General features: G+C 38.8%; 3 protein-coding genes across 8 annotated transcripts in view; 1 reads left to right on the top strand and 2 right to left on the bottom strand.

Annotated features, from left to right (window-relative positions):
- LOC115209065 overlaps positions 1-14,214 on the bottom strand; it is a 72,535-nt gene extending 58,321 nt beyond the window's left edge. For 2 of the 3 annotated variants that reach the window (XR_004998163.1, XM_036500909.1), the window contains exons 1-4: positions 14,129-14,199; positions 7,227-7,487; positions 2,463-2,603; positions 1,219-1,310 (exon numbers count right to left, since the gene is read on the bottom strand). Coding sequence is in view for 2 of the 3 variants with exons in the window: in XM_036500909.1 (XP_036356802.1) it covers positions 1,219-1,310; positions 2,463-2,603; positions 7,227-7,463 (470 nt within the window). In the remaining variant the exon portion in view is untranslated. Of the gene's footprint in view, positions 1-1,218; positions 1,311-2,462; positions 2,604-7,226; positions 7,488-14,128 lie in introns of all 3 variants that reach the window. The other variant, XM_036500910.1, reaches the window with a different exon arrangement.
- Positions 14,215-17,254: 3,040 nt separating this feature from the next.
- Positions 17,255-38,664, top strand: LOC115209722 (zinc phosphodiesterase ELAC protein 1). 2 transcript variants are annotated; one of them, XM_036500908.1, is made up of 10 exons: positions 17,255-17,322; positions 21,463-21,578; positions 25,662-25,856; positions 27,531-27,628; positions 31,221-31,316; positions 32,683-32,782; positions 35,803-35,983; positions 37,389-37,483; positions 38,190-38,323; positions 38,360-38,664. In XM_036500908.1, the coding sequence occupies exons 2-10, from the start codon at positions 21,513-21,515 to the stop codon at positions 38,379-38,381; spliced, it is 987 nt and encodes a 328-aa protein (XP_036356801.1). In that variant the 5' UTR covers positions 17,255-17,322; positions 21,463-21,512; the 3' UTR covers positions 38,382-38,664. The 2 variants fall into 2 exon arrangements, with proteins under 2 accessions (XP_036356801.1, XP_036356800.1); XM_036500907.1 differs by having other exon boundaries at positions 17,316-17,454.
- A 5,489-nt stretch (positions 38,665-44,153) lies between these two features.
- On the bottom strand, positions 44,154-59,497 carry LOC115209320 (putative lipoyltransferase 2, mitochondrial). Of its 3 annotated transcripts, none has more exons than XM_036500906.1 (3): positions 55,415-55,516; positions 51,565-52,030; positions 44,154-44,754 (listed from the first exon to the last, which is right to left on the bottom strand). In XM_036500906.1, exons 1-3 carry the CDS (start codon positions 55,415-55,417, stop codon positions 44,342-44,344), a joined length of 882 nt encoding a protein of 293 aa, XP_036356799.1. In that variant the 5' UTR covers positions 55,418-55,516; the 3' UTR covers positions 44,154-44,341. The 3 variants fall into 3 exon arrangements, with proteins under 3 accessions (XP_036356799.1, XP_029633524.1, XP_029633523.1); XM_029777664.2 differs by lacking the exon at positions 55,415-55,516 and adding an exon at positions 59,255-59,497 and having other exon boundaries at positions 44,157-44,754; XM_029777663.2 differs by having other exon boundaries at positions 44,157-44,754; positions 55,396-55,542.
- Between the last annotated feature and the right edge of the window lie 12,592 nt (positions 59,498-72,089).

Here is a 72,089-nt window from a genome sequence, read left to right as displayed (position 1 = left end):
AGGTTCTTCAGGAGGATATTGAAGAGCTGTGGACCTCGGAAGCCCAGGCTATCACAGTATCTTGTCCTACATCTTGATGGCAAATTTGGAGTCCTTGGCACTATGCAGTGGCGCCCAGTTCTGGCATTTGTGTAACTCTCGATGTCAAAGTTTGGGACAAATCCTTCTAGGATCTTCCAGATGTATATTATGGCATATCTTTCTCACCTATGCTCTAAGGAATAGCGTCTCAATCTCTTGAGTCTTTCCCAATAGCTTATATTCTGCACAGAGGCTATCTTCTTCGTGTAGCTTCATTGGATCGCCTCAAGTTCTGTGATTAACTTGACACTGGATGGTGACCATAGTTGAGAGCAATAGTCAAAGTGGCTTAGGACAAGTGTCCTCCAGAAGACCATGGTTTCCTGGTCTCTTGTTCTGAAGGTTCTAAGAATCCATCCGGTCAGCCACCTACATTTCATTGCCAATTTAGCAACATGCACATGATAGGTTGCATCATCACTCATGTAAATACCCAGGTCTCGCACTGATTGTGCCTCTGGGATTGCAGTCCCTCCAGGTCCAGTGTATTTATTGGGTATTGCATTTAGTTTTGCGTGCTGATAGCATAGAGCTTGAAACTTTTCAGCATTGAACTGCATGCTATTCTTTTCAGCCCACTTGTATATTTTGTCCATATATATATATATATATATATACAGGGGTTGGACAAAATAATGGAAACACCTTAAAATTTCAAACAAATTTATTTTAATATGGGGTAGGACCGCTTTTGGCAGTAATTACAGCTTGAATTCTATGAATTTGAATTGTTTCCAAAGGAATTTTTGTCCATTCTGCAGCTAAAACAGTCTCCAGTTCTTGTGGTGATGATGGTGGAGGATATCGACTCCTTACTTGTTTTTCTAAAATGTATCATAAATGTTCAATAATATTGAGATCTGGGGACTGTGGTGGCCAGATAAGATGTTCAAGTTTCACTAGAATGTTCCTTATGCCATTCAGTAACAACTTTAGCTGTGTGAATTGGTGCATTATCACCCTGAAAGATTGTGTTTCCCTCTAGAAACAGTTCTGCAACCATAGGATGAATTTGATCAGATAAAATGCTTAAATAGTCTTGACTATTAATTCTGCCATGAAGGGAAACCAATAGCACTTCAACAATATATCATAAAATTTACTATTAACATAGAAATGGCACAATTCCATACTTACTTGATAAATCTCTGTAAAGATTCAGAAGTTAAGATGTTGTCAATTAAATATATAGTTTTTAATCCTTCATAATATTTGTTCATAAAAAATGTCTACAGAAACAAAATAGCAAAGTTTTTTACAAAATTGTGTGAATTAATGAAGATAATAAGCAAAATATTTAGCATAAATCAAAATACCTGCATGTGTATGTGTGTATGTGTGTATACACATAAGCTGAAGCACAGATTGCTACTAGTCTAAAGGCACTGCTTTTGCTACCATTCATATCCAGGACTACTGATTTACCTTTTGGTTGATTGTACCTCGAGATCTAAAGGTTCTTGATCTCAACAGATCACAAGATGAGAATATCTCTTAGTTGTTGAAAATGCACGAGTGTATGTGGCCCATCCTAAAGAGCCTGGTCTAATCGATGACTGCTATATTTAAGTTTACCAAACTGAGGTTGATGATCAAATGACATTGCTTCCAATCTGACCCCAAACCATGCACATTTGAACACAAGGTTCTGAGAATAGCCATGTGTGTCAGAGAGGTCATTTGCCTTGGTTCTCAAATAAATGAGTTAGCCCAGATTTCTCATTGGTTAAGAGAAAAATTTTGAAAGGCCTTTGTAAAGAGTTTCCTATTGGGATTTTTCCTTCTAAAAATCTTCGAAAAAGAAATTTCCCCTTTAATTCTCTGTATACAGTTCTAAATTTAAGAGGTGAGGAATTATGTACATTATTTACACTATTTACATTTGATGGATATTCGTCCTCATCTTGTTTGTTGTTATGACATTTCAGCTGTTATACCCAAAATCAAAATACAATTAGACTCTTTCAGACAGGAATCTAACAATGAAATTAGACTCAACCAGACCCAGTTGGTCTTATCCAGTACTTATATTCTAACTCTTTCCTGTAAAAGGGGGTTGATATTTTGTTAAAATCCACAGAGCTGAAGGTGACTGTATGGTTTTCAGCCTACCACCATCACAACAACAACAATAATGATGACATTTCTAACTTAAGCACGATGTCAGCACTTGTGAGGTGAGAAGGCTAGTTAATTACATCATCTCTAGTATTTGACAGGTACTTTATTTTATTAACCCTAAAAGGATGGCAGGTAAAGTTGACCTTTGCTGAATTTGATTCAGAACATAAAGAGCTAGAACACATACTGCAAAGCAATGGGCCACACAGACACAACACCACATGAGAGTACCATACAAAATAGAAACAGAATACACTTACCAAGGTACATGTATTTTCATATGACATAGGATAGTTCCAAATATAGAGATGGTTTAAATAATGGTAGTGGACACTTCTTAATGCAGCAATGAGGGGTTCAAAGAGTACACGAGGTTGGGTCAGGGATTGCTCGATGATTATCTAAAATTTCCAAAACATTGCCAAAGAAGTCGTTAGTAATCTTTTAATGCACATTATCTACAAACGCATATTATTCATTCAAAGCACTCTCACCTGAACACCACTATGGGTATTTGGGGTGAAAAGTGGCACATTGCTATACTCTCTGAATACCAACAAATTAAATCATCAGCTTTGAGCAATAATAAACAAACTCTGCTGTCTCCCATTTGTACATCAAAGTATTTGTGTGTGTGTGTGTATGTTTAAAAATTAAAAATTTAAGAAAATCTCCCTGATAACTCACAGTATTTGATAAAAAAAAATTTCAGTTTAAAAGTTAGTAAATCTAAACAAAAAAAAATCATTAAAAACCCCAGGTAAATACAAACTTGATAAAGGAGGATTCTGTACATAAGCACACCTGCTGTCTTCAGTTTTACAAACTTGTGTTTGTACAGCTTATTTGATTTTTTTAATAAAATGATTTTATTTTATATTTTTAATTAAAAAATGTTTTTCATATGCATATATATGTATATATATATATGCGTGTGTGTGTGTTTGTGTGTCTGTGTTTGTCCCCTAGCATTGCTTGACAGCCGATGCTGGTGTGTTTATGTCCCCGTTACTTAGCGGTTCGGCAAAAGAGACCGATAGAATAAGTACTGGGCTTACAAAAGAATAAGTCCTGGGGTCGAGTTGCTCGACTAAAGGCGGCACTCCAGCATGGCCGCACTCAAATGACTGAAACAAGTAAAAGAAAAAGAAAGAATATCGTCATCATTTTATGCCAACATTTTTTTTTTAACCAAGTGGATGGTTCTCACAGTATCTTCCGTCAAGACACTGTCCTTTGTCATCTGACATATACAATAGAGAAAATTGCTGATCTGTCGTTTATGTACATTTTCTGTATTTTTTGATAACATTCTTTTTTTTTTTTACCAACCATAATTGACTGTATTCTATCACACCACCAGCACTAAAGGGTCTGTTTGTGACAGAACTGAAGAGACCCCACTTCCTTGTATCAGCTCTTATTCAAAGTTGCTATCATGTTATACACATTGACTATACTCTTTTTTAAGGAGACCACATTCCCATTCATTCCTTTTCTTTGGCAAGGCTTATGCAGCTCTGTGTCCGTCTTCTCAGTGACTGGGTGCACTTTATTGTGTCACTAGCACTAGAGAAGTTATTATTATTATTATTATTATTATTATTTTATTGACCCCGTCCGGTGGCATGTAAAAAGCACCATCCGATCGTGGCAGTTTGCCAGATCCATCTGGCACCTGTGCTGGTGGCACGTAAAAAGCACCCACTACACTCACGGAGTGGTTGGTGTTAGGAAGGGCATCCAGCCGTAGAAACATTGCCAGATCAAGATTGAACCGTCCAACCCATGCCAGCATGGAAAGCGGACGTTAAATGATGATGATGATGATGATGATGATGGCCCCAAATGAGTGAAAGGCAAAGTCATCCTTGATGGAATTTGAACTTAAGATGTGAAGACATAAAATGCAGCTAAACATTTGACCTGGTTTGCTAACAATTCTACCAGTTTATTACCTTTCACTCAATTCTATAAATTAATTTAAAATTCTATTATATGTTGCTTTTGACAATTTGGTGCACTTGTAAAGTGATTTTAGCCAAGCAGATAATACTTATTTTTTTGTGATAATTTTCCTGTTTCAGTATAGCACTGCTTCCACATCTATTTTTTAAATACTATTTTGCATTGATTATCCATCTGAGTTCTTAGAGATGGTTCTTCAATACTGATAGAATCTGATATCAGACTGTTAACCTAGTCTCAACAGTCTAAAACTGTTTATTTTCTAATCAATAAAATTACTAAAAAGGAGTTATGTTATAAATTAAATTAATGTGTGATATGTTGTAATGGAGTGTATATTTCATAGTGAATTGTTGTTGAAATGACAGCTCAAGTTTTCCCTTCACTTTCTCATTTTTGCACAAAGAATAAGAGTAACACAATGTTATATTCTCCAGTTCTCACAGCAAATAAAAAAGTTTATTCTTCTGAACTTGATTGATTTGCCAGATTCTGAAGAGTCCAAGAAGCCATTTCAATATTATTAAGTAACATTAGGGTAACAAACTGACAGAATCATTAGCATGCTGACATTTCTTCTGATGAGTTTAAATTCTGCTGACGTCAACTTTGCCTTTCATCCTTTTGAAGTTGATAAAATAAATGTCACAGGGATCAATGTAATTGACTTAACCACTACCCCCAAAATGCTGGCCTTGTGCCAAAATTAGAAACCAATATCATTAACATTAGGGAATGTAAAGATGTTTATATTCTTTTAAAAAAAATTTTAATTTAAAGAATAAAAAAGTACAACTATTTATGCTTCATAATAATTCCTCGTTACTTAAGTTGAATTTAGTTAAAGTTTCAATGAAATTAGTGTAACAATTTAATTATGAAATGCTTTCATTATTGTATATTTTTGTTCTTTAAATTATTATTATTGAATACTTTTCTTTAAATATATAGAAATAGAGATGAACATATATAATTATTATCACATGTATTGGAGTATTATTTTACAAACCAGTCAGAATTTTGTCAAAGCAGCAAATTCTCATGCATCCATACAATGTATTGAATCTTTTTGATTTCATGCAAATGAAAAATTGAAGTCGATCTAATGGTATAACAGAAGTATTGGATCTTTTCGGTTTGAACGGCAGTTTTTAACATAATTTCTAGGAAATTAAAAAATGTTAAACTTCGTATACTGGTAGAATGTGTTTATAAAACATCTTTTTCTCTTGGCTTTATTGAGAAAATTCTATAGTTTGTAAGATATTTGTTGTTTTTTGTCTTCAATTTCTGCAATTTCAACCAATCAGTGACATCTATTGAATTAAAAAGCATTCTGTGCCGTATGAATATGACCCTCGTTTAAGAAACAGATTGGGTTTATTTACATTTCTGAAGAAAAAAGATACCCTTCCCCCACCCCTAACCCTAACCGTAAAAGAAATTGAAATGCAATAGATTGATTCTAGGGTCATAATTATGGGTGACAATTTCATATGACACCACTTATGACACCCAACCAAAAAGATCCAAAGTATTTTATAGTTATTTGAAAGAATTTGAGTGGAGCTGGTGCAATACGACACATAAAAACAGAGGTGGTTGAGTATTTGATAACATTATTATTGCTATTTGTAAGCAAAGCGTTTTTCAATAGTGTATTTATATCACTGATTAGCTGTTTAGAAATTAAAAATATAGTTGTTTTTTTTTTATAACATAAAACTTATTTTAATATTGGCTGGTTTCGTAATAGGTTAATTTCTGACATATTCATTGCTACAAAGCTGTCATAAACACTCAACTCTTTAGCATATATGTTAAAAGAAGTAAGTATACTCAATGTTGAAAGTTCTTTTTATAATTAATTTCGTAGCTAATATCTCCATCAATGTTTGAAGTGGTGGTGATAAATTATTGCCAAAATTAGAATTTTTCATACAGAGCTAATGTTTAAAATTTCTACAGCTCAGAGATTTCATCAAAATTTTGATGGCTCGTCACTGAACACATGTATTTGTAGATTCTTTTGATTAAAGGCATGAAATCATGAATATACATGTAGGGTTCCTTACAAATGTTTTGTTTGGATTTTCATCAAAAGTAAGAGATACTAGGAATATTAAGATTCACTGAGGACCATGGATGATTTTAAAGCTTTGGGTTTGTATACTGCAGTATTTTTGGTGGATGAATGCACATATTTAAGGCTAAATTAAGAGATCAAAAGGTTGCCAAAAGATCCATCTCCGATAGATCCATTTAGGATCCTTCAGTGTAAATCCATGCTTTATGGTCCTCAAGCATAAACCTTATGTTACCAAGTTCCCAAAACCCATTTCTACTACAGTATTTCATTAAGATTTTAGCTTTGATAAGCTAAAAAGAAAGAGGTTTTTAATTATTTAATTAACTGATGACAAGTTTCGATGGTAGACATAATTTATCTCAGATTGACACCATCAGCTGACTCAGGTTCTTTTAGCAGAGTTCTCTGACCAGACCTCGAGAGGATGACACTGATACTGTAGTAGTGTATCAAGATATAAACTTATGGTTTCTTCTTTTATCAATATCCTCACAAATCTTGAAAGCCAAGAAAAAGTCATGCTCATCCTCCTCTAAGCCATAACAAACAACTCAAACTCTAAAACTTGGTTAAGGTACAGAGAATATAGTTATATAACCAATTCATTGCTTAATAACACGCATCAGTATAAGCCGTATAACTTATGTTAATAATGACTACTTAATGAAATTGTACTAACATCTAAATAACATGGCTGTGCACAAGATCTTGTCATTGAATCGCATATCACTTGCTAGTGTGAGCTGACTATTAAATTCTCACCAAAATACTAAAACCATGTTCCAAGCATTATTGAAATATGTTTGAAGAAAATTCTGATTTTTGTGTATGCACGTACGGATAAAAACATATACGAGGAAAGATGAGACAGTGAGAGATTTCCTTACATATGTATGAGACACGATCCAATTCTTGCTATACACATTCACACAATGTCAAAAGTAGTGAAAGATCCATAAAATTTAACCTTTTTCAGGAGAGAGTTTTCTTTGATGCAACTGTGTGTTGCCATTTTTATCCATGGGCATACTGCAGACTTAGTATCTGCACAATATTTGGTATATACTTTCAGAAATTTTTTCATAATAACATTGTTTATCAACTTTTGTTGGGATTTGATCTTTTCAGGTTTCTTCTTGCCATCAGTTATTGCACTCGATTTTTTGGGACTTATTGCTTTCTTTTTTTTTATTTTGTAATTCATTTTATACTTCAAAATTTCCTGCAACTATACAAACATAACATCGATACATTGCATACGCATCATGTAATGATAACAATGATTTCTAGAATAAGTACAAAGTCTCATATTTTGACAAAGAGCATAGTCATTAAATTAATTGTAGTACTTAGCTAGTACTTACTTTATCAAAGTTGACTGGCCGAATTTGAACTAAGAGTGGAAAAGAAAATAACTAAATACTGCAAGATATTTTGTCTAGTGCTCTCATAACTCTGCCAAGTTTTCTAAGAGAGAAGTTCACTGAATAAAGCCATGTAACAATAACAAAAGAATTCTAGAGACACACCGATAAGGCTTAATTCAAAAGAAAGTCTCCTAGTTGCCAAGATAAGATTATTATTGCAAACAAGAGTTTATTGCATGTTGCCAAGGTAAGGTAATAGGCAATAAACTCCTGGTACTTATGTTATTGCAATCAGTTTAACCTTTAATTGTTCATTTATGATGTAGGTGTAGAATTCATTTCCTGTTGGACAGACTGAAGCAAGCAAAATTAACCATAGAGTAAAGGAGTGAAGCACTAAAGACAGAGAAAGGAAAGCACCAGTCATTTACAATGACAATTAGACTGTAGGGAATATGACCATACATAAGGAGTTGATGACAAATGTCTCCTTTTTAATGCCGCATGGTCACCCTAACAAAATAGAAGAAGCAGAATACATGGTATAAAAAATAAGTGCCAAAGGGAATAATGAGGATGACAACCGTTCTGCTGTTTGAGAGAGAAGACTTTATTTACAGATGTGTACAGTAGGATAAAGTATGGGTGCTAGCAGAGTGGAGTGTCTGTGTGCATGCAACAAGTGTTTGTGTCTGTGTGTTTGACAGAAGTACAAACAAGGTGTGTGCAGAATACAATGCAGAGCAGAGAAGAAAAGAGTTTGTCATGGTATTTTAGACAAGATGGAGTTAATTTACCAGTTCGTAATAAGGTACACAATAATAATAGTGCTGTAACAGGATGTTGGGGTCACGAGGCAGAATGCCGGTTGAACACATGTCGTGTAGTGGTTGTGGCTTCAATGCTGTGCCAGGTTTCTTGATACAGGAATCTCTCAGGCTGACTGTGCTGTTTACCTTGGTAAATATTCACAACAGCGTGGAGTTTAAACCTGAGCGAGTGCTGTGTACGTATTTAAAGTCAACGGTGGTGATGGTGATGGTGGTGGAGACGTCCTACATTGCTGGTGTATATTAGCGTCGTCTGTCGCTGGAACTGGAAATGTTTGAGTCGCTCTACGGTCAGAGGCTAGTCCTGAAAAGGACTAAAGCCAAAGACGGTGTTGCTGGAACATGGTTGAGTAGCTCTGTGGTCAGAGGTTAGTCCTGAAAGGACTGGAACCAAAGACCTGGTATCGTGAATGCTGGGGCGTTATAAAGCCTGAGGTAGGCTCAAACAAGGCATAAGAAAAACAGTGTCATGGGACCTTATCCGAAGGCTGTGATTGGTTGGATTACACACTGACGTGAAATAAGTCAAGAGACAAATTGCGCCAATGTCAACCAATCAGAGCAGTGGACACAACAGGGTCAAAATAGCCGTAGATGGTTGTTATCTAACACGGGATCATTTCTAATATATCTCTCAAACAGTGAAGATATCAGCTACAAGACTGAAATATGATCGATCTTTTCTAGCTTCTTTACTTTTAACAATGAAGAAGGGGAAAAGACATTTAGTAATGAATAGAGGAAAAACCTTTCCGGTGTTCACATTTTTATTCTGGGAGTTCTAGAACGATCGAGTGTTAGTTCTCTCTTCTTTCCCCCATCCCCGGTATTTATTCACCTCCTTTCATAGTTCTTCGTGTCTTTTAGTTGGTGGGGAAAAACTTTGTTTTTTTTTTCAGGCACATTTTCTCTACAAACTACAAACAAGCCTCACTCCCTTCTGTTTTTTTTTTTATTACAAAAACTAATGCAAATTATATATATATATGGAAAAAAAGTAAAGGTAGAAAATACTAAAATAATTTTATAAAAAACATTTCAGTACTGGTTTCAGTCATTGAGACTTTTTCAATAGTAAATTTGGAAAACAATTAAATTTTGGAAAAATTAAATGAAAAGTACTTTAGATACAAGGAAAATGTGGACCCTCAAGACTAAAATAATACCTGTTGTCGTAGGTGCAAAAAAGAGCTTATTCCTACCTAACTCAGATACCAGGAAGCCCCAAAATGGCAGAAATTCAAAAGAGAGTGTTCATTGGAACTACCGATATCCTATGTAAAGTACTGTCTATGTAATCTCAAATTTTAAAACAAACTTATAATTTTCTTATGTTTTCTCAAACATTCTCTAGAATAATACTATGTATCTACAGAATAATACTATATGCCAAGTGATGAAATGATGAAGGCAACTGAACCTGAATCCAAATATAAATATCTGGGAATACTTGAGGCAGATGGAACCAAACGCAATGATATGGAAGAAAAAACAAAGAAAAAGTACCTGTAGTGAGTGAGAAAAATATTGGATCTTTTCCTTTTGAACGGCAGATGTCAACACAATTTCTAATTAACTAAACACTTTTAAACTTCGTATACTGGTAGAATGCATTTATAAAACATCATTTTCTCTTGGTTTTATTGAGAAAATTCTATAGTTTGTAAGATATTTCATCTGAAAATCTGAGCATTTCGGCAATTTTAACCAATCGATTACCTCCATTCAACTAAAATCATTTGCTGCATCTAAAACTGAGACAACATCCTGTAACTAACCCTAAACCTCCCCCTAACCCTAATTTTTTTTTCTTAATTGTTAAATTAATTTAATTCCATTGCTTTAGTTTTTTTTTACACGCGTAACAATTAAATTAATTTAACAATTAAGAAACAAAAATTTAGGGTTAGGGTTAGTTACAGGATGTATTATTCTGTAGACACTTGCTCATTCCTAAGGTTGGACCTCCAATTTGTAGCCAAAGCTTGGTCTTGCACTGCTAGTACAGTGCTCTCAGACTCTTTTTTCAGTATTCCTTTCTTCAGCCAATCCCACCTATGTTTACCGGCAACTTCACTTTACATGGAATTGTATAATCCCCTGTTGTGTAATGCTTCTTCATGTCCTTTTTTGTACTTCTTGCTTTGTTGTACTCTTTTTCTGTTTTCAATACTCCTTCATTCCTAACTGATATTAGCAAGGTTTCATTATTTTTGAATAGGTACCAGACTAATTTTGATATGTATGTAGTCTTCCACACTTAATCCATTTGCTCTCTTCATGTATAAGTGATCAGTGTCTGCATGTGGATGATGGGCTCCATGCATTGCTAGGGGCTTTCTTGTCTTTCTGTCCAACTCCTTTAGCTCTTCTGTTGTCCACTTCAGAATTCCAGTGCCATACTGAACTACTGCGACTCTGCTTGAGTTTATTGCTGCTGTTTGTGGCATGAGCTTTGAAACAAATATTTTGGATCTTTTCTTTTTGAACGGCAGACAATTTCTAGTTAACTAAACACTTTAAAACTTCGTAAACTGGTAGAATGTGTCAAAATAAAACATTTTTTTCTCTTGGCTTTCTTGAGAAAATTGTAATTTGTTTGTTTAACGTAGTTTAATTTTTCGAATTTTAACCAATCCTATGCTCTCTTTTGAGCTAAAATCATTTTGCTTGCTGTATCACTTTCCTTCCTCAATCCTACATGTTCATCTTGTAAATGTTCTTCAACCACATTCTTCAGGTAAGGAGCATTTCACCAGGGATAGAGAGTAGGGTTATTCCATGCTAGGCAAGCTGACAGAAACATTAGCACGCTGGGCGAAATGCTTAGCGGTATTTCGTCTGCGTTACGTTGTGAGTTCAAATTCCGCCGAGGTTGACTTTGCCTTTCATCCTTTCGGGGTTGATAAATTAAGTACCAGTTATGCACTGGGATCGATGTAATCGACTTAATACCTATGTCTGTCCTTGTTTGTCACCTCTGTGTTTAGCCCCTTGTGGGTAATAAAGAAATAGGTTATTCCATGCTAGTAGTTGCAGTTACTATGATCGTTTTTCATAGGTAAAATTAGTATCACTCCATCATCCCAGGCTTCAACAACTTCTTCATACCATATTTCTTATTTAGCTTGAACAAAGATATCACAACCCTTCTTCAGTGATATGTCCTCCATGCTTAAGCAGTTACCTTATCTAACCCAGCTGCCTTGTTTTTCTTAGGGTGATATACAGCTTTAGGCACCATTCAAGTGTGATCGTTACCAGCATCGCCTTACTGGCATGTGTAAAAACATTTGAGCGAGGTCGTTGCCAGTACCACCTGACTGGTCCCCGTGCAGGTGGCATGTAAAAAGCACCCACTACACTCTCGGAGTGGTTGGCATTAGGAAGGGCATCCAGCTGTAGAAACTCTGCCAGATCAAGATTGAAGCCTGGTGCAGCCATCTGGTTCGCCAGACCTCAGTCAAATCGTCCAACCCATGCTAGCATGGAAAGCGGACGTTAAACGATCATGATGATGATTTGTTCATCTGTCACCTGCAGATGACCTACCAAAGGTCTCATGGGTGAAGTTGAAGAGATCAACAGTTTCTTTAGTTCAGTATTTCTTAAATGTTCCACCCACCTTGTTGGTTGTTCCTCATTCTTTGCCAACATCTGACCACCCTTACTCTTATTTGGCACTCACGAACCACCTCTTGTTTCTATCAGTCAGCTTTTACATGATTTATTTACAGACACCTGACATCAGATGTAAGGGACCTGCAGGACCCCTCAGTAGCTTTGCTTGGTTAAGGATTTCTAGAAATTACCCATAGTAGCCCTGCTCCTGAAAGTCCTTCCGGCATAGTGAGTACCTGACTGTATTCAAAACGTCAAGCACCCAGTCTTGGTCTCTCTTTGACCCAGGACAGTAAGTTCTATCAAGAGACAATCTATGGAAAGACATGCCTTACAAATGGAAACCACACTTGCTTACCCAGGAAGCTCTATAGTGGTGCCGTCTCAGTATGTCTGTGCATTAACAGTCATGGCATACTGAGACCACCTTACAGAAGGTATTGGCAGCATAAACATCACTTGATCAATAGAATGCATCATTTTCAAAGGTAAAAGAACACTCCAATCTGGTCAGCCAGAAATTTGTGATGTTATTACGCAGATATGTGAAGGAGTCAATGATTTCCAGAGACTGTCCCACCGACCAGAATTGTTGCTGCTGTGCTTCCTCAATAATCATCATATTCATGCTTTTGTTGAGAATGGGGGTTGTCGATATGGTGCTGAAATGTCTCAGATCATTGGTGAAGTCAAGGTCTGTGAGTAAATCACATTGATCAGGCAGTTATAATAGAGGCAATGAAGTTATTTACTACCTCTGCTCAATCCTTTGGGAATAATTTCCTGTTGACTCATTTCTGGATGCCATTATAATCACTACTACAATCTTATAATTATTCTACTTGTCACTCCGTTACTTAGCCCGTCTGTAAGGCTTCGACGTGATTAATTGACGGCGGAGGAATGGGAGGGTGGGTGAGGAGGTGGGAGGGGAGGAGGATGGAGTGGGGATGGTGAGGTGAAATCTGTAAATTTTTTTTAAAATGGGTTTTTTTTACCTCCGTTACTTAGTCCGTTTGTAATGCTTTCACACGATTAGTAGAAGGGAAAGACGAAGAGCGAAAGAAAAAGGAGAGAGAAAAAGAGAGTAAGGCGCAGAGTGAGAGAGAAAGAGGGAGAGTGTTGTGTATTAAGTCTATAAGCTTATGCATAGAGTATATAAAGTGTATATATAAAGTGCATTAAGTAATCATTGTATACGAATTTCCTTCACTTTTCAATGATTAGCAGATGAGCAACTATTTTTTTATACAAACAAGCTACGCTTTCAGGTTTTTTAGATAAAGTTTTCAGAAATAAGCCAATAAGTTTACCCTTTTATTGAAATATTCACGGGTTCCGCTAGTTATCATCATCTAACCCCCCACCATTATCACATGTAACTTACCTGTCTCCCTCAAAACTATTTCCATCACAAGCACCATAATCATATTATTCACTGCTATCAAGAGTAGACGGAGAAATTTGCTTAAGTTTTATGGGTAGGCGAGAAGGTGGACGAAAGTCGGTTCGGACAAGATATCACGCAGTAATTTGTTACGTTCCGACAAGTCCGTTAAAGTCGACTTGGTTATTCGTTCTTCCAAATTCAATAAAATGAAATATTAGACAAGTGCTGAGGCTGATGTAATCGAGTCCCCTTTCCCCCCATATTTCTGGCCTTGTACCAATGTAAGAAATTATTATTATTCCTGAACATCTTAGCACAATAAGATTAGCAGAAAGGTTACAGCGTCGGTAAAATGTTTTGCGATATTTCTTCCGACGCTTTATGTTCAGAGATCAAATCCCGTCGGGGTTGCTTTGCAACCCTCTGAGATCAATAGAATAAAAGTATCAGTAAAGTACTGGGGTCGACTGTATCAACTGACCCTCTCCCACGAAAACTGATGGCCTTATGCTTAAGTTAGAATCAATTATTATCGAAAAGTAAACAATCGAATGTAAGCAATAACAAATATATACTGGCTATTTAGTATTCTCTGTTAAAAAAAATATATATATCTTTTTGTTATCTAAAAATACGTGTCAGTAAATTGCAATTCTAATACCTCAAGACCAGCTGAGCGTCCAGTGTTGTTGAAATCCTTGTTTTAACCTAAGTTGACGCTATTTCATAACCATGACAACGTGCCAAAAGAACGATTTAAAGGGAGGTAAGTTACAGACTATAGCGGGAGATGTGTTAACTGTGTCATGGTGAACTGATGTAGCCACAATCAAAGATACAAGAGATGGATGGGGCCTGTGGGCAGGATGTTTTGTTGTGAGATTTGTATGCCAAATAGTCAAAGGGGGATCTTTTCGGTTTGAACGGCAGTTTTTTCTAGCGGTGTCATATGAAATTGTCACTCATAATTATGACCTTAGTATCGATCTATTGCATTTCAATCTGTTTTAGGGTTAGGGTTAGGGTGGGGGAAGGGGCGAAGTTTCGCATGTCGTAGCACAGATTTCCGTCGATTTCCGTAAAAAACTTTTATTTTTTTACATAAGTAATGAGAGCGAAAGAGACTAAGAGGAAGCGATTTTATGACGAGAAGGTTTCTCTTTGAAATCGGCCTGTGTGTGTTTGATGGGGTGTGGGAGACAGACAGTATGTTGTGTAAGTGAAGTGCTTCTGTTAGTGTGTGTGAAGAGACAGAGAGAGTAATGTGTGAAAGAGAGAGATAACTGATTTTTTACTCGGTGTATGTGTATATGTATGTATGCATGTATGTGTGTGTGTGTGTATGTATCTATGTATATGTGTGTGTGTAAGTATGTGTGTGTGTATGTATGTATGTATGGCCGATTCATCGTAATTTTTTACTCGGTGTATGTGTATATGTATGTCTGCATGTATGTGTGTGTGTGTCTGTATGTATGTATGTGTGTATGTGTATGTATGTATGGTCGATTCAGTGTAATTTTTTACTCGGTGTATGTGTATATGTATGTCTGCATGTATGTGTGTGTGTGTGTATGTATCTATGTATATGTGTGTGTGTATGTATCTATGTGTGTGTGTGTAAGTATGTGTGTGTGTATGTATGTATGTGTGTGTGTGTATGTATCTATGTATGTGTGTGTGTGTATGTATGTATGTATGGCCGATTCATAGTAATTTTTTACTCGGTGTATGTGTATATGTATGTCTGTCTCTTCACACACACTAACAGAAGCACTTCACTTACACAACATACTGTCTGTCTCCCACACCCCATCAAACACACACAGGCCGACTTCAAAGTGAAACCTTCTCGTCGTAAAATCGCTTCCTCTTAGTCTCTTTCGCTCTCATTACTTATGTAAAAAAATAAAAGTTTTTTACGGAAATCTGTGCTACTACAACCGAAACTATGCCGGGGAAGGATATCTTTTTTTCTTCACAAATGTAAATAAACCCAATCTGTTTCTTAAACGAGGGACATATTCATACGGCACGGAATGTTGTTTACCTCAATGGACGTCAGTGATTGGTTGAAATTGCAGAAATTGAAGGAAAAAAACAACATATCTTGCAAACTATACTATAGTATCCCATTGATGTAGGGGCCCAGTTGTTCTAAGATCTACTTGATTTTGTATGGGTTCCCTTGACTTTGAGGCCAGGGATGTGATGAATAATCTTTCAGGAACCCCGAATGAGGACCTGTGGTCACACAAGTATTGCTTGAAAACCATACTGGCTGATCTAATGTGTTTCCAGGCTTGGGTGTTGGCTGTGTTCACGTTACTGGTGCATCTCCGGTTGGCTGCAGGCCTGGGGGTGTTGTTGCTACCAGTGTTGTTGGGGCTGCTTTCAGTGTTGTTATCATTATGATGTGCGGGTCCAGCGATGTAGCTGTGGCTGCTGTCCCTGTGGTTGTTATCATTGTGGTGGTCATCCATCCCTGGCTGTAGGGTTGGCGCTATTGCCATTGATCATATGGGTACCGTCGATAGTAATGTTGGGCATGGGGCCAGTAGCTTCACAGGTGCTGCTGGTGTTGGCATGGTCATCTCCAGCTGTAGTGCTGGTACTGATGTCGTTGGCATTAGTGCTGGTGTTTCTATAGTTGTCGTTGCCTCTGATGTCCTCAATGTTGTTGGATGATCCGTTACTGCTATTGCTGTGGTCGCTAGGCCTGAGTGTCACCACAGCTTCATAGATGACTCCCTCAGATTCACATCGGCCTCCCACTGGACAGTCATTGTACACCTTGCAAGAGCAACCTGCCTCTTCACGTGTTTTATGGGCGTTAGCTAATATACTTTTCGTGTTAAATGCACAGCTAAAGGAGACCCTTAGATTGCGCCTGTTGAATAACCGTATGTATCTGTGTGAAGTGTTTGTCTATTAACCTGAGGAATATCCTTCCCACACAAGTCTTAAGTTTGAGTGAGAAGGGTGGGGAAAACCAAACCAAGTTTCTGCGGATTTTCCTTTTGTGGATCTGGCTTGTAGATGTGGTCCTTAAACCGGCTGGACGCCAGCACCTCGTTGTAGTGGGAGGGGGTCATCGTCGCAGATATCTTTACTAGAAGATAGACTTAGGATCCTCTTGCTGACACCTTAGTGAAACTAAGTTCTTGAATACGATAGGAGGGGGTGATAGGAGGCTGTATAATGTATCAATGAGTGTGGGTGTTTGTATTTGCCCCCACCCCCTGCTTGACAATCGGTGTTGTATGTTGGTTTGTTTACGTTCCGTAAACAAAAGAGACCGATAAAACTTCCTAGTCAGATTATTATTGTCTCCCTTTCCTTGCGTCCACTCATACCTTTGACATGTTTTTGTCAGTGGACTGCGGCCATGCTGGGGTACCTTTTTCAAGTTTAATCACACAAATCGATTCCAGTTCTCTTTTTAAAGCATCTGAGTGATTACTCAATCTACTACTCAATCCATTGTTGTTGTTTAGCTCAAGGTCAGCCTTGATTAATACCCTGTTACTGAAACTGTGAGAATCAGTATAGAATTACATTATCCAATCAGTTATTTGCAAGAAACTTGGCTGATATTTTTAGTAGATTGAGTAATCACTCAGAGGTTTTAAAAAGAGAACTGGAATCGATTTGTGTGATTAAACTTGAAAAAGGTACCCCAGCATGGCCGCAGTCCACTGACAAAAACATGTCAAAGGTATGAGTGGCCGCAAGAAAAGGGAGACAATGATAATCTGGCTAGGAAGTTTTAGCAAGGTTAAGGGAGATAATGCAGTGTTACCAACGACAATAGATCGCTGGTTTTGTGTCGAGTCCAATATTAATTACCTACATGTGCTTGTTTATTTTTATTTCTATATTTCTAATCTAATCTCTTTAGTATGTCGTTAAAAGTTATATTTTTAGGAACTGGCGCTGCCTACCCTTCACCACATAGGGGGGCTTCATGTGTTGTCTTGCAAAACGGTAATTTCATTCACATATATACTTTTAAAGGCTTTCTGCTTTAATATCACACTCTGTTATTATCACACTGTCAGTGTAATTTATCGATCTCATTTTCACTCTGTAAGTTACTCTAATTACAGTCAGTTTTCTTGTGGAACAAAACAAGTGCGACTGCAGAAACTACGTACGGGTTAGAAACATGTTAACCGCAAAATACTTTAAGTTCCTCAGTTAACTGTGATATTGAAATGGTACATTTTACTGTTAACAATTTTACTTGTATACTTATATCTCGTTGTGGCGATCTTACGGTATAAGTACCGGTGTACTTCCGGAAGTACCGGATACATTTAAAAAAAGTGTTGTTTTTTTTATATATGGGGGGTTAGGGTATGTGGCGATGCTTCGGTATATGTACACACGTGACTTTGTTTACATTTCTGAAGATAGCAACCCTTTTCTCTCACCCCTAACCCACCCTAACCCAAACCCTAACTCCCCCACCTATAAAAAACCCCACTTTTTTTAAATGTATCCGGTACTTCCAGAAGTACACCGGTACTTATACCGTAAGATCGCCCTCGTTGTCTACATATGAGTACAAAAAATAACAAACACCGATACATATATGAATGTGCTGAAAAGTTCCTGGCTTCAAGTGCACCGCGAAAGGCCTGGTTTGTTGTTTTTGTTGTTTGTTTCTTCTCGAGCCATGCCTGGCTCATAAGGGCCGGTTTCCAGGTTTCTTGGCGTATAGGTTCCTCACCTGGACGGGATGCCGGTCCGTCGCAGGTGAGCTGCAAGATGCAGGAGGAAAGAGTGAGAGAAAGTTGTGGCGAAAGAGTCAGCAGAAGTTTCTCCATTACCTTCTGCCGGAGCCGCGTGGAGTTTAGGTGCTTTCGCTCATAAACACATACATCGTCCGGTCTGAGATTCGAACCCGCGATCCCTCGACCGCGAGTCCGCTGCTCTAACCACTAGGCCATGTGCCTCCACGAAGGCCTGGTTGGAAGCCCAATCTTCCAAGTTCTCTTATACAGGGCTTAGAAAGACTGAAAGACCGCTGCAATAAGTGTGTGAATTTGAGAGGGGAATATGTTGAATAACATTATAATTAACTGGTCCTTCTGTATTTTCTTTTACCCAAAGCCACACACACTTTTCAGCACTCCTTGTGTGGGACAACTTTTGCTGGAGAAATCAGAATATAGGATATGGAAAAGACAGTAATCGACATATTTTATCTCAGCCCATTTTTGAATTGATGAAGAATCTTTAAGTGGTTACTTGGGACATTCAAATTGCATCTTCCTGTAATAATGAAAGTAAACACTGGTTATTGATAGAACGGAGGGTATATATTTGGACAAGTACACCCGCACACGGTTCACTAAGGAAAAAAAAAAAAAACTTAGTGAACCGCGTGCGTGTGTACTTGTCCAAATTCACTGAATGGAGTTTAGGATGTGGAGCCCAATACCTCATAGGAAAGAAAAATGTTACCAAAGTCTGTGTTAGTTAAAATGTAGAAAAGCAATGAAATTATGAGAAAAATATTTTTTCGAAATTGTGATCTCCGTTGCGTAACGCACAAGACACACTCACAAGCGCGAGCGCTCACACACACAGACACTCACACACACAAAGCCTGCTCTTTTTGAATGAAGCTCCTAAACCGAAACTGGCTGATATTGTAGTCTTAGATACACTATGCCTGAAAAAAGACGTGATGATCATAGCCAGAAGGCATTCGATTATAGGTTTGCTTGATCAGGACTGATCTGCAACAAAACCACAACAAAAAATATCTAAATTTGTTCTTATTAAATTTTTCAGCAATACCTAAATGTAACCAATAAAATTATTTTTGTTTCTTTTTAGCCGTGTATGTATCATTTCCAGTCTTCAAATTGTAATTAAAGGGTACATTTAAATGGAATATACCCTTATGTTAGTGGCCTTGTGATATTTAGTTACGTTCTCAGTTCTACCCACATTGGAGTTGATCTGTAGGTTCATAAAATAAGTACCATTCAGGTGCTATGGTGAAGGTAACTGATTATAAGAGAAGTTAATAAATTCCATTGTTGGAATGAGTGTAGAATCTAGAATTTTAGTTACTCTTTTACTCTTTACTCTTTTACTTGTTTCAGTCATTTGACTGCAGCCATGCTGGAGCACCGCCTTTAATCGAGCAACTCGACCATGGGACTTATTCTTTTGTAAACCCAGTACTTATTCTATCGGTCTCTTTTGCCGAACCACTAAGTGACGGGGACATAAACACACCAGCATCGGTTGTCAAGCAATGCTAGAGGGACAAACACAGACACACAAACACACACACACATATATATACATATATACGACGGGCTTCTTTCAGTTTCCATCTACCAAATCCACTCACAAGGTTTTGGTCGGCCCGAGGCTATAGTAGAAGACACTTGCCCAAGGTGCCACGCAGTGGGACTGAACCCGGAACCATGTGGTTGGTAAACTAGCTACTTACCACACAGCCACTCCTGCGCCTATTCGTGACTTTTGTCTGAGAAAAGGTTATGCCTTGTGATGTAGGCAGAATAGAGCACTCTCCCAAAATATATGACCGTGTGTGTGTGTGTGTGTTAGAAATTATTGGTGGAATCATTATTGCATCAAACAAACCTGTTTGTGGTATTTGTTTAAGGTTCTTTATGTTCTTAGTTCAAATCCCTCCAAGGTCAATCGTGCTTTTCATCCTGCCAGGATTGATAAAGCACCAGTCAAGCATTGAGGTCAATCTAATTGACTAACCTTCCCTGCTAAATTTCTGGCCTTGTGCTTATGTTAGAAATTATTAAAAGTTGTGGTTGGTGGAGTTGGTAGAGTGAAGAACAAGGTGTTTTGCAGTTTTTGATTACACACCTATTCAAAGATCAAATTCTTGCTGAGGCTAATTTTTACCTTTCTCTCTTTTACTTGTTTCAGTCATTTGACTGCGGCCATGCTGGAGCACCGCCTTTAGTCGAGCAAATCGACCCCAGGACTTATTCTTTGTAAGCCCAGTACTTATTCTATCGGTCTCTTTTGCCGAACCGCTAAGTGACGGGGACGTAAACACACCAGCATCGGTTGTCAAGCAATGCTAGGGGGACAAACACAGACACAAACATATACACACTTATATATATATACATATATACGACAGGCTTCTTTCAGTTTCCGTCTACCAAATCCACTCACAAGGCATTGGTCGGCCCGGGGCTATAGCAGAAGACACTTGCCCAAGATGCCACGCAATGGGACTGAACCCGGAACCATGTAGTTGGTAAGCAAGCTACTTACCACACAGCCACTCCTGCGCCTATAAAAAGTCAATAAAATATAGTAATATTCGAATCAGTCATCATAACGAGAATGAAATTATAATTGCAGATGAAACAGATCTACTTGGCTTAACTTTGCTTTTCATTTTTAATGGACTGATGATATAGTACTAGTCAAGTATTGAGATCAGTTTATTTATTTGACTGTGCTCTTTGTCTTTCAGATCCATGGCCTTGTGTTTATTATTTGGCTTGTGCTACATTTCTGGCAACAGTATTTGCTTTTCCAGGCATTAGTGCGCAGTTAGTGTGAAAACAGTTTCTTCAGGAATATGAACAACTTTGTGAGATGTCAAACTCGTCAGCCAAAAACGAATGTTATTAACATTGTTGTATCAATTAAGACATTGTCTTCAAATTCCACTGAACCACATTCTTGGCAAAACTTTCTAAGTTAATTACTTTCTAAGTGTTCCTTTAAGTACAATTAATTCTCATTGTCAGTTGATCAGATGACATGTTTTGTATGAAGTATCCTCTTCATATTCTGTTATTTCCAATTAAGGCAACTAAAATAAAAAGGATAATATTTGATTAAGTGCAAAATACTGTATTAAGGATCCTTATTTTATTGATTTGTTTTTCCCATTTTAATCATTGCTTTATTCCAGACATTGTCAAACTCTTGATTTTCCTTCCATATCATTATTGTCATCATCAGATGGAGATAGTTGGGTTTTTGACTGTGGAGAAGGTTCCCAAACTCAGTTAATGAAAAGTTGTGTGAAACCTGGAAAAATTTCAAAAATATTTATTTCTCATCTCCATGGGGATCATGTAAGTCAGTGTTTTTATTGTTGTTTTTCTTATAACCATCATATTTTCATTTTGATTTGCTTATTATGAATATCTGTCCTGTAACTTCTAGCTGGTTATTGAGTCATAAGAAAAGTCCTCAAGTGATTGCATGGCCCATTTTCATTCTAACTATCACAAGAAATCAGAGGTAGAAAGAATTTGATCTTTTCTCTTAAGGAGTGGTGATCATAAAATTGAAATGAAAGCTGTGCTGTTGTTGTTGTTTAGCTCAAGGTCAGCCTTGATTAATACTCTGTTACTGAAACTGTGAGAATCAGTATAGAATTACATTATCCAAGTTTGAAAGAAACTTGGCTGATATTATCCAAGTTTGAAAGAAATTTGGCTGATATTTTTAGTAGATTGAGTAATCACTCAGATGCTTTTCTTGTTGGCTTGTCTAGAGCTGTGTAGTTGGCACATCTGACCACAGAGAGGCCTGAACTCAACATTTATGTATCTAACTCACTTCAGTTTATGGTCTAGGTTTTGGGCTCTTAATCATGGGGTCATATGTTCAATTCTGAGACCGGGAAGCATGGTGTATCCTTGAGCAATGCTTTTCATTTTACATTGCTCCAATCTGTAATGAATACCAGCCAATTGCTGATGAAAATTTTCTTTCCTTCCACCTGTCACTGGATGTTCTGCTGTGCTAAGGTTGAGAGGGCCAAGAGAGTATGTCTGTCTGCTTGCAAGTACATGAGCACCTAAAACAATAAATGCAAACATGATACCATGCTACCAAGTCATATGTGCATTTGAGTGACAGCTGTGGCTAATTGTTTTTTTCACTGAAGTGAGTCATTCCTCTTTGTGTTTCTCATTTACTACTAAATTGATTGACTGTTTATTGTCAGATGTTTTGGCATATTGACACACACAAAAAAGGATTCATAGAGAGAGTGGGTAAAGACTGTTTCATAGAAAACAATTTATAATCCACACCAGATATTTTGTGGTTTTATAGACTCAACATTATGTTTTACATTACTTCTGTGAGCTAAGAAAGAATGCCATTCTTAGTCATGTTCCTTGATGATCTAATTCTTATTTCTGAAAGTTTGGTGAATTTAGGCACACAGAATAAAGTAACCTGCCAGAAGCAGCAAAATGCTTGCAGCAGATTTGAACTAACATCATATAAATTGGCAGTTAATTTGATCTTTTATACTTATGCAATCATCAAGTAAAAGTTGAACATGTTTCTCAATTAAGGAGATTGAAGTAGACTTACGTGTTTTATTTTGGAGAACGACTCAATGCCTGCAGCATAGTTGGAAGTCTAAACAGTCATTGTATTTATTTTTGTTTGAAATTTAGTTACCTGAGGGCACTGTGAGGATCGGACTAACATCCTGGGCCACATTCATGAGCTGAAGTAAGGCCTCATTTAAGAGGTTAGCAGTAAGGAGGGTAAACAGCTTTACAATTAGCTGTAAAACTTACCCACTCATGCTAGTATTGATATGACCATGACCACCGTGATCGACCAGGCTATCAGATGTTGCTACACATCGCTGGTCACAATGCGCTTCGCATTGTTTTTTAGCCTTCAAATGAAGGCTAAGCGAGCAGGCCAACAGAAGAATGAGTGAGAGAAAGTTGTGGCGAAAAAGTACAACAGGGATCGCCACCACCCCCTGCCGGAGCCGCATAGAGCTTTAGATGTTTTTGCTCAATAAACACTCACAACGCCCGGTCTGGGAATCGAAACCGCGAATCCACTGCCCTAACCACTGGGTCATTGTGCCTCCACAGTATTGATATAAAATAGTTAAATCATTATATTGGCTTCAAATCATGACACAAGGCCAGCAATTTCAGGGAAGGTTGTAAGTCAATTACAGTGACCCCAGTGTTCAACTAGTACTTATTTTATCAACCCCAAAAGGATAAAAGGCAAAATTGACCTCGACAGAATTGGAACTGAGAATGTAAAGACAGACAAAATGTCACTAAACATTTTGACCAGGGAGCTATTGATTCTGCCAGCTTGCCACCTTATTAAATCCTTATATTGAAAGCATGTTTTAGTTCTTAGATGCTTTTGATTCTGGTACACCCCTTCATATACATGTCTTTAAATTAAAACATTGGCATGAGGTCAGAAACTTAGAAGAAGAGGAGGAGTTGATTTGAATTTTTTAATTTATTGACTTGGAAGGGTCAATGAATTAAAGTTGATCTCAAATGGATCTGAACTCTGAATGTAAAGGGCTGTAACTAAATACCCCAGGCATTTTGCTCACCATTCAGTAATAATGGTTTCAAAACATGCATCACAATTGTATCACCATGTTGATGCTTTGAAACCATTATCCTTTGCTGATACACTCACCTACTTCATCTGTTAGAAACAGCAATTGAATCTCTTGATATAAAATATTGATATCTTACTTACAGTCTTAAAAACAGGAGACTCATTGGACAATGTAGTTTTTGGTCTCCAAAAGAATCATATTCTTACAGCTGGCATACTTTTCACCGTAGGTTACTTAACGCTATGAGTGGAGGCGCAATGGCCCAGTGGTTAGGGCAGCGGACTCACGGTCGTAGGATCGCGGTTTCGATTCCCAGACCGGGCGTTGTGAGTGTTTATTGAGCGAAAACACCTAAAGCTCCACGAGGCTCCGGTAGGGGATCATGGTGATCCCTGCTGTACTCTTTCACCACAACTTTCTCTCACTCTTACTTCCTGTTTCTGTTGTACCTGTATTTCAAGGGGCCAGCCTTGTCACTCTCTGTGTCACGCTGAATATCCCCAAGAACTATGTTAAGGGTACACGTGTCTGTGGAGTGCTCAGCCACTTACACGTTAATTTCACGAGCAGGCTGTTCCGTTGATCGGATCAACCGGAACCCTCGTCGTCATAACCGACGGAGTGCTTCACTTAACGCTATGATTACTACATTTCTGTTGAAATATACTGCTTTTGTTTTATTTAATTTGGAAAATAACGAAGTAATTAGTAAATTAACTTTGTCATTATTAAGCTGATTTTTGGGACATAAGTCAACATAAAATTTGGATCTTTTCGGTTTGAATGGCAGTTTTTAACATAATTTCTCGGTAACTAAAAAATTTTAAACTTCGTATACTGGTAGAATGTGTTTATAAAACATCTTTTTCTCTTGGCTTTATTGAGAAAATTCTATAATTTGTAAGATATTTGTTGTTTTTTTTTTCTTCAATTTCTGCAATTTCGACCAATCAATGACCGTCTATTGAGGTGAAAACATTCTGTGCCGTATGAATAGGTCCTTCGTTTAAGAAACAGATTGGGTTTATTTACATTTGTGAAGAAAAAAAGATACCCTTCCCCCACCCCTAACTCTAACCCTAACTAACCCTAACCCTAAAATAGATTGAAATGCAATAGATCGATACTAGGGTCATAATTATGGGTGACAATTTCATATGACACCGCTAGAAAAAACTGCCGTTCAAACCAAAAAGATCCTAAAATTTTAATTTAGGTCAATTTAAAACAGGGAAGTTGTATCATAGAACCAGGGGTAGTCTTAGTCATTTTGATATCAAAATGGTTGATCAGTACTCAATGGGAACCAAGTAACAACGATGTGTGTATGTACATGCATGCTTGTGCAACTGTTTGCTGTTAATTTCAAATGTAGATCAGGGTTTGGTAGATAAGTTGCAAGTGACTTTCTGTGGCTTCTTTTGAGTAAAAAAATTGCAGCTTATTTATGAGACATGTGGTAACTGATTTCTAAAAATAAACAACATTGATAATCATATTTTAAGGATGGTGGTTTGGTAGAAGCAGAGTTTGGTAGGAGGCTGTGGCAGGCAGAATCCATAGTGCTCTTGTCAAAATACTTTGAAATATTTAGTTATTTACCTTTACATTCTGAGTTCAAATCCTTCTGAATTTAACTTTGGTTTTCATTCTCCTGCTGTTGATAGAATAATCTTCCAGCCATATACAGGGTCTGTATAATTGACTATACCTTTCCCTAAAATGTTTGTGGCCTTATGTCTATGTTAGAAACCAAAATTGTATTGTAATGAGTATATAACATTTTATTAATTTTCAGCTGTTTGGACTTCCAGGCCTGCTATGTACCATTAGTATGAATAATGCCCGTAAAGCACCTGTTGAAATCTATGGACCTGAGGGCTTGTGTAAATACATTCGAACTTGCCTAAATCTGTCTCGGTCTTTGTTAGAGTTCAACTTTACTGTATGTGAGCTTAAAGTACTTGAAAACCAGTTAGCTGAAGACTTGAAGGTAAAAATCTTTAGTTAATTTATTATAGTATGAAATGTGTGTTAATGTCAATGACTGCATGTGCAACTAGTTGTGTACTGAGTTTGTCTACTTATCTAAATAGATATACTACCTCCCCACCACACACATACATCTGGTTGAGCTTGTTTAGTTTTGCTCAACTTGATCATACCATCCATCATGACCTCACAGAGCATTTAGGAGGTTAGCTGGGTAACATCACATGTCCATACAGAACCAGTTGAAGGTTTTTACGGAATGATCAACTCATGTACACTGAACCACAAAGGAAATGCGAGTCATGTGTGACTGAAATATGTTTTAATTTCATTATGTCATTGGCGCTAGGAAGGGCATCCAGCCGTTGAAACACTGCCAGATCAGACTGGGCCTGGTGCAGCCTTCTGGCTTCCCAGACCCCAGCTGAACCGTCCAATCCATGCTAGCATGGAAAGCGGACGCTAAACGATGATGTCAGAGATAAATTTTGAATGATCTGATAAAGTCAATTTCTTGGATGCACTTTGACCACAGTCTATGGGTTGTTGTCATGTGTTCTGGTAGTGGGCAGATCCAGCACATCGAGATTGTAGGGCATGATGTGTTCAATACTATGTATGCCCTTCCTGGGTTTTCAAAATGGCCATACATGAGGCAGTTCACAAAAGCCATTGGCACTTGTGCCCACACCCTGAGGAAACCCTGCCTCCAATTCCACACGAGTTGTCTGCCTTGGGACCACTTGGTTCAGCTATCACTGGATTTCATCCCACAGTTGTTCAATTGGGTTCAAATCCAGGCTGAGAGCCAGCCATAACATGGTTCTGATGTTGTGCTGACGCAGGAAGTCCATGGTGTAGGAGGGAGCATTGTCCTGCTGGAACACGTCAAGGTGACACGTGAAGAAAGGCATGATGTGAGGTCTTCGGATCTGGTTAATGTAGTGCTGCGCTGTGATGCCATTCCATCTGCCTGCACCAACATTTTGGAACACATGGGGCTCAAATCTCTGATTCAGGCCTATAGCACCCCAATCCATGATGCTTTGGCCACCCCATGTGTCTCTCTCCATGACACATGCATCTCTAGCATTCACCACTCCTACGCTACACTCTCACTCTGCCATCCAAAATATTTCACTGACAGCTTATAGCTGTGATGTGGGCTTCTGGTGATGCATCTTGATGGATTGAATTTCGTCCTATTGTTCTCTTGGGTCTACACTCTTCTATCAAAGAAGATATTGGATATTGTCCTGCAGAATTACTTAATGCTTCTTCCTTGACGCTGCCTGGTCAGATAATTGTTCCTGCACACACAAGATATTGACACTACAAGTTTCATTGAATGTTTGCATGATTATATGTCAAAGTTACCACGTATGAACAGCAGGAAACAAGACATTAAAACACATTTACTTGATGACTATTCTTCCTGGACTCATGTTTTTGTCCACAATGATGCCGTCAAACATCCTTTAACAGCACCGTATGCAGGACCCTCTCATGTGCTTTCTTGCATAGATAAGGTTTTCACCTTAGACCTTAATGGTTATAAAGACACTATCAGAAAAGAAAATTAAATGCTGTGATATTTTGAGAGTGAGAGTTGTGAGCAGAATATTTTCTTTGCTGTATTGTTTGTTTTTCACTTATAATAGTTCTTTCCTGTCAGGACTGGGTTGTGGACCATTCTTCACTGTCAGAAAAATCTCATCCAAATGAGAACCCTAAGAGTCTCATCTATCCCGATAGCAACCAAATATGGAGTCTGTAAGTTTAAACATTTATTATATTTTGTTATTGTTTAACTCTAGATCAACTTTGATTGAGTAGATTATGGCTGAGATCACCTCACCACTATGTGGTATCAGGTTCATCACATTGTATGGATCTCTGGCTAAGTGTTTTCTACCTTAGCCTCAGCTTTTGAGGGAAATCTTGTTGGTGGAAGCTGTGTGGAATCTTGTCCAAATAACTTTTTAACACTGTCACTGGGCACTTCACTTGTGGTTCTTTTGGGTGTTGAGCACTTTTCATACTTCTGGCTGTTATTTTGTGTTTCTGCATTGTCATCAGGAGGAGAATTTGTGATTTTTTTCCTTCAGTCAAGTTGAGTAACATGTTCCATGGAGTTTGTAAGGTCTGTAACCTGTTCCATGGAGTTTGTAGGGTCTGTTGGATGGTTGTCTGTCTCTATATTGTTGGGCAATCTGACGTGCATTTCCACCTGAATGGTCTGTTCATACTGTCTGTCGATGCCTGTGTCAGTATCTTTCAGTTCCCTTCTGTTTCTTCGCAAATCTCCATGTATTGTTTTCACAATGTAAGAACTCCATCCTTTACATTCTGTTGCTACTTCTCCAGGTATCCAACATTTGTTGTTTTTGTCTAGAACTTTTTCAGCTTGTCCTTTGTGCAATGGAGGTAATTCCATCTTTGCATGCTGGTCATATGCAGTTTTCATTTGTATTTTCTTCTCTTCAAGAAGTTTTCTCTGTTTTTGAGTTTCATGAGAGTAGCTCCAGTGTAATCCCATAAGTGTTGTGATTGGCCTGCTCAATAGGATCTCAGTGGGTGACGGCATCTTTGAGTTTAATGGTGTGGCTCTTAGATTCAACAATGCATTGTGTACATCTTCTTTGCTTTGTTCACATTTTTGGATTGTCTTTTTGATTGTCTGTACTTGTTTCTCTATGAACCTGGTTGAGTGGGGGTACCTTGGTGACGATGTAGTGTTTTAAATTTTCCATTTCTGTGTGAATTGTTGAAATGGTTTTCCAGTATGTAGTAACGCTACTGTGTAAATTTCAGCACACATGCGCAGAATTGGATTACTTCTGGTTGGCCACCGAAGTTTCCTCATGCGCATGTGCAGGAACTGCAACCTGAAAACATGACCACTGAATCGGTCTTTCTGGCAGAGCAGCGCTAGCGATCGGACGTGACTCGACTTCTCTCAGCGAACACCGTATCTTCTTGGCTCACATGAGTGAACATTGTAAACAGTCCTGTGGACTTGGCTGCCGGTTTCCCCACAAGAAATACATATGGATATGTTTTACCTGTGAACTGCAGAATAAACTACTATTTTTGTTATTGAAGACAGCCTGACTTTGGTTCCGTTTCTTCAACTTGTATGTGACAAGATCAGATCGGACACCCCTCCAGTGTTCCTGAACTCTCATCCTGTTACAATTGGTGACCCCGAAAGAAAAAAAACACAGCGAACATGCTTGCCAGCATATGTCGTCCGCACCAATAAACAAGAAACAGTACAGAACACAAACCTGAGGACTGTTGTTGCTGAAAATTTCATCAGGTTTGCTGAAGTGGGATACTGTCTCTTAGAATTTCTCTGTGACTGCTTTGTTTGTAGTCTGACTGAGATAAGTCACAGTCAGAAATTTGGTGAATTAGTCACAAATGAACAGATAAGTTTTGCCATTGATTTCAAATAGATCTGCTCCCAGTTTTTTCCATAGTGCACTGAGAATGTTGTGAGGTATCAGTGGCTCTTTGTTATTGGCAGCTGCAAATTTCTAGCATATTTGACAAGATCTGCACACTTCTTCGCTGTCTTTGTCAATGTTTGTCCAATAGATGCGTTCATGAGCGTGAAGTTTGTTCTTTTCTATCCCTTGATGAAAGGCATGGAGCTGTACTAGAATGTCATGTTGTATAGGAGGATGTATCAACACTTGTGTCCCTTTAAGATAATTCCATCTTCTAAGCCAGTTCATCTCGAAAAGACCAGTATGTCCTTATATCATCTGGAACTTATTTGATGTTGTCTGGCCACCCACAGGTAATTGTTTCTATCATGTTGTTGGCTACATACTTATTTCTTTATTACCCACAAGGGGCTAAACACAGAGGGGACAAACAAGGACAGATATAGGTATTAAGTCGATTACATCAACCCCAGTGCATAACTGGTACTTAATTTATCGACCCCCGAAAGGATGAAAGGCAAAGTCGACCTCGGTGGAATTCGAACTCACAACGTAACGCAGACGAAATACTGCTAAGCATTTCGCCCGGCGTGCTAATGTTTCTGCCAGCTCGCCGCTTTGTTGCTGGCTACATGCTATCAGTTTAAGGTGATGTACTCTGAAACTGAGGTTTGTCTTGACTTGTGCTTTGAACAATTCCCACAGTTTATTGGGTTTTTCTTGTCAGCCTTTGATAAGCTAGATGCATTCAGACATTTGAATCCTTCATTTCCAATGCCTCTTAATATTTTCAAGGCTATTTTCCGGGGTTTTGTAATTTCCTCCTCTTCACAATAGTACATGATGCTTTGTTTGAACATTTGCAGGGCTTCGGCTGTATTGTCTTCTGAGTGCCACTGCATTTTGGGAATGTGAGATGCTGCCATGTTATTGTTGTTTTTCTTGTGCAATCCAACACCGTATGATTTGGTTATTTTCTGTGGCACAACACACACTACATAACCGATATGACAACAATAGTCTTGTATATAAATTTGCAGCAATGCCTCCAGCTAAACATCTGTAGCTCATGTGTGTATGTGTATATACTCTTTTACTCTTTTACTTGTTTCAGTCATTTGACTGCAGCCATGCTGGAGCACCACCTTAAATCGAGCAACTCGACCCTGGGACTTATTCTTTGTAAGCCCAGTACTTATTCTATCGGTCTCTTTTTGCCGAACTGCTAAGTGACAGGGACGTAAACACATATAGTGATGTATATATGTATATGTATATATATATATATATTTGTGTGTGTGTTTGTGTGTCTGTGTTTGCCCCCCCCCAACATCGCTTGACAACCGATGCTGGTGTGTTTACGTCCCTGTAACTTATCGGTTCGGCAAAAGAGACCGATAGAATGAGTACTAAGGCTTACAAAGAATAAGTCCTGGGGTCGATTTGCTTGACTAAAAGGTGGTGCTCCAGCATGGCCACAGTCAAGTAAAAGAGTAAAAGAGTAATTGAATAGATTTTTCAGAAGAGGTTTGATTAGATCGGTACATATCTGTTGCTTCCAACAGTTGGCATTAAAGACTAGATCTCATCCAACCTACATAGTCTACATTGTCCAAAAGTTTTGTTTAATCGATCTTGGAATTGAGCTTTTTGGAATTATCTCCCTTGCTCGTTTTTTTAACTTTTTAAACACTCTTTGTAGGAGTTTTTGTCTACTAATTGTCTGGCTTAAAATTTTTCAACTCACTATTATTACATATGCGAAATCCTACCCTGAGTTATTTTCCTTTAGTCACTTTGTAAGTTCCCTGCTACTTGTATGCCAGCCATATGCCATGAGTAAGACAGTTCTGAAAGTGTTCAAACCTGAATAAACTCTTAAGATTGTATTATATCCTTTTTTTTTTCAGCTTTGAAAATGAAACGACTTTTGTTAAAGCAGTTTCTCTGAAACATAGAATTCCATCTTTTGCTTTTGTTATAGAAGAGAAGCCATTGCCTGGCAAGTAAGTATTATGACGTTGTCAAGTGGCTCATTTCTTAACTAAGATATTCATAGGCATAGTTAATGAGATAATTTAAATGCTATGTTATTTACACTGTCTAGTAAGGTTGCATAGAGGTAGTGAAGTCTACATGAGACCAAACTGGAGCATCTACTATTTCACTTATAAAAGGGATAGTTTTGCTGGTTAGAAGGTCCACCTATGAAAATACATTCCAGGATGGAACTCTTGTTTGCTGTGGCTGATGATACACAAATATGTATTGAGGCTATGACATCTGGAAAGATCTTCAGATGGTGAGCAGGTAGATTTGTCTTTTGTAGTTTGTTTCTTTATTATATATAACAGTATCAGTGGTCAGGAATACTGACAGTATACTGTGGGGTAGAGTATACCTAGCCATGTGAGAAACCTTGGACTATCATCAAGAGATTGCCCATTCCCTTTCAGATGCAGGAAAGAGATCTCTAGCATCCGCACTTCCTTCACAGGAGATCTTGGTTTTGTCAGGTGAAACACCTCAGGGCTACTACTGTTCATGTTGATACAATGGAAGGTGGGATTATAGAGGTATTAGAGTAGAAGTGAGTAAATGTATGGTGTGTGCAAGAGGTGAGATGGAGGGGAACCTCAATCAAACTCCTCACAGACAAAAATATCAATGCAAAGTCTTTTGGGTAGGGAACAATACTGGTTCAGGTGGTGTAGGTATACTTGTAACTGAAAAATAGTTAATGTACTTGCTGTAACCAGACTATGTGACAGGATACTTGAGTCCAGACTAGTTGTAGGCAAAGCAATAGCAACTGTTAGTTCACACACAACAATTGGCATTGACTAATGAAAAAAAAAGCTGCCTCTACAATGATTGCTTGCAAACCATCTCAATAACAAATGTAAATGTTACTGGCCCTCTTGCCGGTGGCACATAAAAGCACCCACTACACTCTTGAAGTGGTTGGCATTAGGAAGGGCATCCAGCTGTAGAAACTTTGCCAGATCAGATTGAGCTTGGTGCAGCCTTTGGCTCACCAGTCCTCAGTCAAACTGTCCAACCCATGCCAGCATGGAAAGCGGATGTTAAACAATGATGATGATGATGGTGATGAGGTCTAAATCTCTCAATATAAAAGACATTTATTAAACTAGGATCTTAAGTTTCAGTTCCCTCCCCTCCTCTTTCAATAAAAAATATTAATAGAAATATTTAAATTTGTGTTTCCTACATTTCTTCATCACTCATAAGGAAATATTAATTAACTAAAATGGTCAGATTTGGACATCTAGCATTAAAATTAAATTTGAAATTATCTTAATCAGCATATCTTGTTAATGACACCTACTTGGTTTTTACATTATTCTCCAGATTAAATGCTCAACTCTTATCTAACAAAGGAATTCCTCCTGGGCCAGTATACAAAGAACTAAAATCTGGAATGAAAATTACATCTCCTTCTGGGGAAGTGGTCAGTTTTTCTTTATTTCATCACATGAACTATATGATTTATAGTTATTTTACTCATAACAATTTTTAAGGGCCATTCTTTAAACCATTTTGATAAGTAGTAACAGTGATCTATGAGTCTATAACATTTTTATTCTTGAGATACAGAACAGTTATTTTGGGTTTGTTCAGGTTTTAATGCTAGTTGAGAACTTCATCTGATGGTATTGATAGGATTATATGGCGGTGAGCTGGCAGAAACATTAGCATGCCGGGCGAACTGCTCAGGGGTGTTTCATCCGCCGCTGCGTTCCGAGTTCAAATTCCGCCGAGGTCGACTTTGCCTTTCATCCTTTCAGGGTCAATAAATTAAGTACCAGTTACGCACTGGGGTCGATGGAATCGACTTAATCCCTTTGTCTGTCCTTGCTTATCTCCTCTGTGTTTAGCTCCTTGTGGGTAGTAAAACAATAGGTATTGGTAGGATTATGGATTACTAGATCAAGTAAATCTAATTGCCATTGTTTCATTTTGCCACTCATGCTGTGCTATATTTCTAGTAAACCTAACCTCTCAATAGCTCAGATCACCTAGTTATATATAGGTACCATTAACAGGTGTGATTGCTCCACATGCTAGGCTTCACTGTCACTGATGGTCTCACCCAATGAATGCACATTTCTTAACATGCATCTTAAGATTGCATCTCAAAGACTGACCCTTCCTTTCTGAGCCAGAAAATACTTCAGCTCCCAACTTCTAACCTTGTACTAAGTTCATGTAAGACACCGCTCCCCCCACCACCAATGCTCCATGTTCTAGATTGATGCTGCTACAACAATCATTCTAGACAGCAACCTGAGAAAGACTGATCGGCATAAGTCACTCCACTTATGGAAACACTTCAGTTTCTAGCCCACGGATGTGCCATCTCTTTTCTACTTCTACTATAACGGCCTCTACTCTTTAGAGTGGCTGTTCTCATGGCACCTCCACTCAGGCATCCCAACTCATTTGTCTTTCCTCTTCTCATCACCATGTTGTGTCCAACCACGAAAGCCCCACCCTATTACACACATTTCCTCTTCATCAGAATATTAATTCTCTGGGATTCCTTCTTTGCAGTTGTTCACTTGCAGCAATTTAAGCAGAACCTTAACTACATCGATTTCACTAGTCTTCGAAGGTTTGTGAAGGTTAAGGTCAATATCTCTTCCTTCAGATCTAGCTGATACAAAAATTTAAACTTTGTATAAATAATTTCAAATTTTGGCACATGGCCAGCAAGTTCGGGTAAGGATTAAGTTGATTACATCAACCCTAGTGTTTAACTGGTACTTATTTTATTGACCCTGAAATGACGAAAGGCAAAAATGAGCCTTGGCAGAATTTGAACTCAAAATGTAAAGACAGACAAAATGCCACTAAGTATTTTGCCCTGTGTGCTAATCATTCTGTGTGCCAGCTTGCCACCATCAAGCTTTATATAACTGATGAATATTTCATTGGCTTAAGTGGCTGTTTTAAAACTCTCTATCAACAAAATAACATCCCTTTCACCATTTACAAGACGTTGCAACATTGAGAAAAACATCTAAGACTGTACTGTCAGTCCCTCTAGTTTTATAATTTCATTATGAATTGTACAATGATACAAGCTATTAGCTGTAGCTGCTCCAGATCAGTTACTCTTTTACTTGTTTCAGTCATTTGACTGCGGCCATGCTGGAGCACCGCCTTTAGTCGAACAAATCGACCCCAGGACTTATTCTTTGTAAGCCTAGTATTTAATCTATCGGTTTCTCTTTTGCCGAACCGCTAAGCTACGGGGACGTAAACACACCAGCATCAGTTTTCAAGCGATGTTGGAGGGACAAACACAGACGCACAAACACACACACACACACACATATATATATATATATATACACACACACATATATATGACGGGCTTCAGTTTCTGTCTACCAAATCCACTCACAAGGCTTTGGTCGGCCTGAGGCTATAGTAGAAGACACTTGCCCAAGGTGCCATGCAGTGGGACTGAACCCGGAACTATGTGGTTGGTAAGCAAGCTACTTACCACACAGCCACTCCTGCGCCTAATAGTTATTAACTATTTGATAGCATCATCACTGAATGACTTGTCGATACCTTAATACTGAGATGGTTTTATCTTTTAAAATCTTAATAAACCTGTGTAAAATATGAAAGGTATATATTTTGTATTTAATCAGGTTTGAAAATGTCTGATGAAGTCTTTCCTTAATGCTTCTCAGACAGTAATTGCAATAATATAGGAATATATAAAGTAGGATATTTGATGTACAGTGGCTGGACTACATTGGCATGACTTAGAATTTCATTGAATAAAATACATAACTCTGCTTGTTCCATCTTACTATATAGTGAAAGAAAAAAACAAAAACAATTTCTATTTCTGTTTTACAGTTGAGTAGTTACTAGTATGATAAGTACTTTCCGATGCTAAGAGATTACTATCTTACTGAAAAACTTTTCATAGACATAGAGAAAAGTAATGAGAGATTTAGAAATTTAATATTTCTGATTTTGGTAATCAGTGAATAAACTTCACTGAAAATTAGATATATACATTTGCGAATCGGGACAGATATTCTCAGCTGGCGGGCGTCTGCTACTCTAGACCGATGAAGGACAATGATCCTGAAACATGCGTGTCTCTAGATGCAGGCCTGGCTGCTGGGGGTGTTTGTCTCCCCTTCGTAAATGTATATAAGGACACAGGAAAAATGTGTCAAAGCCATCAGGAGGCGTCGATGCTTCCTAGGGCTAAACAGCGGTGGTGTACCCCCTACTGTCACGTTCACGTTAGATTGACAGTATACAACCATTCTATCGCCTCACCACCGTACATATCTCTATGAGAGATTTAGAAATTTAATATTTCTGATATAAAACAGTAAAATATAAAGATAATTTCTTTAAGTTCTTCTGCATAATTATTCAATTGACATTATCTCAATATTAAATAAATATGGTTATTCTTATGTCTTGCTGCAGATTTGTCCAGAGGATGTACTTGGACCACCTATTAAAGGTCGGAAAGTAGTGATTGCTGGAGATTCATGTGATTCTAAAGAACTCTTGAAAATTGGTCAAAATTGTCACCTCCTGGTTCATGAAGCTACTCTTAGTGATGACATGTTTGAGCAAGCCTTACAGAATGGCCATTCCACACCAAGTTAGTAATCAAACTCTTGAATTTCTTGCGACTAAATTGAAAACTGCAGATTATATTTGTTTTTGGTTATAGCTTTCTTTACCATCGTCTTCTTTATAACATCCAGTTTTCCATACTGGAATGGGTTTGATATGTTTACAACATCTCATTTCTACATTTGTCTCAGTCTGTTAATACATCTCTTGTATATGTTAACTTTTTGTTTACTTTTACTGACTTCTTTTGTTTATTTTTACAACAGCTCGCCGTCTTATATATGTATCATTATCATCATCATTTAATATCCATCTTCCATGGTGTCAGTTTGACAGGAGCTGTTAAGCCAGAGGGCTATGCCAGGCTTCATTGTCTGTTCTGGCATGGTTTTTACAGTCACCAAATAACTTACAAGACAAAGAGATGAGGTATTGAAGGAGATGGCTTTGTGCCAGGTGATGAGAGGTTTGAGTAATGGCAGAGGGACAGAAACAGGCATCTTTCTGTAGAGGAGATATATGGTTACCCCAGTCAGAGGGAGAGTGAGAAAGAGAGAGAGAGAAAATGTGTGAGGGAGAGAGAGAGCAAGAGAGATGGTAGCAGTATGCCAGAGCATACTCTCAAAGTACAAGGATATGAATGTAAATGGGATCGTAGAGGATTGCCTAGGGTGCATGAATAGGGAGTTTATGTGAATGCAAAAGTGGGGAAAGTGGGCGAATACAGTGACTTGTGAACCCAGGTACAGAGAAGGGGTGGAGACAACAGGATAGCAGTGATACACTTGGCAGGGTGGGGGGAGAAGAGGATTGGGCTGCAGGATATCCTAAAACCAAGGTGCCATGTAAAAAGTGCTGGTGCTATATAAAAAGCACCCAGTACACTCTGTAAAGTGGTTGATATATGGAATGGCATGGGATGGAAGCACTCCGTCGGTTACGACGGGCCCCTTTGAAATACAGGTACAACAGAAACAGGAAGTAAGAGTGAGAAAAAGTTGTGGTGAAAGAGTACAGCAGGGATCACCACTATCCCTGCCGGAGCCTCGTGGAGCTTTAGGTGTTTTCGCTCAATAAACACTCACAACACCCGGTCTGGGAATCGAAACCGCGATCCTACGACCGCGAGTCCGCTGCCCTAACCACTGGGCCATTGCGCCTCCACATGGAATGGCATACAGCTTTAGAAACCAAGCCAAATCAGACTATGGAACCTGGTGTGGTCCCTGGCCTTTCCAGCTCCTCTCAAGTTGTCCAATCCATGTCAGCAGGGAAAACTGATGTTAAATAATAATGATGATGATGACACGCACACACACACACACACACACACACACACACACAAACACAAATTCTTATTATTATTCTTATGTCCGTTCATAATGTAACAATTAAAGCAATGAAATCATTTATTTTTCAAATTTCCACAGGTCAAGTTGGTCAGTTGGCTTTAGAACTTGGTGCATCGCATTTAGTTCTAACACATTTTAGTCAAAGATATCAAGTGTTGTCACCTGAAGAGTCAGTAAGTGTTTTATTAAAATATTCTTGCTTCTGCTGATTATTACAATCGGCTGGATGTTTCAGAAAACATTTTTTTAGTATTGATCTTTATATTTTTTCATTCTGGTAACTAACATTTGCTAAATCCACAATCCAAGACAGACATGTTGAATCATTAAAATTTTTAAATAATAATAATAATAATAATGAAATTATTGTATACAGTGCTCAGGTGCGTATAGAGTATATGCAGTAATGTACAAATGTCTGGAAAGCGAACAATGTATGAGTCAGATACATGCTTGCGTGTGTATGGAGGGGAGAAAATCAGGTGTAGTGTTGGCGAATCTCAGAAAGCATGGAAGTTTTGAAGGATGCAGTGCTCCGACAACTAACAACTGATGCCGGCAGTTTGTTCCATACTTCAACAACTCTTAGCATGAAAAAATGTTTCCTAAAGTCATGGGAGCTGTGCTGTTTTCTGACTTTGTAAATATGTCCACAGGTGTTAGACGGGTGGAGTTTGGCAGACACCCATAAAATTATCAACCATCTTACAAACAATAACTCTGAGCACGATTAACAGAAATTAGGTAAATGGTTTTGTTAATTTAAAGGAATAGTTAGGTTTACTTCTTTTTCTTATTGGAGTGATAGTAATGGTGTATGTGTGTGTGTATTTTTATGATAATTTCTAAATGATTTTTTTCCCTTCCTTCTTGATATAGACACAGAGCAAGAATTCTGGCAAAGACAAAATAAGTGTGAAGGTAATTTTGGAAGATATTCTTAAAAGTGTTGGTGATAATTTAATCAAAGTTGAACTTGCTGAAGATTTCAAAGTGGTTGATGTTAAGCGTCAATGATGATTATTGATATTGTAATGGCAGAAATGGTTGGATTTTGGGCAGAATGTTTAGAATTTTGGTTCAACTTCTTGTACTCACAGTTCAAATCCTGCCAGGGTGATTCTATGGACTACACTGAAACCTTGAAAAACACAACATTGTGTAAATGTAAGAAATAATTATGACAAATAATACCTCTAGAAATTCTGTGTGTTTTGAAGATTTTTTTAAAATTTACAAAAGAACCATGAAATACATATATTGCTTTGAAATCATATTTTTTTAAACAGTAGAGTTGTGTGATAAAAAAAGAGATAAGCTCCAAGTAAATGAAGACCCTGATACAGGATTCAAATCATTGTTGAAGTTATTTTAATTTACTCATCACAAACTTTTTACTTCCAGCAATCCATGATACATATGGAAGAAAATCTTGTATTAAACCCTCTTTGAGCACTATCTCCACATAAATAAAACCTGACCAGCTGCTGCTATAAATGCTAGGTATCACTTTATGTAATAAGAACCAGATGGTGCCTAAAATATGTCTTGGTGCTATTCTTTACCCTTTTACTTGTTTCAGTCATTTGACTGCAGCCATGCTGGAGCACCGCCTTTAGTCGAGCAAGTCGACCCCAGGACTTATTCTTTGTAAGCCTAGTACTTATTCTATCAGTCTCTTTTGCCGAACCACTAAGTTACGGGGAGGTAAACACACCACCATCCGTTGTCAAGCGATGTTGGGGAACAAACAAAGACACACGAACATATACACACATACATATATATATATGTAAATGGATGAATGAATTATCCTTTGTTTACCGTTAACATGGACAATTCAACAAACAGTTACCAGGGTAGCAAAATTCACGCAAGTAACATGGATGAAGCGACCTATTCAAAGGTAGAAACTCTGAGTTAATGTGCAGTAAAGTAAATAAATGGAGTTTTCGTTCAACTCCATTTATTTACTTATATATATATATATATATATGTATATATATATATATATATATATATACACACACACATATATACGACAGGCTTCTTTCAGTTTCCATCTACCAAATCCACTCACAAGCCTTTGGTCGGCTCAAGGCTCTAGTAGAAGTCACTTGCCCAAGGTTCTACACAGTGGGAATGAACCCAGAACCATGTGGTTGGTAAGCAAGCTACTTACCCACACAGCCACCTTCTCTACTAACCAATTTTTAGATTTTAGCAAGGAAAACTGGAGCAGAGTTATGTACTTTCCTCAATGGAGTAAAACATCATTAATAGGATCTAAACTATGAGCATGTAGTACCAAACCAACAAGGAAGTGTCTATGTGATCTGCCAGAAATAGCAGTCAAATCTTCCTCATTTCCCATCTTACCATTTTAGAAAAGGACTTATTGGATAATGTGATTCTGGTTTCATAACAAGTTGGAAAAATATGGAATGATTGCAACTAGAATGCTTTTGGTCATAAGCCTATTCAGTCAAAGCTGACTTTGGGCTAGACAGCAGCAGCCCCTTCCTGCCAAGCTATGACACTTATTTTATAATGCCACAGCAGAATTGAAACCGGTGCTGGTGCCACATAAAAAGCACTCACGTTGGTGCCATGTTAAAAGCACTGGTGCTGGTGCCACATAAGAAAGTGCCCAGTACACTCTGTGGTGTGGTTGGCATTAGGAAATGTCAACCACACAAAGGTGGCGAGCTGGAAGAAATGTTAGCACGCCGGGCGAAATGCTTAGTGGTATTTTTTCTGCTGCTACGTTCTGAGTTCAAATTCCGCCGAGGTCGACTTTGCCTTTCATCCTTTCGGGGTTGATTAAATAAGAACCAGTTACGCACTAGGGTCGATATAATCGACTTAATCCGTTTGTCCTCTCTGTGTTTAGCCCCTTGGGGTAGTAAAGAAATAGGTTGGCATTCGGAAGGGAATCTAGTTGTAGAAACCAAGCCACAACAGATAATGGAGCCTGGAGTAGCCCCTGGCCTTACCATCTCTGGTCAAACTGTCCAACTATGGAGAATGGACGTTAAATGATGATGATGATGATTTATATCATTAAATTATTTTTAAGTATAATATTTTTAGTTATAAAGTTTTGTTTGATAGAGATTAAATAAAGGTGTAATACAGTGAAGTTTAGTGGTACAAAAGTGTAGGTGCAGGAGTGCCTGTGTGGTAAGTAGCTTGTTTACCAACCACATGGTTCCGGGTTCAGTCCCACTGCGTGGCACCTTGGGCAAGTGTCTTCTACTATAGCCTCGGGCCGACCAAAGCCTTGTGAGTAGATTTGGTAGACGGAAACTGAAAGAAGCCCGTCGTATATATGTATATATATATATGCGTGTGTGTGTTTGTGTGTCTGTGTTTGTCCCCTTAGCATTGCTTGACAACCGATGCTGGTGTGTTTATGTCCCCGTCACTTAGCGGTTCAGCAAAAGTTACCGATAAAATAAGTACTGGGCTTACAAAAGAATAAGTCCTGGGGTCGAGTTGCTCGATTAAAAGGCGGTGCTCCAGCATGGCCGCAGTCAAATGACTGAAACTAGTAAAAGAGAGAAAGAGAGGTTAGTTGCTCTAAAGGAAAGAATGAAGGTCTTGCCTCAGATTTCTTATCCCATATAAATATGAAAGCCTCATACTTAACTTATTTGGGAGTCAGAGTGTCATGACCAGTGCATAAATATATAATAAATTTCAGTGTTATTCATTTTTTAAATTAAGAGACGAAGGCATAACACTTTTCTGAATGTGGTGCGATTTATGTTTAGTTTGACTTTCTGTATTTTGACAACTGCTGAAAAAAAAAATTTCTTTCAAAAGAAGTATGCAAGGAGGTACAAATTCCAGAGTGCTGCTGGTCTGGTGAGAGGTGATTGAGAAAATCAATTTAATGCCAGAAGCGGGGTGCTATGAATGAAAAGAGGAGGGGGGAAGATGCATCAGATAATCCAAGACTGAGGAAAAATTGTCCATTGGCGCAGGAGTGGCTGTGTGGTAAGTAGCTTGCTAACCAACCACATGGTTCCGGGTTCAGTCTCACTGCGTGGCATCTTGGGAAAGTGTCTTCTGCTATAGCCCCAGGCCGACCAATGCCTTGTGAGTGGATTTGGTAGACGGAAACTGAAAGAAGCCTGTCGTATATATGTATATATATATGTATATGTGTGTGTGTTTGTGTGTCTGTGTTTGTCCCCTTAGCATTGCTTGACAACCGATGCTGGTGTGTTTACGTCCCCGTCACTTAGGGGTTCGGCAAAAGAAGACCGATAGAATAAGTACTGGGCTTACAAAGAATAAGTCTCAGGGTTGATTTGCTCGACTAAAGGCAGTGCTCCAGCATGGCCGCAGTCAAATGACTGAAACAAGTAAAAGAGTAAAGAGTAAGAGTATTTAAAAAGTGTGGAGTGTTTTCATTGTGGAAATATAGGACATATAAAGATGCACTGTAGGACAATGATGAAACATCAGAACATGACTGAAAACCAGGGACACTGGTTGTGATATCACCATTATAAATGAAAAACTTGGAAATATGTCGTTAAGCTGAAATGAATTAAATCGGAAAAGGTAGCACATGGTGTTATAGGAAAAAGATTATATTTATCGGTGAATTCGTATGTAACATTTCGAGTTCAAATGAAAAAGACAAAGCTATACGTGTTAAAAAGTCCACTTAATTTATTTGGCACAGAGTGGATGGAACTATTCAAGCTGTGGAATATGCCCACTTTGTCTCCAACAATTCGGTACGACACCAGTGCAGAATCACCTCCCTCCGACAAGTCATCCTAACGAGACGTCTGCGTTGGCTGGGTCACGCCCTCCGTCGTCAACCAGGAGAATTCATCTACGAAGCAATTGTCCCAGCTCCCTTTCAGGGTTGGCGAAAGCGATGTGGTGGACAAAGAAAAACCTGGCTGATGACGGTCAAGGCTGATCTGGAACCCAACCTAGGCCCCCATATCTATGGTGTTCGCTGTTGGAATAAGGAGTGGTTGGAGATCACGCGGTCGTTAGCCTCAAATCGCCAGGCCTGGTCGGCGTTTGTGAGAGATGCAGCATTGAGGATAAATGAAGCCAGTTCAACCCCCCTGGGTGAATGCTGTAAGAAGAAGAAGAAAGATATGCCCATAAGTGTTTTGAGTGGAAATATAACTGGTTCAGTTGAAGGTTCAAATGTGGTTGAGGGACTGAAACAAAAAAAATTGCAGTAAAACAAGTGTGGGACCCCTGTATGTAAGCCAAAACGAAATGAAAAATTGCCCAAGGATAAAAAGCAAACATTGTTCAGGAATAGATGTTCCATAGTTGAGACTACACAGCGATTTTGCCGGTCCTTTAAATAGTTCTTATTAAATAGTGGTAGTTGATAGTTTCTCAGAGTGGACAGAAACACTGGGATCGATATAATTGACTAATCCCCTCCCCACAAATTTCAAGGCCTTGTGCCTTCAGAAGCAAGGATTATTATGGTTTACTCAGTTATGTCTGCATAAGGCGCAGGAGTGGCTGTGTGGTAAGTAGCTTGTTTACCAACCACATGGTTCCGGGTTCAGTCCCACTGCGTGGCACCTTGGGCAAGTGTCTTCTATAGCCTCGGGCCGACCAAAGCCTTGTGAATGGATTTGGTAGACGGAAACTGAAAGAAGCCCGTCGTATATATATATATATATATTATATATATATATATATATATATGTATATATATGTGTGTGTGTGTGTCTGTGTTTGTCCCCCTAGCATTGCTTAATAACTGATGCTGGTATGTTTACGTCCCCGTCACTTAGTGGTTCGGCAAAAGAGACCGATAGAATATGTACTGGGCTTACAAAGAATAAGTCCCGGGGTCGATTTGCTCGATTAAAGGCGGTGCCCCAGCATGGCCACAGTCAAATGACTGAAACAAGTAAAAGGGTAAAAAGGGTAATATGAAGCTGGTGACTGGCCCTAATACATGTGACAGACATTAACCCTTTAGTGTTCGCATTATTCTACCAAAATTAATCCTTTTTCATCCACATTGTTTTGAACTAATCCTGCATTATCTTGTAGCTTTGAGATTTTGATGAGGTAGCTGTTAATTTTTCAAACGATATGGTAGGGTTGGTTTAAGAGACCAGATATGGCCAGTTTGAACATAAAACAAGCAGAATACTTTTGGCCAGATATGGCCGGTTTAAATGCTAAAGGGTTAAATTATAAGGGATATTATAGCAGTTGGGAAGATTATACAGGTGTATCAGATGAACTAAAATAGAGGGTCTTTTATTCATATCTCTGTACAATCTGCATTCAAAAATTTCTGAGGTTGACTTTTGTTTTATATCACTTTGAAGTAGATAAAAGTCAAAACGTATCAATAATATACTAGAGCTAAACATCATCATCATCATCGTTTAACGTTCGTTTCCCATGCTAGCACGGGTTGGACGGTTCGACCGGGGTCTGGGAAGCCAGGGGCTGCACCAGGCTCCAGTCTGATCTGGCAGAGTTTCTACAGCTTGATGCCCTTCCTAACGCCAACCACTCCGCGAGTGTAGTGGGTGCTTTTTACGTGCCACCTGCACAGGTGCCAGGGGAGTCCGGCATCAGCCATGATCGGTTGGTGCTTTTAACGTGCCACCGGCACGGAAGCCAGCCAAGGCAGCGCTGGCATCGGCCACATTCGGATGGTGCTTTTTATGTGCCACCGGCACTGGAGCCAGTTGAGGCAGCGCTGGCCTCATGATATTTATACCTCAATATTGTATTTAGTCAACAAATCAATATTAATTAAATTGCAGAACAAAACTATCTTTCATGGTATGTTTTTACCTTTTTTTTTTATTATTACTCATTGTTTTTGTACATTTTGCATTTTATAGTTCTGTATTAGGAAAAATAATAATGTAAAAATAAAATATACAAAAAATACCCTTTTTTAAAACACTGTAAATAAATTGAAAACTGAGTGGTGCAAGACAAAATTAAAGGAATATATATGTACAATTCTCTCCAATACCAAACTCCATACCATTTGATGCTCACCACATTGGTATTTGTCTGTCTACAGGAGTTTCTTTCTCTTTAGATGGTAAACGGTAGAGAGTCTCAGGTGGAACTATAGTTTTGCTAGCAAATTCTGTAGAAGTTGCTGGAGTTGGGGTTGTAGTTGCTGATGCATTTTGGCTGGAAAATGTGGTTTGATGAGGAATGAATATGTGTTCGTGCTGCTCAAGCATCGACGTTTCAATGCTACAGTTAAATACTTCTGAGAAACTTTCCAAAAACGATTTTGTCACGTCTTTGATGGAGACTTCTCTATTTGTTTCTTTTGATATGGATGTAACTGATTTTCCTTTTAGTTCACAAGGAACAATGAATTTAAACCAAGACAGCTCTGGATTACAATTCAAAGAGATTCCGTGTGTTGTAACATAACGGCGAGTATGAATTCCTGAAATGAATAAAAATAAAAAACAAATTTTAGTTTATAGCATGGGTGTGTGGGTGTGGGTGTGTGTGTGTGAGAGAGAGAGAGAGAGAGAGAGAGAGAGAGAGAGATAGGGGATGCAGACAACATACACGAAAAAAATTAAACAGTAAGTAGCTTGTTTACCAACCACATGGTTCCGGGTTCAGTCCCACTGCGTGGCACCTTGGGCAAGTGTCTTCTACTATAGCCTAGGGCCGACCAAAGCCTTGTGAGTGGATTTGGTAGACGGAAACTGAAAGAAGCCTGTCGTATATATGTATATATGTATGTGTGTGTCTGTGTTTGTCCCTCCAACATCGCTTGACAACCGATGCTAGTGTGTTTACGTTACTTAGCGGTTCGGCAAAAGAGGCCGATAAAATAAGTACTGGGCTTACAAAAGAATAAGTCCCGGGGTCGAGTTGCTCGATTAAAGGCGGTGCTCCAGCATGGCCGCAGTCAAATGCCTGAAACAAGTAAAAGAGTGAGTTACTAGCTTGTAAATATGATATATATAGTATATAGGAGCACTCCATCGGTTACGACGACGAGGGTCCCAGCTGATACGATCAACGGAACAGCTTGCTCGTGAAATTAACGTGTAAGTGGCTGAGCACTCCACAGACATGTGCACCCTTAACGTAGTTCTCGGGGATATTCAGCGTGACACAGAGAGTGACAAGGCTGGCCCTTTGAAATACAGGTACAACAGAAACAGGAAGAAAGAGTGAGAGAAAGTTGTGGTGAAAGAGTACAGCAGGGTTCACCACCACCCCCTGCAGGAGCCTTGTGAAGCTTTAGGTGTTTTCACTCAATAAACACTCACAATGCCCAGTCTGGGAATCGAAACCGCGATCCTACGACAGCAAGTCCGCTGCCCTAACCACTGGGCCATTGCGCCTCGATATATATATATATACATGCATGCATATAAGTTGTAGTAATGAAGTCAAATCAAATAGTGATATTTTGAAATCATTTTGATATGTACATTTGAGGTTAGCATAAATATATAAGAAATCCATTATGCAAGTTAAAACATTTCAAAATATAAACCAGTTGATGGAGAAATATTTCAATATATATTGTCAGAGTAATAAGTGGACTACCAAGTTACGAGGATGACTATGTGTAGAGAGGGAGAAAGAAAGGAGATTGAAACAGAGAGAGAGAGAAGAAAAGGAAATGTGCAAGTGAATAGTATTGACAAGAAATGGGATGGTTGTTGTATCTGTGTGTTTACATACAAAATCTGTAGAAAAGGACAAGGAATAGAGAATTGAGAAGGACATAAGTTCGGGGAGAGGATGGGGGAGGAAATGAACCAGTGTCAGAGTGTAAAGAGTTTTAGTAGTGAATGGGATTGGTAGTATACAGTCTTGAACATTCTTTAAAAAAATTTCTTTATTACCCACAAGGGGCTAAACACAGAGGGGACAAACAAGGACAGACAAACGGATTAAGTCGATTACATCGACCCCAGTGCGTAACTGGTACTTAATTTATCGACCCCGAAAGGATGAAAGGCAAAGTCGACTTTGGCGGAATTTGAACTCAGAACGTAACAGCAGACGAAATACAGCTACGCATTTCGCCTGGTGTGCTAATGTTTCTGCCAGCTCACCGCCCTTATTAGCAGTGATCAGATTGGAATCAGGGACCCAATGTAGATCAAGTCCTTAATCATCAGTGGCTGTTATGCTCTGGTCTCAAACCAGAAATTGAGGGAGATATCACTGCTGCTCAGGACCAGTCCCTTGAAATATAAAAGCAGCTCATCATTATGCATATACAGAGAACATCCAGAGACAATCGTCATCACCATCATCACCATCATCGTCGTTTAACGTCCATTTTCCATGCTAGCATGGGTTGGACGGTTTGACTGTGGGCTGGCAAACCAGATGGCTGCACCAAGCTCCAGTCTTGATCTGGCAGAGTTTCTACAGTTGAATGCCCTTCCTAATGCCAACCACTCCGAGAGTGTAGTGGGTGCTTTTTACGTGCTACCTGCACAGGGGCCAGTCAGGCGGTACTGGCAACGACCACGCTTGAATTTTTTGGGCCAGACAGGTGGTACTGGCAATGACCTCACTCGAATTTTTTACACATGCCAACAGCACAGGTGCCAGTAAGGCGATGCTGGTAACAATCCCGCTCGAATGGTGCCTCCTGCATGCCACCAGCACGGAAGCCAGTTAGCCGCTCTGGCAACGATCGCGCTCAGATGGTGCTCTTAGCACCAACCACATAATTTCTGGACGAAGCAGAGGAGCACCAACAATACTTGCAAAGGCATGACAGGGCAGCTCAGTGCATACACTGATCAATATACCACACATACAACCTCTCCCACAAAAACAACAAGTTACCACAACTTTCCCAGAATGCCAAGGTTACAATCCTTTGAAAGTTCAGTGTTCAGACTGATTGGAAAGTACAGGAAAGTCAACATGACCTCATTGTTAATCATACTGAAAAGACTTGTCTTCTGATTGATGTTGCAACTGGAAACTGAAATCAGAAGTGAAGACCTGTTGAGGCAAGTGAAAATCAAAATCGTAATCCATCAACATCAATGGAATTTGTAGCTGTGATACCAGTGCCGGTGGCACGTAAGAGAACCATCCGAACATGGCCGTAGCCAGCGCCGCCCGACTGGCCTCTGTGCCGGTGGCATGTAAAAAGCACCATCCGACCGTAGCCGTTGCCAGCTTCGTCTGGTCCCCGTGCCGGTGGCACGTAAAAAGCACCATCCGATCAAGGCCGTTTGCCAGCCTCGTCTGGCACCTGTGCCGGTGGCATGTAAAAAGCACCCACTACACTCACGGAGTGGTTGGCATTAGGAAGGGCATCCAGCTGTAGAAACACTGCCAGATTAGACTGGGCCTGGTGCAGCCTTCTGGCTTCCCAGACCCCAGTTGAACCGTCCAACCCATGCCAGTATGGAAAGCGGACGTTAAACAATGATGATGATGATGATGATGATGGCATCTCAAAACAACATTGGCTATTATTAATGGGGCACTTGAAATGATATCAAGAGGAGCAAACTAAAATGTAGACCAAATCCTTGCCAGCCCCAAAATAAGTGAATTACAAAAGATCATACTTATGGGTGCCTCACATATTCCACATAAATTCCTGTCTATATAAATGGAACCTTACTTAGTCTGTTTTTTCCCCTAGACATAGGTGTTTTCAATTGCATGGCACCTCACCTGTTAGAATCTTCAGATGCAAAACCTTATTGTCTCTTGATGTCTCTGATTGAGACTTGGGTGTAACTTGGGTAAATTAAAGCAAAACCAAAGCATAACATTATGATGATGATAATATCGCCAATAGCAGCATCAATAATAATTATAATAGTAGTAATACTAATAATAATAATGAAAAAAAGGAATCGGTGGCGCGATGCATACCCTGCACAGAGATAAATTTTTTCACAAATTATAATGTGTTGCTTACCCCTGCTTTTTAGATTTTTATTTTTAATTATCACCCCCCTCTCTCTCTTTCGGAGAGGCACTGAGCAGCTATACGCACACATACACACACGGCAGTAACTCCCACCTACCGAATTCAATCACAAAGCTTTGGTCGGCTTGGGGCTATAGCGGAAGACACCTACCCCAAAGTGCCACGCAGTGGGACTGAACCCGAAACCATGCAGTTAGGAAGCAAGCTCCCTAACCACACAGCCATGCCCTATAGGTATTTATACTATGGTGAAATTAAGAAATCAACTCACAAATAAATGAAGCCCTTGAATCCATCACTTTACACACACAGTCGCATATCTATGTATGCATATATGTACCCACGTGTCTATGTGCCTAGGTACACCATGATTTATACACATGCAGACAAGGGGTGGTTCATATGAAAAAGAAAGTGAACAAAATGAAATACTTATAGAAAATATTGCATAGAATTTGAGAAGTGTTTCACCATTATAGGTATTTATACTCTGGTGAAATTAAGAAATCAACTCGTAAATAAACAAAACCCTTGAATCCATCACTGTACGTACACACACACACACACGTGCGCAGAGAGTTGCACATCTATGTATGTATTTATGTATGCTTGAAGATAAGCAAACTAAAGTTTCATCATTTCGAGCCACTCACCTAAGGAGTATTTCTGCCAAATTTGGTGAAAATCCTTTCAGCCATTTTCCAGTAATTTTGCAAACACACAGACAAAGATGAGTGATTACAATAACCAGCTTATGCTTATGTGCGCATGGTAAATATAATAAAAAAACTAATCAAAAGAGTAATAATAATGTTAATGTTGGAGGCAGGGAGAAAAATGGAGAAGAGGAAAAGAGGTGGTTAACAGAAAAGTAACAGAATAATCGGGGGTAAAGACAAAAAAAGGTTCTATAGAATTTAATTGGGATGATAACAGTAATTATATTTACTTATCCATGCAATCTCCTGATACGTAGGCACATGCATATACACAAACACATAATGTGTGTGTATGTATAGATATATATATATCAAATGAAATCAAAAACAGAACACAAAGGATGCCGCGGTACATGTATTTCAAGCTTTATAAACGACCTATTCTTGCATCAGTGTATAATAGACATAAAGAATGGTTTAAAGCTCTATTCAGCTGCATGCAATTGTTATTCCAAAGAGAGCTTTAAATAATCCTTTATGTCTCTTATACACTGACTAGCAGCGTTGCCCGGGTATGTAAGAGCCCCTAGTAGGCAACGACTAATCCCAATCTAGTCCTTTCCCTCTAGGGAACGAAGGCACATGTGTAGGTTGCAATGTCTTCTCTTCACTCGAATACTTCTGTGTATACGATGTTCCTAGCTGTCTCCCGACAGAAAATGTGTTGCATATAAAAAGCTTAGATTCTCGACCCCATGTCGAATTTATCGATTTTTTTCAGAACTGGGGAAACTTTTCAAAATTTTCGCTGCGTTAGTTTTGAATTATGACATTGGGCTATGTGTGTGTCAAGTTTCATCAGAATCGGTTGAAAGCCGTGGTCAGTGTGAAGGTACAACCTGACAGCCACACAGACAGACAAACTGCCATTTATATATATAGAGATGTAAGAATAGGTCATTTATAAAGCTTGAAACACGTGTACCGCGACATCATTTGTGTTCTGTTTTTTATTTCATTTGATACATATACCCTCTCACCTCTGCTACTAGCTGACGTATATAGGTGCTTACACTTATCAAGTATTCACCCTAAATTTACTGTATATATATATATATATGTGCAAATGGATAATGGTATGCTTGCACTTAGTGATTCTGAGAAGTGTCACTATGAAAGGTTGCTAAATGTGGAGAATGCGAGGAAGGAGAATCTTTCAAATATCAAACCATCTGAGGGACCAGCCATCAAAGTTGAGAGTAGTATGATAGTTAAGGCAATTAAGGATATGAAGACAGGGAAACCTCCTGTATTGTCAGGAATCACTACGGAGATGGTTTAAATATTTGGCTGAGTATGATATGGCCTAGTAACTTGTATAGTTAATCAGGTTATTCAGGAAGGTACCATCCCCACTGACTGGTGTAGTAGTATTATAGTTTGCTGGTACAAGGGTAAAGGTGATGCCTAAGACAGAAACAACTACAGTTGTATTAAACTGTTAGAACAGGTCATGCAAGTTACAGAGAGTTATAGTTCACTTGATTAGGAATAGAGTTAAACAAGATGAGATGCAGTTTGGTTTTGAGCCTGGGAAGAGTATCACAGATGCCATCTTCTCAGAGAAACAACAGTAGAAGTATCTGACCAAAAGTAAACCTGTGCTTCTTCGCAGTTAGCTTTCCTTTGATATTACTTCACCTCTTATGTATCCATAGCTTACACCAGGTACATCTAATGGAGTTTCTACCTATGCCTTTTCTACAGATCAAGTATGGCAATCTATCTGAAGGGATTTGTGATTTGTCTACCTTGCTACATATTAAGACTTTGGTTTTTGCAAGATTGACTCTAAGGCACTTCGATTCTAGACCTTGCTTCCACACCTGAAACTTCTCCCCTTGTTCTGATAGTGACTCAGCTATTAGAGCAAGGTCATCAGCATAGAGAAGCTCCCAGGGGCATCCTGTCTTGAATTCCTCTGTTATTGCCTGGAGGACTATGATGAATAGGAGGGGGCTGAGGACTGATCCTTGGTGGACCCCTACCTCTATCCGGAATTCTTCATTGTACTCATTGCCAACCCTCACCTTACTGACAGCAAAAAGTAATGGGATCAGATCTGAGAAAATTTGAATGAAGATTGAGAAATGACATTATGTCGCACTGGATGGAAGAACTCCATCGGTTACGACAATGAGGGTTCCGGTTGATCCGAATCAACGGAACAGCCTGCTCGTGAAATTAACGTGTAAGTGGCTGAGCACTCCACAGACACGTGTACCCTTAACGTAGTTCTCGGGGATATTCAGCGTGACACAGAGAGTGACAAGGCCGGCCCTTTGAAATACAGGTACAACAGAAACAGGAAGTAAGAGTGAGAGAAAGTTGTGGTGAAAGAGTACAGCAGGGATCACCACCATCCCCTGCCGGAGCCTTGTGGAGCTTTTAGGTGTTTTCGCTCAATAAACACTCACAACGCCCGGTCTGGGAATTGAAACCGCGATCCTATGACCGCGAGTCCGCTGCCCTAACCACTGGGCCATTGCGCCTCCACTATGTCACACTACAAAACTAGCAAATAATGGGAAAATGGATGTTAAAACAGTGACAACATAAATAATTCAAAAAGGGTCAATAAAATTCTTACCAATTGCTCCTATTTTTCGATCTTCTACCCAAACACCTGTATCCACAGTTGTCTTGGCAGCTATGCCCCAGTTAGCACAGGTCTTGATTATAGTTGCTTCTAAACTGCTCACATACCATTTAACACTTGGACGGAATTGCAAAAGGTTAAGTATTGGATAAGCCACCAGTTGGCCTGGACCATGGAATGTAATCATGCCACCTCGATTGGTGCGATAGAAATCGGCACCAAGTGATTTCAATCTCTGGGCTTCCTCTTCGGTATATGTTTTAGTCCTAAATCCTGTTGTGTAAACTGGGTCATGTTCAACTAATAGGATAACATTACGAGAAATAGCACCAGGTTTGCCAGCAAGGAAATCCAAATGCTCTCGGGCGTACCTTTTCTGAAGATCAGCAGCTGCTAAGAAACCCATGCGACCCAGATTTATCACAGTAACAAGGTTTCGTGACAGTGACATCTTGACCTGATAAAACAACAAAGCAGCTACATTAATTCACTAAATATGATATTTGTAGAATATTATACAATTCAAAATATATGAATTTTTTAAAAAAATGCAATTATTTGAGGTACAAAGATTGAATTTATAGGACTCACAGTTTGATTGCAGTTCATTATATGGCACTGTGAGACAAGACATAACATGTAGGTTTTCTTTTTTCTTTTTCAAGTTAGATAATACAATGTATAGGTTGCTTTGGTAATCAGAGCTTGTCATAACATTAATGGGAGTATAATTTATTCATGTGCTATACAAAATTCTCAATTTCATATTTGTATGTTAAACCACATGACAATTCTACCATTTTTAACCCTTTTGTTACTGAATTTATTCTGAGATGCCCAGTGTTTCTTCCAATTATTTTAAATATAACAAAGAGTTAAGTAAAATAGCATCGTTATCATTAAGCTAGAGTTAGGGACATAAATTGTGACTTAGGTTTGGTGGAAGGATTTAATTCAGAACTTTTGAAAACCAGACATTTGTACTAAAGAGCCAGAGCCGGTTTCAGCCGGGTTGGTAACAAAAGGGTTAAAAACACATTGAGCTTTTCAAATTTTATTTATTAATTTTTTGTTTTTGCTGAAATTGCAGCCTGTATTTTGATGGTAAAATCAGTTCAAGAGTAACACACACACACACATACTTACATGAATATTTACTTAATAAATGATAAAAAAGGGTCATCCAAATATTTATAACAGAAGCTATAACAAATGAGAGAAAAATTATCTTTTCAATATTTATTTTGATTTAGTGTATAGTAGGTTGATAACACTTGATAACAAAATAATCACAACTACCAGAGATTAAAACAGCATTTTGTTTACGCATGAAATAAGAATGATTTTTGAAATGACAGTCACGTGCAATGAGAATGGCAATGAAAAACAACCATTCTAGATTACTTACGATATTGGGACATATTGCTTACATAGTTAAGGAACTGGACCACTGATAATATGGTTGAGTTCAAACTTTACTGCTACAACTACTACTACTTCTACGACTACCACTAATACGGCTACTACTACTACAAGTAGATATTGTTGGTTGTCCCAATATCATATGCTTGTTTCATAGTAAATGGGTTCTTACTCACAGTAACATGAAAAGAATTGGATATTGAAATAATAAAAAAAATATTGGAGGCTAAAAAAAGCTGATTTACAGAGGATATGATTGAGATTATGTGGTATTCATGGCTTTTTTCAAATTTATTAGTAATAGGAACATGGGGAAGTGAAATTTATAACATGGAGGAATCATCATCATCATCATCGTTTTAGCGTCCGCTTTCCATGCTAGCATGGGTTGGACGGTTCAACTGGGGTCTGGGAAGCCAGAAGGCTGCACCAGGCCCAGTCTGATCTGGCAGTGTTTCTACGGCTGGATGCCCTTCCTAACGCCAACCACTCCGTGAGTGTAGTGGGTGCTTTTTATGTGCCACCGGCACAGGTGCCAGACGAGGCTGGCAAACGGCCACGATCGGATGGTGCTTTTTACGTGCCACCGGCATGGACGCCAGACGAGGCTGGCAACGGCCACGATCGGATGGTGCTTTGCCAGTCGGGGCAGCGTTGGCAGTGGCCACATTCAAATGGTTCTCTTACGTGCCACCGGCACTGGTATCACAGCTACAATTTCCATTGATGTTGATCGATATATATTTAATATACCATAAGGTTATTGTCTGTTGTAGTTTCAACTAATAGTCAGAACCACATCACTTCTTCAGAAAAGACAGTGTGGTCATGGCTGGAGCGTCTTCATAGGTCTGTCCCATCAAGTTTAAACTGCTTATACATATACATGTGTATGTGTGAGTGGGCAGTTAGAAACAGAGGAGAGAGCAATATAGATAAGATTTGCTAACCTATTTCATTGTAACATTAAACTTTATTGCTTTTAAGATAAAGATGTAAGAACAAAACAATAATGTTGTATTCTAAGATTCGTTTTAGGATTGCGATAGTCAATTAAAATCGACTCTAATACATGACTCGACCTTAGTATTAAAAACCTACTTTAAAACCTGGCTGGGAGAAAAACTAGAGCTAGTTTTAATAAGCAATAAATAAATAATAAATGCAGTGGTTAGTTGGATATGGTATCACTTTTCAAAGGTGGGGACATGAGTTTTGTACACTGGTTCCTTGTTGTGATGTTCTTTTTCTGTGTTGTTGTGTAATGTGCGTGGTGTACCGAATGGATGTCTCGTGTTTCGGCAGGCAAAGTGTTAGATGTAATGATAGATGCAATGGCATGATGGGGGTGATATCTATAGTGTCCTAGAGGTACTACAGTAGTCTGGTGGGGAACGTAGTACTGTTAATCTCTAATAATTACCTTACGCAATTAAAATACTAGATAACTAGTTTAAAAACATTTTTTCCCCCTCGAAATAAGTTGACGTTAATGATTTAATAAAGAAAAAACTTTTTGAAACAATGTCACGAAAAACAAACACGAAATAATTAAACAGAAGTTATGTATAAAAGCATGAGAAACTGAGTAACAGTTTTCGTGATACTTTTGCTACTTTTTAATAAACTCTCTCTCTCTCTATATATATATATATTGTCTGGGAGTTGTTTCTTACAGTAGAAGAAATATTAGGTTGTCCCAAAAGTTCGTAAACACTTCCGAAAATTGAATTTTTACTCGCCAAGTACTAACAAAAACAACAAAAATTATTCCTCAAAATAAAGACCATTATTTTCCAAGACTTTCTACGAACTTTTGGGACAACCTTATAGCTAGTCTTTTTTTTTTGGGGGGGGGGGGCTGCTGCTGTTTCTAAAGTTAGGTGTGTGGTGAAGCAAATTCTTTTGCCTAACCCTTATTATAATAAATATTGTTTTAAATTTTACCGATAATGGTCTTTTACGTACCGAATCACTACTTGGTGTAATTATTAATTACTAATTAATTAATTAATTTTACCCTTATTATATATATGTATATATACATATAGTGTGTTCACCAGATTTTGAAACTATTTTTTTTTTTGTGTAAATATACTGAATTTTGAGGATAATTTGTTTATCATCCTTCAGCAATTTTCCTATCTTACATAGACACAAAGCATCAGTATAGTAGAAAAATAATGATGTGATTACGTGACTTCCTCAAGGGCAGTCGTAACGCCAAAACGAAGTGGAATGCATGGGAGAGGATTGAAACCGAACCGTGGGCGTGACAACTAAGCTCACGTATCATCTACACATTCATAAATGCCTGGTGGGGTCGGGGAATTTAATGTTTAGTGGTCATGCTTTTTATATCAAGAGCATTAGTAGCGTAGGTGAAGAGAAATAGCTTACACATGTAGCAGCAATTGACCATTATATATCGCAGAGAAATATTTTGGCTTCGATTTGTCTTGGTTTGGAAACGGACGTAACACGCATGCGCGAGCTTAAAACCTGAACCAATGCCAAAACATTAAACAGTCGAATCAAGCAGACACTTACTGTAAAGGGAGGTAACTTCGCCGGTTTTATTTTTTTCCGTCCGACATGCGCCGTGTCGTGAGAAAAGGCAAAAGTTCACCAACTTATTTTCGCTTAGTAAGGCACTGTCATGCGGCGTAAATTAACGAAGGTATAAACCTAACGACGACGTAAATACACGAAGTTGACGTCTGACGTCAGATTTTTCTACTTTCACTTCTGACAACTAAAAGCATGACAGTGCCCTTAGTAAAAGAATAAAAGAAACTCATTTTCTACTCAAGCTACCTAGCTTCAATAAAAGGGGCGATGCTTCGGTATATGTACACACGTGACTTTGTTTACATTTCTGAAGAGGCGGCGAAGCTGGCAGAAACGTTAGCACGCCGGGCGAAATGCGTAGCCGTATTTCGTCTGCCGTTACGTTGTGAGTTCAAATTCCGCCGAGGTCGATTTTGCCTTTCATCTTTTCGGGGTCGATAAATTAAGTACCAGTAACGCACTGGGGTCGATGTAATCGACTTAATACCTATGTCTGTCCTTGTTTGTCCCCTCTGTGTTTAGCCCCTTGTGGGTAATAAAGAAATAGGTATTTCGTCTGCCGCTACGTTCTGGGTTCAAATTCCGCCGAGGTCGACTTTGCCTTTCATCCTTTCGTGGTCGATAAATTAAGTACCAGTTACGCACTAGGGTCGATGTAATCGACTTGATACCTATGTCTGTCCTTGTTTGTCCCCTCTGTGTTTAGCCCCTTGTGGGTAATAAAGAAATAGGTATTTCGTCTGCCGTTACGTTCTGGGTTTAAATTCCGACGAGGTCGACTTTGCCTTTCATCCTTTCGGGGTCGATAAATTAAGTACCAGTTACGTACTAGGGTCGATGTAATCGACTTAATCCTTTTGTCTGTCCTTGTTTGTCCCCTTGTGGGTATTAAAGAAATAGGCATATGTACACACGTGACTTTGTTCACATTTCTGAAGATAACAGAAACCCTTTTCTCCCCCCCCCCTAACCCTAACCCCCCCATATATATATATGAAAAAAACCTTTTTTGAAATGTATCCGGTACTTACACCGGTACATATACCGAAGGTTCGCACCTAACTTCAATAAAAGGGTGACGCGGACATAAAAGAAAAAAATTAAAAACTTAGCTCCCAGACTTCGGTAACATCCTAAATCGTGTCAGTGATCCGGTCGACCATACACGACAAAGCTTTAGACACATCATAGTATACAAAACTACGAATAAATAAAGATAAAATTGAATATTGCATTATGTATGTTTAAAATGATTCTTTTCACGATAAAATTGAATAATAATTTAATCGCATGAAATTCCAAAAGTGACAACAGTATGCTCCAGCTGTGAGACCAATCTCTTCAATCCATACCTACAGTAAGTGGTACCATACAAAATACCGGTTGCTATCTTAGCAATAAATAAATAAATTTAAAAGAGCTCAGTGTCTATTAAAAACGAGAGAACAGTTAAATATCATCTGTGAGTTTTCAACATACATACTCATGAAATTAAGAATTTTATTCAGCTGTTGAATAAATTTATCATTTTACCAGTGGCGAAAAAAGAATACACTTATTATTTTGGGAACTGCGCGCAGACTAACATCCTCAGTGGGTACAAAGACAACAAAATTCGGATCTACTCAGTTTGAACGGCAGTTTTTTTAAAATAATTTCCACGTAAGTAAACACTTTTAAACTTCGTATACTGGTAGAATGTGTTTATAAAACATCTTTTTCTCTTGGCTTTATTGAGAAAATTCTATAGTTTGTAAGATATTTGTTGTTTTCTTCTTCTTCAATTTCTGCAATTTCAACCAATCAATGACGTCTATTGAGGTAAAAAAAACAAAAACATTCTGTGCCGTATGAATATGTCCCTCGTTTAAGAAACAGATTGGGTTTATTTACATTTCTGAAGAAAAAAGATACCCTTCCCCCACCCCTAAAAGAGATTGAAATGCAATAGATCGATACTAGGGTCATAATTATGGGTGACAATTTCATATGACACCGCAAGAGAAAAAAACTGCCGTTCAAACCGAAAAGATCCCTAATTTCAGTTAGTATCTGCTAAGAATTAGTTTACATGGATTCACGGTTTGTAACACGGTGTAAAAATAATTTTGATAACAAAATTTCGCTAACTCCAGTCAAGAAGATTTACAGTCATTGACGTCCGGATTGTGACATTTCATCTTATTTTTTTCAGACATTGTATGTAAAATTATCCATTGGCCTTCCTTACGACAGGCTCGAGGGCGGTTTGGCTATTATTTCTAGCTAGTTTAGAAACCATAAGAAAACTTTCTCGTTGCTTCAATTCAGTTATGTATGTTAACATCAACTAAGTATAAATTTTGGTGGTTAGGGGTATTCGGTTCACGATCGCAAGGTCATGAGTTCAATTCCCGGCGACGCGTTGTGTCCTTGAGCAAGACACTTTATTTCCCGTTGCTCCAGTCCACCCAGCTGGCAATAATGAGTAGTATCTGTATTTCAAAGGGCCAGTCTTGTCATGTTGACTCTTCCTTAGAACTACTTTAAGGGTTCCTAGTGTTACTTATTGACGAAATATTACTTTGGTGGATCTTACTTAATTTTATTACCAAATCTAAAGAACCAATTGAAGTTTCTATGACAAAAATGTAATTTGTGTGTGAGAAATAACTTAGCTCCCCCCTCTTTCTTTCTTTCTCACTAGATCGACCCTAATACAAAACGGGTACTTAAACCTATTTCTTTACTACCCACAAGGGGCTAAACACAGAAGGGACAAACAAGGACAGACAAATGGATTAAGTGGATTATGTCGACCCCAGTGCGTAACTGGTACTTATTTAATCGACCCCGAAAGAATGAAAGGCAAAGTCGACCTCGGAGGGATTTGAACTCAGAACGTGAAGACGGACGAAATGCTGCGAAGCATTTCGCCCGGCGTGCTAACGATTTTGCCAGTTCGCCGAATAATAATTGTTTCTACTGTAAGCACAAGACCTGAAATTTTGTGGGAGGAACTACTCAACGGGTACTTATTTTATCGACCCTGAAAAGGATGAAAGGCAAAGTTGACCTCGGTGACACAGGGCCAACAATTTTGAAAGGAGGGGCAAATCGATTACATTGATCCCAGAATCTGACCGGTTTATTGACCTCGGAAGGCGGTGAGCTGGCAGAAACGTTAGCACGTCGGGCGAAATGCTTAGCGGTATTTCGTCTGCCGCTAACGTTCTGAGTTCAAATTCCGCCGAGGTCGACTTTGCCTTTCATCCTTTCGGGGTCGATTAAATAAGTACCAGTTACACACTGGGGTCGATATAATTGAATTAATCCGTTTGACTGTCCTTGTTTGTCCCTCCTGTGTTTAGCCCCTTATGGGTAGTAAAGAAATGGGTTTATTGACCTCGGAAGGATGAAAAGCAAAATGCCACAAAATACTTTGTCAGATGCGCTTAGTGATTCTGCGTGTTCGCCTTCCTGATCATGACGACGACGACAACAACAACAACATTTCTAGTGCTTGCATAAAGTCGCAAATTATAAGGATATAACCGTTTGAATTGACTCGGTGTACGACTAATACTTATTTCAACAGGGTTTAAACCGCAGCTGGACATAATAATCGTTTCGTATATATAAACAGTATTAAAAAATATGAGTGGTGTGCCATCGATTATATAAACCATAGTATTTGAGTGATACTTACTTTATCGATTCCTTAAGGGCGAACGCAATGTCGACATTAGCGAAAGTAAATACCGAACCGATTCTCTGGCAGAAAATATTTCTGAGCCGATTTATGAAGAAGGAAATAGTATGAGATATCAAATTTAAAATGATATAAATTGAATAATTGTAGATGTATAATATTTACGTCTGTGAGTAGATTACTTCGCACAGACGAAACTAACTATTAGTTGAACGTCTAACACAAACGAAAGCAGCTCAAGAGACTTACTGTAGATTTTTTTCTTCGATAGAGTGTAAGGGAAACAATCGAGAAGTTTCACGGCGTAGTCGTTTAAATAGTTCACACTCGCGCACATGTTATATAAATAAGATACGGGTACACAAGTACATATTCTTACACACACACAAACACACACACACACGCACAGATACATACACGTACTTACATACAAGCTTAGGACATGTTTACTCCACCTGCTAGAAATAACAGCCGAATCTTTCGCAAATTTTATCCCCACGCTCCTATAAAGGGGCATATCACATATTCTAGGCCTGGATTCCCTGTACGCACAAGAAAAGAAGGGTTGGTCTTAGCTAGAATACTTTCCGATCAGAGTGGACCCGAAGCTAAACAATACATGCACGTTCGCGGCGCGCGCACATGCACACACAGAATATATATATACACACACATATTTATATATGCACACATACATACATTCATACATACATACATACATACACACACACATACATACATACATACATACATACATACACACACATACACACACACATACATACATACATACATACATATATACATACATACATACATACACACATGAAAGTCCTGTCGCATTTCAAGATGGGAAAGAAACAAATCCTTAATTGGTCTTAATTGATATATTTAATCAAGTCATTATTTCCCCTCTTTAATTTATTATTGATAACATAATACCATCTGTAGTGGACTTCATATAAGCATAGAGTAGATTCGAACCTGAATCGACAGATTTCCCATAATATTTCAACAGCACTTTTCTCACAGAAGAAACAATACTGACAGCAAGTTACGGTTAGCATATACTTTTGCTTAGCCTGCAGACCTGAGAGATCGGAGAGGTCCTCCTTCATCGTCGTTGCCCACGTCTTCAGCTGCCCGCCTGTGCGTTTGCACCATTGGGATGTGGAGGCGGGAGGAGGACATCGCGAATCAGCTCACCCTCTGGACACCGGGCCGCATGACTGAAGGGAGGGGGCCCAGAGATTCAGAAAGGATATTTCAACCAATATCTTTACTACTTAACCCTTGTGACTTCTTCCATTTCACCAAAAGTTGAATTGGGATAACAGACGCGTAACGAAATCTATTGTTCTCAACAATATACTCTTTTACTCTTTTACTTGTTTCAGTCATTTGACTGCGGCCATGCTGGAGCACCGCCTTTAGTCGAGCAAATCGACCCCGGGACTTATTCTTTGTAAGCCCAGTACTTATTCTATCGGTCTTCTTTTGCCGAACCGCTAAGTGACGGGGACGTAAACACACCAGCATCGGTTGTCAAGCAATGCTAGTTGGACAAACACAGACACACAAACACACACACACATATATATATATATATATATATACATATATACGACAGGCTTCTTTCAGTTTCCGTCTACCAAATCCACTCATAAGGCATTGGTCAGCCTGGGGCTATAGCAGAAGACACTTGCCCAAGATGCCACGCAGTGGGACTGAACCCGGAACCATGTGGTTGGTAAGCAAGCTACTTACCACACAGCCACTCCTGTCTCTCCTTCTGACTGGTTTTGCATGATTATAAATACTAGAACTCCATTTTCCAAAATCAGTTAGTGAACAGAGACAACTAGAAATTAACCACAGGCAGACAGCCACTTGATACAAATGGCCAGAGAGAGAAAGAAAGTTACAATTAGCTACTATGGGACTTACAACTTTCCTCGAATCTCTAACTTTCAGCAGCTTACTTTCTTTTTGTGGTGTGTGCACGATTTGAGCAGCTGCTATCTTTAGTGTTCGGGTCAGGGCTGTGTCGAAGGATTAGTTACCACAGAAGGGTCTCCATCGCGAGGAAGAGAATTTAGGTGCCTTTATATTCAAAACGTGCACACACCACAAGCTATTTCGGCGACATTGATGTGTGCACGATTCGAATATAAAGGCACCTACCTTCTCTTCCTCGTGACGGAGACCCTTCTATGGTAACTAATCCTTCGACACAGCCCCGACCCGAACACTAAAGATAGCAGCTGCTCACCCAAACCCTTAGCGACCGTCCTCACACGTCTTGTCACCTGGACGACCCACGTTGGAAAAGCCCAATTGACCGCTGCCTACGCACGCCTGACGGTTTCCCCTTCCAGTTGCCCCAGCTTCCGGTCAACGCACCCAGCTGCTGACGTCATCCCACACTTTTCTCGGCAGCATCACTCTGTCTCAATCTTTTTACTACTACTACTACTACTACTACGAGAACCTGTACACAAATATACAGGTCAAAATTTACTCTCTTTACCTCGCAAGCTTTTCCACTTTATATCACACACCTGCCCGTCGCAGTATGATATAAAAGTAACGGTAAATAAATTTGGAGTCAAGATTAACTTCATCCACTGTTCTTCGTCTTTCATCTTGCACAACGGCAACATCAACATCATCGATATAACAACTCAAAATGAATAACTGCCTCTACTGGTGACCCTTGACTCCACCTTAACCAACCGTTACATTTGGTGAACCCGGTTTAAAAAGAACTCGCTGCCCTGTCTAAAAAGAATTACTACCTTTCTGATACATGTTCCATCAAGTCGATAGAGACAAGTGATGTTGCAGAGAAAAGAAAGCGAGCTAGTGAGAGTTAGAGAGTCGAGGAAAGTTGTAAAACTTTCATAGTCGCTGATTGTAACTTCTTTTCTTCCTTTGGCCGTTTATCTCAAGTGGCTGTCTGCCTGTGGCCATCTCTAGTTGTCTCCGTTCACTAACTGATTTTGGCTTATGAAGTTTTAGTATTTATAACCATGCAAAACCAGCCAGAAGGAGAGACATATTGTTGAGAACAATAGATTTCGTTGGGCGCCTGTTATCCCAGTTCAACTTTTGGTGAAATAGAAGAGGTTACAAAGGTTAAGTAGTCAAGACATACACTAAATGTAATTTGCTGTCACTATTGTTTCTTCTGTGAGAAAAGTACTGTTGAAATATAGGAAAACAAAGGCGGTGAACTGGTAGAAACGTTAGCACGCCGGGCGAAATGCATACGGTACCTCGTCTGTCTTTACTTTTTGAATTCAAATTCCGCCGAGGTCGACTTTGCCTTTCATCCTTTCAGGATTGATAAATTAAGTACCAGTTGCGTACTGGGGTCGATGCAATCGACTGTTCCCCCCCCCCCCCCACCTCCCAAAATTTCGGGCCTTAGGTATAGAGTAGATTCGAACCTACATCGACAGATTTCCCATAATATTCTTTTCTACTCTAGGCAGAAGGTCCGAAATGAACTCCACTACACTATCTGTTTGGCAAATTGTTGACTCATCGGGAGTAAACTCTTCTGGTTTCGAATTAAAGAAACACTCTGTATCATTTTCAACCGCTTCACAACTGATAAACTGTTTTCCCTCCAAATAATCTAGCAATAACCTGAAAAGATGATAAACAAATGGAGCAAGGTCAGGAGAGTAAGGAGGATAACTTGTTTATTTAGAGCCATAATCTTTTCTCAAGTGACTTGAGCAATATGTAGTTTTATTACAATGTAAGAACAACATCCATTTGCAATTGATGGTAGACGCTTTTTCTGTAAAGTTTTGTGCAAAGCTTCCAATTGACGAGAATAGTTTTCTGCATTTACTGTTTCATTTTGGTTTAATATTTCATGATAGAGGATATCCTATCCCACAAAACACAGAGAATAGTTTTTTGCTGGGGATGGATTCTCCTTTTTCAATGATGCTAACCACTGTCGTTTTCGTTGGATATGGTTATAGAGAACCCACTTTTCACTTGTAATGTTTCTACCCACAAAAGGGTTTCGTAGCAAGTCAACTTTCAATGACAAATAGAGGGCAACTCTTTGATTAAGCTGAGGAGTATTCAAACAACAACTGACATTCTGACCAATTTTAGATATTTTTCTAAGTTCATGAAGGTGTGAAGTGAATTGAACTGATTTGCTAATACTTGTGCAGTTTGCTTTGGAATTTCCTGATCTACGGCTTTCAAAAGCTTAATATTGGTTTCAAATTTTGGCACAAAGCCAGCAATTTCAGGAGAGGGGGTAAGTCGATTACATCGACTCCAATATTCAAATGAACACAATGAGATACAGCACGGAATTTTTTTTAGTAAACAGGTCACGGTTTCAAAGCAACGAAAATATTTTGACAAATTGAATTTAAATGTTGAAGTGAATCTAACGGATTTTGTGTGTTTCTTAAATGGCTTATAAACACCTTCCACGCTGCAATTGTTTTCGTTTCGGTACACGATCTCAGATCAGGTCACGTGCTATGCAAGTACATCCCAGTATTCAAATGGTACTCTTTTTGTCGACCTGTAGGGATAAAAAGCAAAGTCAGCTTCGGCAGCATTTGAACTCAAAACGTAAAGGCAGACAAAGTGCCACTAAGCATTTTGCCAGTTCTTCGTTCTCAGAAGCTTAATATTGACAGAAAATGGTTGTCAAGGTAGAGGGGGAATCTGCGAGGGAAAATATTCCCAGGTGAAACTAATCAAACCAGCCTTGGTATATCCAGACACTTAACGCTTCATTTCCGTAGACGGAACGAATATTTCTTGCCACTTCCATTGCCGAAGAACCACCTTTGAATCCATACAGCGTGCAGTGTCTGATATGGGTCTGATCAACACTCATTTTGAAAACGTCTGATTATGACTGTAATTTCCTCCAATAGCCTCCATAGGCGCGTGCACACATACACGCACACAGGCATGCTCCCCCCCCCCACACACACACATGCGATCATGAGGTTTTTGGTTTCCATTCACTGCTTTGTCGATTCTCGCTGAAGAATAACGTTAAAGATGCGCGTGACTGTGCACTACTTTCCTATTGATTTCCTATCAATTCCACTTGGGTTCCATTGATCAAACATTTAGAAAAGTCGACAATGACTTTTCTAATTGTTCAATCAACAGGACAGAGAATTCATTAACTTGGTGAATTAAAAGTGGGTGGAAATTTCACAAACAAGCAGGATCACTAGGACACTTGCTTCAAATTCCACGCTGTGGGATCGAAACCGAAACCTCACGATCGTATAGGTGTGTGTGTGTGTGTGTGTGTGTGAGTGCGCTCGTGTGAGAAAGGCATTTATTGCTGGATTTTATCTCGAAGGAAAACAAAACACAATTATCGACTTCAACAAATCTCAGTGAGTCATTGAGACAGTTTAAAGTTTCCGTTAAATTAATCGATAGAGGGAGTGTAAGTTGTTCATAGTTTCTAGTAGTTAGCTACACAGATCACAAATTCAAAACATGCTGAGACCTGATTAATAAAATAGGATCCTAGGTACTGGAAATTGAATACAACTTCTCTGCCTGAAATTATTTTCAGGAATGGGATTATTAAAGTAAATTAAGTGAGAATTGATATGCGCTGTTATCTATAGCACGTGGTAAATCTCACTAAAAAGTAAAATTCGAGTAGAATTCGGTAGTTATATCAAAGCTATGAGCTACATTTTGCAATGCCAGACTTGTTCGCTGCCCCTGTCTTAGCAGCCATCTACTGAAGCCGGCAGCAGACTGGGAGCATTCACAGTTCAGTGAGCCGGAGAGTGATGATGTTGCCGAGGAAGGGTTCGAACAACGGGGACGTGATAGAAAACTTCATACCCATAACTCCACTCAACACAAAGTTAAATATTTTGGCAAAGGTGCTCGTTAAGAGGCTAGTGCTTTTAATTGAAAGTGTAGTCAGATTGTATGATCTCTGGCAGACCTCTAAAACGTGACAGTTTCCACTCCATGCAATGCATCATAGAGCGGATCGGAAATAGATCTGGCTTTAGTGGAGAGCTCGTAGATTTGGGTCAGCTCAGAGCAGTCGACAGGATGGAGCATCGCCACTTGACTGCGGTCCTAAAAGCTGTCGATTAACATGCCCCATCCCGAGCAGATCTACCCACTCCAGCCTCCCCCTCATACAATCCACCATAGAAAGGGTGACAGGAGTGGGGCCCTGGTTAACTTAAATCATCGATCTATTGCATTTCAATCTGTGTTAGGGTTAGGATTAGGGGTGGGGGAAGGGTATCTTTTTTCTTCACAAATGTAAATAAACCCAATCTGTTTCTTAAACAAGGGACATATTCATGCGACACAGAATGTTTTTTTTTTTTACCTCAATAGACGTCAGTGAATGGTTGAAATTGCAGAAATTGAAGAAAAAAAAAAAAGAAATATCTTACAAACTATAGAATTTTCTCAATAAAGCCAAGAGAAAAAGATGTTTTATAAACACATTCTACCAGTATACGAAGTTTAAATTTTTTTAGTTACCTAGAAATTATGTTAAAAACTGCCGTTCAAACCGAAAAGGTCCCTAATCTTAATATAAACCAATTCAAGACTAGATACAAAACTATGAATAGAATATGGATTACCCATTTTCTTGATTTAAATATATTTTTCTTGTCTTTCACCACACGCAATATGTCGATGACGGGTTATCTCCCTTGTCACAGCTGAGATTAATAACATTTTCAGCTGATCCGGGCATGGAATTTGACCAAAAGAAATGTTCATATTTGCTTATAGAATGATGAAAGTCAGTCCCCCAAACCCAAAACCTGTGCATCAACGGTCTCTCTATCTCCTTCGCTCCACACAAAGAATGTTACAAGTACCTAGGCATAGACGAAAATGCATAATATGAAGGCACTGTGAATATCGTAAATCCTCGAGTATAGTCCGCCCTTGAGTATAATACGCAGGGGATTTTTAGGGGGCTGTACCTCTGAAAAACTTAAACCTTGTGTATAATACGCCCCCCTTCTCTAACTTGAATCAAGGAGGTCTATATAACGTCCTTGGTTTGTAAAAATGTATAGGGTAACGTCCTTTATTATTATTGTTTATATAACAATGCAAACGTATAGCTTTTTTTCGTGCCTTTTGTTTGTAGAAAATAAAGTAATAACAGTAATAACGTTTAATAAATGTTGCTTACTGCAAGTTATGGATGATTCTTTTATGACTTCATTGCTTTCGGGCTTAGCTTAAGGTATTTTTGCGCCCGACATCACAAAATGCATCTGAATAAAAATTGCCGGACAGCAAATAGAGACTCGAACATTGCTTAGAAAATATTTTTCATTTTTAACCTCGTATATATTACGCACTAGAGATTTTGACCTTTAAATTTTGGGGGAAAATGCGGATTATACTCATGGATTTACGGTAAAGAGTGACCCGAGAATATTACACCAGAGTTAGGAAAATATGGCAGCCGGAACTCTCCTCTTACAACAAAACAATATCCCAAAGTGCATTTGCAGTACCAGTACTGATCCCAACATTTGGGATACTTGATTGGTCCGCAGAGGAAATCCACTCAAAACTCGCAAAATCCTGACAACAACTGGGAACTTCCACAGAATCAGGGATGTTGACCGGCTCTACTTAAGAAGAAATGAAGGCGGTAGAGGCCTGAGATCAGTGCAGATGGCCTTCGAATGCCGTATTGTATCACCCAAGCAATACCTGCTAAACAACAGGAAGATGGAAAAAAAAAACAGGCTTTGCTAAGAAATTGCAACATTTGTTTCTGTGCTGCGTCACCAGCTTTACGTTGCTGAGCTTTCATTCTCATACATAACACAAAAAGAATTGTATGAATAATTACATAAATAATATGATTCAGCAACAACTATGTGCCGGAACTTCATTGGGTAGATTTGCTCCAGCTCAGGAAATAACTTTGCTGCATGATGGTATATAATAGCTGACAACAGTATAGAAGCTTTTAAATGCATGTCATGAGGTTATTACCCAGATAATATTGAATATACATCAATATATCACACACTGTGATATCTATATATATATATATATATATATATATATATCACACTGACGGGTTACTACCTAGAAACCCGGGTCTGTGTGTATCCCGTAAGGCTAGAGATAGAAACGATGATTTCCCTTCGCAAATACTAAGCTACTAAGCAGACACAGGCAGTGTGTTATTTGCCAGCTGGAGGAGATGTCCTCCTGGGGCTATAAACAACAGTAGCATCGTCCCCCAATGGACTGCTACATTTCACTATTTCTCGTCTTTGGTTCTAGTCCTTCCAAGGACTAACCTCTGACCACAGAGCGACTCAACCATGTTCCAGCAACACCGGTCTTAGGTTCCAGTCCTTCTCAGGACTAACCTCTGACCACAGAGCGACTCAGCCAGTTCCAGTGACAAACAGCGACGACCAGCCAGCCAGCCATGTTCCTGCTCCAACCGACAACGACGCTAACATACACCAGCAACACAGGACGTCTCCATCTCCGTCGGCTTCATCTCCAGCAACACCAATACGTACACAGCAACTCGCTCAGGTTTAAACTCCACGCTGTTGTGAATATTCACCAAGGTGAACAGCTCCAGTCTACCAGCGAGATTCCTGTATCAAGTAACCCGGCACGGCATAATAACCACAACTTCTGCACGTGTAGTAACTGGTACTGCCTCGTGACCTCAACCTCTTTTACAGGACTACAACTATTGTGTAACCTTACTACGAACTGGTAAATTAACTCCATCTTGTCTGAAATATCCTGAGAGACTCATTCTATGCTCTGTATTGTATTCTGTTTCACATGCATATACCTTGCTTGTACTTCTATCGCACACACGAACTCACAGACACAAACACTTGTCGTACGCACTCAGGCACTCCACTCCGCTAGCACCCATACTTTATCCTATTGTACACTACTGTAAATAAAGTCTATCTTTCTTTCAAACAGCAGAACGGTTGTCGTCTTCATTATTCCTTTTGGCACTTATTCTTTATACCATGTATTTTGGCTTCTTATTCTGTGGGACGACCGTGCGGCGTTAAAAAGGAGACATTTCTGTCACCAACTCTTTTACGTACGGTCATATCCCTACAAAGTGAATATCGCTTCGTCTTCGGACACACATGAGTATCCGAAAGGGCGGGCCCCGTCGCCGTACAGATGAATCTACATCCGACCATGAACTTGAACGCTGATGATGTCGCGGAAGCGTTCGAGAAATTCAAACAGAAAAGTCAGTTGATTTTCAAAAGCTTCCGGAAAGGTACAACCGCTGACGAAAAGGTAAGCTACATCCTTTTATGGACGGGAGAGAAGGGTTTAGACCTATTCAATAGTTGGAACATGTCAGAATCGGATTGCAGTAATCCAGACACACTTTTAGGGAAATTTGAAAGACACCTAGAGCCCAGATCAAGCCACAGAATTCATAGGTACGAATTCCAGGGCATAAAACAAGACCCACAAGAAACGATTGATAACTTCCTGTCTATTCTAAAGAATGTTGCCGAGAAATGCAGATTCAAAGATAAGGACAAAAGGATTGTTGATCAACTCATATGGTGGGGGGTGGGGTGCTCACCAAGAAGTTAAAAAAACCTTCATAGGTAAGAAAGCTCTCCAGTTGATAGAAGCAGTAAACATTGCGAGAGCATTTGAAGCTACTACAAAACAAATGGCCTCACTTACCTTTCAAGCAAATACAATGGGCAATAGTGTAGATATCTCTAGACATAGGATGAAACATATCCACAAGCAGAGAACATGCCAGTACTGTGGTGCAGAGCGTGAGTTCAATGACCAGAAACCCCAACCACCAGAAAAAATGTGTAGATTAACAAAATCTCACAAATACAAGCCCCAAAGAGGAGTGAAAAGAGAAGACAAAAAGACGTACATGCCCAACAACAGGTAGACATCCCAGAAGGGGAATTCTTGGCAGTCGGCACAATAAATGTACATGAGATGGGAAATGACAACCGAAAAAAAAAAAAAAATGAAGCATACACGGAAACTGAAAGAAGCCCGTCGTATATATGTATGTGTATATAAATATATATATGCTCGTGTGTCTGTGTTTGTCCCCCCAACATCGCTTGACAACCGATGCTGGTGTGTTTACATCCCCGTAACAGCTAAAAAGAGACCAAGAGAATAAGTACTAGGCCTACAAAGAATAAGCCCTGGGATCGATTTGCCTGATTAAAGGCAGTGCTCCAGCATGGCCACAGTCAAATGACTGAAACAACTAAAAGAGTAAAAGAGTAAAATACACAACGATACAAATCCAAAAGAAATCAGGCAAGAAACGAATAAACACGGATCTTTTCCTCTTCTTCTATTTGTTGACACCCTTTGTTTACCCACCAATGCGTTATTTCACTTTAAGGATGCTTATTTACTCATCCATATATTTTCACTGCGAAGTGCTGAAGATTCAAAGTAGTATTCGTGAACTGAAGTCAAACTCTTCACGTCTTCATTACCTGAAGTCAATTTCAAAGTGGTCGTACGCTGTAAACACATAGCAAATACATTCCTTTAACTCTAGTTTTTCAACTAGGTATTATATTGCCACTTTTGAATGTACCAATCATACTTCTCTCTGAAAAAATAGCTCCCTTTGCTGTTGAATAAAATAAACTAACAAAGGGGAAGTTTCAACGTCTTCCTTCAATTTCTTTACACCATTTATGTGACTGTTTCTTACAAGAAATTTTGCTTTCATGTAAAAGAACTATATTTTGTAATCATTATCTGTAATCTACTCCCAAAACACTTCAATAGCTCTGCTTTGCATCACTTGGATTCTTATATGTTCTATGATCATTAAAGTGCAACAACCTCCACAATAACCAGCCTTCAGTTTGGTTTTCTGTTCCTAGGTTAATCGAAAACATAGATTGCAGTGTTATTCATAAACCTTCTCGGTAGTTCAATTATTTGGTGGAAAAAATACCACCAAAGCAACTTAAACCGTCCAAAGGACGGGTGCGTTTGCTAGTATGATATAAAAAGAACGAAAATAGAAAAAATGTAGATTATGCAATCTATACTTATTCTATTTTTGTTCGGTGCGAAATTCATGATAATAGGACATTGCCCTGTAAACAAGGACACGTTTCAGCTGTATAAGTTATGCCTAAGTTTCAAGCCCAAAGCCATGATACAATTTATTTATGTCTTGAATCAGGGGGATGAGTAGCTGAAAAAGACAATGTGATGTGTGAAATATGCCATATTTAGGCGTATCCATTTATGTTTTGAGTACAAATGCCATTAGGTCTACTTTTCTCTTTACATAGTTACCCAGGCAGCGACAACAGAGAACAGAATCGACTCTTTTTAGCTGTCTTAAAATACGAGATATGTTAAGTTCAATGAAAAATATTTTGGCAATGCCCTATTCTTACAAATTCTACTTCAATGCTATGACCCACTGACACATGGATGACACTAGAACAAAACGACACTTCAATAATCTTCACTTTTCTATATGAACTATTCTCTTTTGGACAGTCTTACTGCGAGGCACGTCCTAGCGGAATGGATCACGCAGTTGCCTTATCTCTTTAGTTTAGGCCAATTCTGGTAACACATTAATACAAAACAAAAATTCACTTGACTTTGTAATACACAAATAACACTATGTAAAAAAATTTGGATCTTTTCGGTTTGAACAGCAGTTTTTTCTAGCGGTGTCATATGAAATTGTCACCCATAATTATGACCCTAGAATCGATCTATTGCATTTCAATCTGTTTTAGGGTTAGGGTTAGGGATGGGGGGAAGGGTATCTTTTTTTCTTCACAAATGTAAATAAACCCAATCTGTTTCTTAAACGAGGGACATATTCATACGGCACAGAATGTATTTTTACCTCAATGGATGTCAGTGATTGGTTGAAATTGAAGAAAAAAACAACAAATATGTTACAAACTATAGAATTTTCTCAATAAAGCCAAGAGAAAATGATGTTTTATAAACACAATCTACCAGTATAGGAAGTTTAAAAGTGTTTAGTTACGTGGAAATTATTTTTTAAAAACTGCCGTTCAAACCGAAAAGATCCATTCTCACAAACACGTAAACTTTACCTTGAATAGCGTTGTTGAAATCTTTTACATACTGTTATGTTTTTAGCTTGTGTTCATAAACCATGTGATGTTTAATCTGTTTATTGAAGCATTATATCAGTAAGATCAAAAGGGGCCTAGTTTCCTTTGGTATTTAGGAAATAGAGAAAAGAGATGTGTAAAGTATTTCAGCAGAGCTTAGCATTTAAAACCTTGTCAGTCCAGCAATGGATGAAGGCCACGACCCATCAGGTTATCTTGGCCCATATTTCATTCAGTCGTTGTTCTGGTGCATTTGAATGGTGGCGCGATCAAATGAAAAATCCCATGAGGTTTCGCGCCAAATCATGGTTATAAAGTGAAGATGCGTGGGATGGTACAAGTTAGGGGATGGTAGATATTTTCTTGGTCAACCGGCAGTCATGCCACTCTGACTTCATGTTAAAAGAACTTGGATCTTTTCGGTTTGAACGGCAGTTTTTTCTAGTGGTGTCATATGAAATTGTCACCCATAATTATGACCCTAGTATCGATCTATTGCATTTCAATGTTTTAGGGTTAGGGGTAAGGTATCTATTTTTCTTCACAAATGTAAATAAACCCAATCTGTTTCTTAAACGAGGCACATATTCATACGGCACAGAATGTATTTTTACCTCAATAGACATCATTGATTGGTTGAAATTGCAGAAATTGAAAAA

The sequence above is a fragment of the Octopus sinensis genome, linkage group LG3 (genome assembly GCF_006345805.1).
Source record: "Octopus sinensis linkage group LG3, ASM634580v1, whole genome shotgun sequence".
NCBI classification, from domain to species: domain Eukaryota; kingdom Metazoa; phylum Mollusca; class Cephalopoda; order Octopoda; family Octopodidae; genus Octopus; species Octopus sinensis.
The sequence above is the reverse complement of the archived record's forward strand: the minus strand, read 5'-3'. Positions and strand labels throughout refer to the sequence as shown.

Coding starts and splice junctions, on each gene's coding strand:
- LOC115209722 (XM_036500907.1), top strand. CDS start 17,370: ATGTCGTTAAAAGTTATATTTTTAGGAACTGGCGCTGCCTACCCTTCA. Junction 21,579..25,661: donor CTCATCTCCATGGGGATCAT/GTAAGTCAGTGT, acceptor ATTAATTTTCAG/CTGTTTGGACTTCCAGGCCT. Junction 32,783..35,802: donor CATCTCCTTCTGGGGAAGTG/GTCAGTTTTTCT, acceptor GTCTTGCTGCAG/ATTTGTCCAGAGGATGTACT.
- LOC115209320 (XM_036500906.1), bottom strand. Junction 44,755..51,564: donor TCGAAAAATAGGAGCAATTG/GTAAGAATTTTA, acceptor TATTCATTTCAG/GAATTCATACTCGCCGTTAT.